Source organism: Phyllobates terribilis, unplaced genomic scaffold (assembly GCF_046119375.1).
Source record: "Phyllobates terribilis strain yellow unplaced genomic scaffold, ASM4611937v1 Scaffold_5__5_contigs__length_657084704, whole genome shotgun sequence".
NCBI lineage: Eukaryota > Metazoa > Chordata > Amphibia > Anura > Dendrobatidae > Phyllobates > Phyllobates terribilis.
In genome coordinates, this window is record NW_027362765.1 from 93140256 (window position 1) to 93212344 (window position 72089).

The following is a 72089-nucleotide window of genomic DNA, read 5'->3' on the forward strand; positions in this document are numbered from 1 at the left end:
TTCTCCGACACCCCGACTTCCCTTAACCCCCTCCCCGCACCCCAGTCCAGGAAAACTCGGGCCATTGGTATGGGATGGCGAACACCCCCAAACCCGGTGACAGTCAGGGTCTTCCCAGGAATGAGTTCCTCTGGTAACAAACTCAGGGCAGATGAGGGTACATTCTGCACCTGTGTCCTTAAGGCCAACAGTAACGGTGTTGCCCACAGTAACCAGTTGTAAGTTCTCCCGCTCCCGGGCCTGGCCAACCGCCCCACCCACAAAAAGCATGGCTGCAGTAGGCCCTGAGGCCTCAGGTGTGGAGTCCATCTCTGTCTCTCCGGGCAGACAAGACTGATGTGACCCGTTTGGTCACAAGTATAGAACTTACGGGAGTCAAATGCAGGCCAGGTGCTGGGAGATGGGGCAGAACCCACTGAGGCCCGGCTGGCTGGAACACTAGGGATGGTTGTAGGCTTACCCCCTTTCCAGTTGGCAGCGGCTGGCTTCCGCATCTCTGGGGTGCTGTTGGCCTCATAGGCATCTGTGATCTGGGCAGCCTTGGTGGCCTCCCTTGGTTCCCGGTCCAGCACAAACTGTCGCACTTCCACTGTGCAAAGGGGAAGAAACTGGTCATTCAGCATCAGATCCTTCAGGTCCTCAAAGGTGGTGACTGACAGTCCTCGGATCCACTGCTCAAAATTGGTTCTGAGCCTATCCACCACATCACTGTAGCTATCATGTTGTCCACGTTGGAGAGCTCTGAACTTTTTCCGGTAAACCTCTGGAGTCAGCAGGTACTTTTTTATCAGGGCCTGCTTGACGGCCTCATAGTCTCCATCTTGTTCTCGAGGGAAAGAAGCAAACAACTCCAGAGCTTTTACTCTGAGCCCTGTAGTTAAGTACCTCGCCCACTAGTCCGCGGGCAGCTGGTACTGTCTGCAGGCTTTTTCAAATCCTTGCAGAAATATGTCCAAGTCCCCATCCTTCTCCATCACAGGAAAATGCTCAGTACGGGGTTTAAAGCTGTTGGCACTGTTGGACTCATGGGTCTGTGTGGAGGATGGCTCCTTATGAATCCGTGCTAGCTCCAGCTGGTACTGTCGCTCCCGCTCAGCAGCCTCTCGGTCAGCTTGTCGCTCAGCAGCCTCTCGGTCAGCTTGGGCCTGTCGCTCAGCTCTCTCAACCTCTCAGAATTTCATGATCAGCTGCAGTCGTCCGTCACTATCGTCTGCGGCTAGCTGCTCCAAGGCCATCTGCAGGTGGGGGTCCACACTACCCTGGGTGTGGTCTGGGTGGCAATCACAGGTGGGATCCCTGCAGCAGCGCCATTTGGGCCTTGGCTGGCAGCCCCATCATCAAGGCCAGTGTCGAACTGGGGTGTCTGGGGCCCACAGGAGGAATTGATCTTAGGGGCCCACCCTATAGCTATATGCAAATACCTGTTAGCCGTTATCCCTGTTATAGTGGAGCGTCGACTGTAAGACACAGGCGGCTCCTGCACATATACTGTGCACATGCTATAACTGGGATGTATAATTACAGTAGTTTGCATTAAAGGGGTTCATTGGTTAAAACAAGTTATCACCGATCCATGGGATCCACAGGATCAGTGATCACTTATTAATCGTTTGGGTCCGAACATTGGAAAACGCACCTATCAGAAGAATGGGGAAGTTTTATCCCGGACAGGACACTTATCCCCATTTTAAAATGCAGCGGCAGGTGGGACGTCTGACCGCAGCCTCACTCATTCTCTTTGGGGCTTCCAGAAAAAAGACAAGAACAGCCACTGAGGAAATGAATGGATCAGTGGTCAAGTCGCACATGAGTTCCAGTCTAATAGGGATAAAAACTCCACAGTCTACCAATCGGTGCGGGGTCCCAGTAGTCAGACCTCCACTAATCAATAATTTATCACTTAACCTGTGGAGAGGTGATTAATTGTTTCCCCTGGAGAACCCCTGTAAGTGCATCTTGTTCCAAGTATTTAATCACTAATGGAAATAAAGAATCTTCTAATTAATATCAGAGAGAACAAATGACCGCCATACACAACACAATCCACTATACCAACACCAATAGTACCACATACAAGGGAGAAATACAGCCACACCATGACTGGACTACATATTACCACCACATAGTGACCGAATATTATCACATACAAGGGAGAAATACCACCACACCGTGATCAGACCAGATATTAACAGCATATAGCGTCCAAATAATTCCCCATCATTGCTCTCCCCCACCTTCTCCATCATTGCTCTCCCCCAGCTTCTCCAACATTGTCATATCTTCCCCACCTTCGCCATCATTGTCATATCTCCCCCACCTCCTCCATCATTGTCATATCACCTCCATCTTTGCCATATCTCCCCCACCTCCTCCACCATCATTGCCATATCTCCCCCACCTCCTACATCATCATTTCCATATCTCCCCCACCTCCATCATTGCCATATCTACCCCCACCACCTCCTCCATCATCATTGCCATATCTCCCCCCACCACCTCCTCCATCATTGCCATATCTCCCTCCACCACCTCCTCCATCATCATTGCCATATCTCCCCCCACCTGCTCCGTCATCATTGCCATATCTCCCCCACCTGCTCCATCATCATTGCCATATCTCCCCTTACTTCCTCCATCACCATGCCATGCATATCTCCCCCCACATCCTCCCTCACCATGCCATGCATATCTCCCCCACCTCCTCCATCACCATGCCATGCATATCTCCCCCCACCTCCTCCATCACCATGCCATGCATATCTCCCCCCACCTCCCCCATTGCCATGCTATATCTTCCGCCACCTCCATCATCATTGCCATGCCATATCTCCCCCACCTCCTTCATCACCATGCCATATCTCCCCTCACCTCCTCCATCACCATTGCCATGTCATATTTCCCCCCACCTCCTCCATCACCATTGCTCTCCCTCGTCTCCCCCCACCTCCTCCATCACCATTGCTCTCCCTCATTTCCCCCACCTCTTCCATAACCATTGCTCTCACTCATCTCCCCCATCTCCTCCATCACCTTTGCTCTCCCTCTTCTCCCACCACCTCCTCCATCACCATGCCATATCTCCCCCACCTCCTCCATCACCATTGCCATGTCATATCTCCCCCACCTCCTCCATCACCATTGCTCTCCCTCATCTCCCCCCACCTCTTCCATCACCATTGCTCTCCCTCTTCTTCACCCACCTCCTTCATCACCATTGCTCTCCCTTATCTCCCCCACCTCCTCCATCACCATTGCTCTCCCTCATCTCCTCCCACTCCTCCATCACCATTGCTCTCCGTCTTCTCTTCCCACCTCCTCCATCACCATTGCTCTCCCTCATCTCCCCCCATCTCCTCCATCACCATTGCTCTCCCTCTTCTCCCCCCACCTCCTCCATCACCATTGCTCTCCCTCATCTCCCCCCACTTCCTCCATCACCATTGCTCTTCCTCTTCTTCCCCCACCTCCTTCATCACCATTGCTCTCCCTCATCTCCCCCCACCATCACCATTGCTCTCCATCTTCTCCCCCTACTTCCTCCATCACCATTGCTCTCCCTCATCTCCCCCACCTCCTCCATCACCATTGCTCTCACTCATCTCCCCCCACCTCTTCCATAACCATTGATCTCCCTCATCTCCCCCACCTCCTCCATCACCATGCCATATCTCTCTCACCTCCTCCATCACCATTGCTCTCCCTCATCTCCCCCCACCTCCTGCATCACCATTGCTCTCCCTCATCTCCCCCCACGTCTTCCATCACCATTGCTCTCCCTCTTCTCCACCCACCTCCTCCATCACCATTGCTCTCCCTCATCTCCTCCCACTCCTCCATCACCATTGCTCTCCCTCTTCTCTTCCCACCTCCTCCATCACCATTGCTCTCCCTCATCTCCTCCATCACCATTGCTCTCCCTCTTCTCCCCCACCTCCTCCATCACCATTGCTCTCCCTCATCTCCCCCCACCTCCTCCATCACCATTGCTCTCCCTCTTCTTCCCCCACCTCCTTCATCACCATTGCTCTCCCTCATCTCCCCCCACCATCACCATTGCTCTCTATCTTCTCCCCCTACTTCCTCCATCACCATTGCTCTCCCTCATCTTCCCAAAACAGTTACCTTACCTCTCTTCTTTTTCCCCCGCAGCATCATCCTCTGCTTCCTGCCTGGCATCTTTCTCCCTGACACAGGCTTGCACTGCATGATGACGTCATCAAGCAAGCACGAGCCTGTGTGAGGGAGGAAGCACTGGGCAGTAAGCAGAGGACGGATCCCTCAGCTTCGCTGCCATTTCCCTCCTGTCGGCAGCGGAGCTCAAGGGATTGCTCCCTGCCCGCCACACACTATGAGGGCAATCTGGCCATGGGCCCCCCATAGCCTGGGGGGTCTGAGAAGAAGGCCAGATTGCCCTCATCAACCGCACTGTTAGGGCCCTCCTGACCCTCCAGGCCCTTGCAGTGCAGAGCACCGGTGGCCATGTTAACCAGGGGCTCCCTGTTCGTCCTGCTCGGGGGCCCGCTGAGGACCCGGGACCACCGGAGAATTTTCCGGTGTCCCGGTGCCCCAGTCCGACTCTGATCAGGGCACTGCAGTAGGACTGGCTCTGCAGCACCTTGCAACAGTTCAGCAATCATTTGGGCCCAGTTTTTGCCTGCGGGGTCAATCTGTCTCAGATCACAGAGGGCAGTGAGAGTGGCCTTCGACTGCTGGGTATACCAGGGCTCTTCACGTGTAGCCATCATTGCGAAATAAAACATAGGACAGAAAAAACAAGAGAAGGGAAGGGGATGTAACTGCTACACGTACAGTATTGTCCCAGATAAAAAAATATTAAAACACTGAGTCTGATTTCTTAAAACTCTGCACAGAATTCTCGCAAGAACCGTGCAAGTTTTCAGTGACAGGAATGATTGCTCAATCCAGCCACTGATGTTCTGTAATATCCCACTGCTTGCCACCAATTTGTCAGGTTTCCCACAGTGACAACACAGGAGAGATCAGGCAGTATCTCGCCGTTGACGTCACTCAGTCACAGATTTGGTCAGGGATTCGCAAGCACACGGTCCCCACTACTCTCTACGTAGGTATCGGCAAGTGACCAGTGAGCGTATGGCGTCACACCTCTGGATTCCAGCGCATGGAATACGTGTTTACGCCCTCCGTACGGTCACTGTCAGCTTCACGATAGCCCAATTATTAATATTATTCTCTGCCATCACCGGCTGAGATTGAAATATAATACAGGCCTGGCCGGACGCCTGCGTTCTGGTAGCATATGGCTTCGGGGAAGGGAACGATTACAGGAAAAAAGAAACAGAACTATTAAATTTTATATTTAATCCAAAAGAGAGGCAGTGTTTAGGAAAAATATATACAAGGATTTTACAAAGGAGACAATACAATACTACAATACATATGCAGTTACACAAAATAATAAGAATTAAAGAAGAAACTTACTCTATAAAGATCGTTGCGACAATTCAATATAGCTGGAGGGGAGCTCTCCTTATAACCGTTCAGTGGAAAGTGACCCCTTGCTTATGATACATATGCTCCCTGCAACGAGTACTGCTCCAACCTCAGCAAACTATTTATGCTGAAGGGAGAGACCTGTCCACACCTCCTGTGCTGACATCACGGGGCTGGTCTCCAGCCTACACATTTTTATTATAAACACTAACTTCCGCGATAACTTATCCCTGGTTGCTCGCACAAGCTTGCAAGCGACGCCATTTTTTCCTTTATGAATTTGCCTTTTTGTAGAGGCCACGCATGGCATAGCTGTGCTCTGCTGTTTTGTTACTTTTGCGCCACAGCCCCCCTGGAGGGGATTACGGCTATGGAAAAATAAGCATATTGCTCCTTGGCTGACCCTGCCACTAAAAGTATAAGTCCCGTTATTATCAGAATTATGGAACTTTGACGAGAGACTCCGCAGCAAGATTGTCAACAGAAGTAGAAACAGGAAATGGAATATTGGGATGCTGACCATACACCACAAAGAAGAAGATTTGGCTGAGGATTCACTCACACGGTTATTGTAGGAAAATTCAGCCAAAGGTAGAAGCTCCACCCAGTTTCTATGGTGAGCGTTGAAGAAGTGCCGACGGAAGCTAGTAAGAATCTGATTGATACGCTCAACCTGACCATTGGATTGAGGATGATAAGCTGAAGAGAAATCCAATGCGACATTCAGCAGCTTGCATGTGGCTCTCCAGAAGCGTGAAGTAAACTGAACTCCTCTATCCGAGATAATATGAAGAGGTAGGCCGTGGAGACGGAATATGTGAAGGATGAAGTCTTTAGCTAGCACTGGAGCAGAAGGAAGACTCGGCAAAGGGATGAAGTGGGCCATCTTGGAGAAGCAGTCAGTGACCACCCAAATGACAGTACAACCGGCCAGGAAGATCCGTGAAATCCAATGCAATATGTTGCAACGGAGCGGAAGGCACCGGTAGAGGAAGAAGTCGACCAGTCGGAAGTTGCCTAGGCATCTTGTTATGGGCACAGGAAGAGCAAGCAGAAACAAAATCCGCAACGTCCTTGGGCAGGGTCGGCCACAAATAATGTCGGGAAATTAGCAGAAGCGTCTTCCTCTAACCTGCATGACCTGCCAATTTTGATGAATGACCCCAGAGAAAGACCCTCTTACTATCTAGAGCTGCCACAAAGGTCTTACCAGGAGGAAGATGAGACAGGTCAAACGGAGTGACAGTCATTATTCTGAAGTGGTCACTGATGATCAGTAGACAGGAATGATCGGGAGAGCGTGTCTTCCTTAATATTCTTGTCTGCTGGACAGAAATGGAGAGTGAAGTTGAAGTGAGCAAAGAACAGAGACCATCTGGCCTGACGAGTATTAAGTCATTGAGCAGACTGCAAGTAGGCGAGATTCTTGTGGTCCGTGTAGATGACCACTAGATGCAAGGCCCCCTCTAGCAAAAACCGCCAATCCTCCAGGGCCAGTTTGATGGCAAGCAGCTCTCGATCTCCAATGGAATAATTGCGCTCCGAAGGAGTGAAGAGCTTGGAAAAGAAGCCGCAGGTCGCCATTTGCCCAGATAAGGACTTCTGGGAGAGAACTGCTCTGGCCCCAGAGGAAGAGGTGTCAACCTCCAGGAAGGACTGCTTGTTATAGTCAGGACGATGAAGCACCGGGGCAGAAGAGAAGGCTTGTTTCAAGGATACGAAGGCACTTTTCAACTCGGCAGTCTATTCCTTGGGATTAACCCCTTTGCGGATTAGAGCAGAGATGGAAGCAGTCCGGGAGGAAAAATGAGGAATGAATAGGCGGTAATAATTAGCAAACCCAAAAAACCGCTGAATAACCTTCAACTCCTCAGGTCGAGGCCACTTTAGAACGGCAGACACTTTTTCGGGGTCCATCTTAAGCCCGGTCTCTGAGATTATATATCCCAGGAAGGGAAGAGAAGTTTGTTCCAAGACGCATTTCTCGAATTTGGCATACAGACGATTCTTCCAGAGCCTCTGCAATACCTGTCGAACGTCTCTTCGATGTGAGGGCTGATCAGAAGAGAACACCAGGATATCATCCAGGTACACTACCACACATGAATATAGAAGATCTCGGAAGATGTCATTCACCAGTTCTTGGAAGACTGCTGGTGCGTTGCAGAGTCCGAAGGGCATCACTCGTAGTGGCAATCCCGAGTGTTGAATGCCGTCTTCCACTCGTCACCCTGGCGAATCTGGATCAGATTGTATGCGCCACGGAGATCGAGCTTAGTAAAGACCTTGGCGTCCTTGAGATGATCAAACAACTTGGAGATGAGAGGCAGAGGATACTTGTTTTTAATAGTAATCTGATTTAGACCCCTATAGTCGATACACGGGCTAAGAGAGCCACCCTTCTTCTTGACAAAGAACAATCCTGCTCCAGCCGGAGAGGTGGATTTCTGGATAAATTCCCTAGAAAGATTCTCTTCGATGTATTTGGACATGGCACGGGTCTCGGCCAACGCCGGGGGTAAATTCGACCTCGGGGTGGTGAATCACTAGGGATGAGGTCGATAGGACAGTCATACGGCCTATGAGGTGGTAGTGTCTCAGCCTCCTTCTTGTCAAAGACGTCAGCGTATGACCAGTGGGGTGCCGGCAAGCCGGGCAAATTAGCAGGAGTGGACAGAGGTCGAGCAGGACGGACAGGAACCAAGCAGGTCTTGTGACACTCCTAGCCCCAGCGGAGCACCTCTCCCGAACTCCAATTCAAAACCGGCTCGTGTGTCTGAAGCCAGGGCAGTCCAAGCAGTAAAGAGTGAGAGAGGCCGGACAGCACGAAGAAGGAGATTCTCTCCGAGTGCAGCATTCCTATCTGATGAACTACAGGCTCGGTGACTAACAAGATGGACTCAGAAAGGGGCCTTCCATCCATGGAGGAAACTGCTAATGGATCCGAAAGACGTTGAATAGGGATCTGATACTGCTCCACAATGGCTTGTTGGAGGAGATTCCCAGCAGCACTGGAATCCAGATAGGCGGTCTCGAAAAAATTTATCTTAACACGGGTTATCGATACAGACAGAGTCAAGGATGGAGAGGAAGAATTTTTGCCCAGGAGGATCTCTCCAAGCAATCCTAGGCACTGGAGTTTCCCGGTCTCTCTGGACAAGAGCGGATTAGATGCTCCGAGCTGCCGCAGTAAAAACATCTTCCCTCGGCGCGGCGGATGTCCTGGAAAGGCTTGACCATCTTTACCTGGTCTACCTTCATAGTTTCTGGCTTGTTGGATGAGATTCCCAGCAGCACTGGAATCCAGATAGGCGGTCTCGAAAAAATTTATCTTAACACGGGTTATCGATACAGACAGAGTCAAGGATGGAGAGGAAGAATTTTTGCCCAGGAGGATCTCTCCAAGCAATCCTAGGCACTGGAGTTTCCCGGTCTCTCTGGACAAGAGCGGATTAGATGCTCCGAGCTGCCGCAGTAAAAACATCTTCCCTCGGCGCAGCGGATGTCCTGGAAAGGCTTGACCATCTTTACCTGGTCTACCTTCATAGTTTCTGGGTGGATGCCGAGGCAGAGGCTTGTTGAGAGAATGGCCTTTGGAAGGTTGGTGCAAGGCGCAGAGATTTTCTCTTACGGATAATGCTCCTGGAACCTGATGTCGATCCGTATAGCCAAAGACACCAGGTCATCCAGAGAGGTGGGTATCTGATGACCGGCTAGTCCGTCCTTGATCTGCCCAGAAAGGCCCTCCCAAAAGGTAGACACCAGAGCCTCATTGTTCCAGGCCAGTTCAGACGCGAGGGTGCAGAAATGCACAGCGTACTGGCCCACTGTGAGGTTACCTTGGAGTAGACGAAGAAAAGAGGAGGCAGTCGAGAATGTGTAGCTGGGCTCATCAAAAACCCTCCGGAAGGCCGCAAGAAAAGCCTGGAGGTTAGACACCAGAGGATCCCCTCTCTCCCACAGGGGGTTGAGCCACGCCATGATGAATGCTACTTTAGCCCAGTCAGAAGTGAACTGATGAGCCAGGAGCTCAAAGTGCAGCGTGCTCTGGTTGATGAAGCAGGATCACCGCCAAAGCGTGGTGGAGCAGATAGTCGGGGTCCAAAATTGGGTGCCACACCGCCACTGGGTTGAGGTGCCGCCGGAGCGGATGCCGCTTGGTTAGAGGTGGACCCAGCTGGGATGGACAGTGCATCCAAGCGGGAGTTAACAGATCGCAGGTAGGACAGGATTGTATCATGTTGTAATGCAGCCTATGAATACTGACAACCATTTTCTCTGAGCCAAAATGTACACACAGCAGTTGTCACTACAAATTCCAAACCTATTATACTAATGAGAGCTATAGAGTATAATTTGTTTTTTTTCTATAGGCAAGAGAAAGAATGAGCTTGAAAAGCAACAACCATATTTCTGGATTGGAAATGCACTTCAAGCAGTTGTCACTTTCACTCTCCTAAATCAGGATAAAGACACTGAAATATGTGCTCTACTATAGGATTAATATTGGTGACATTTTTTATATAGAAAAAGACATTTTGCAAAGCTTTTATTATTCTTGACCTACTCTTTTAACTATTATGTTTTTCATTATAAACTATTTTGTCCCTTTTGCAGCAGCTGCCTGATACTAGTTGCTACTGACGCGCCCCCTGGGCCATATTCTTTAGGGGGAATATCCGGAGCCGGATCAGATGGGAGTTGTAGTCTTCCGAGTGGCTGTGACCCGGTCCGTGCCCAGGGTGTCAAACTCAGTTGTATGTGGCAGTCCTACAGATGTTATTAAGTTCTTTATTGTCGACTACGCCACCCGTTGTATTGCGGTCACTATGGCCGCCGCTGCAGCAGGGTCCGCTGAGGCTGATGGTGTAGGTGCAGCTTTTGATGGTATAACCCCCAACGGGTGGGGTATAGCCTCAGGGGGATCAGGTGCAGAGGATGGGAGTTGTGGTGATGCAGTGTAGACGGCAATCAGAGGCAGAGTCGGGTTATGCAGTTTAGGATGTTTACTCACTGCTGATGTTCTGGTCACTCCAGCTTCGAGTGACCTCCCGAGCCGTGCTGCGTCCACCAGGTTCTGGATCCAGCCAACCCCCAAATAAGTCCGGAGCGTGACCCTGAGCTCTCCTTCTGTCCTTTCTCTGGCCGTCCCCACTATTGATCCACCCAGGTCCAGCTCCCTCGGGCCTTCTGTTGGGAGACCCTTGGCCTCGGGTTCCCTGACCCTCCACGTGGTATGCCTTCGTGGTGGATGTGGTGGGTGACCGTGGCAAACGCTGCCCACGGTCTCCGGTCTCTGGCTGGGGTGTGTTTTTGCCCCCACCAGCTTGGGTTCCGGTACCCTGTGCCGACTCTTCACCCGGGGATTTAATTTGGGTTCTTGGAGTCCTTTTCTTCTGTTTCCCCCCTCTGGGTCTCTCTCTCTCCTCTCTCACTCTGGGTCTCTCTTCTCCTCCGCTCGCTGACTTTCTCTCTGCAACTGACCCTGTTCTTAGTTGGTGCCCACCTTATATACACCCTCTATGTGTGAGCTCAGGTGACCAGCACCCAATGAGCTCCTATCTTTACCCAGGCTGCTCCCCCTATCTGCCCCTACACTACTTGGGATGTACCACCCCCCTCCCACTCCAGCCAGGAACAGACTCGGTCGTACCTGCACATTTCTAAGTGGGAGTACCGTTGGTCTGTTCCTCGGAAATGGGATGTGTGTAGTGCATGCAGCCTACCGAGCTCAGTTTCACACTCCTTCCTTACCCGGGAGTGGAATATCACACCTCTGGGTTGAGGTGCAATACCCCTGTAGCAGCCGAATCCTCAGGGTGCTACATTCCCCCCTGGTAAATCACAGCACGTCCTCGGGCTGTAAGACATAACACCAAAAACATACAAATTTTTGCATAACCATATAAAACATATAAAACAACATATATTAGCATAAAACTTTTCATATAAAACATTCTCGTCGCCTCTGGCTCCTCCTCCGGTCACTGTGCAACGTGTGACCGGGTAAAGTGCGACAGTTCCTTCTGGAAAACTGGTTTTCCTATAAAACCGGTAGGGGCGCTTTAGGACGCGCAACTATATACAAAAGGGAAGGTGGCCGCTCTCAGTCCTCGGCCAGGTATTGGGGAGGAATGACCGTTCTCAGTCCTCGGTCAGTGGGATTAAGGGAAAAACGGGTGAACAGTTCACACTTGCTGGTCCCAACGGGGACTATATTAGCAACAGCAACAGTTTCAGTTTCAGTTTCAGTTCACGGTTTCAGTTTCAGTTTCACGGTTTCAGTTTACGGTGCCCCGACGGGCAACTATATACAGCTTCTGCTTCGCTGTCCTTAGCGACGGCGTCCTCCTGCTCTTGCTTTATGGTTACCTTTGGACAGGTCCTCTCCCAGATGTGGCACTCTTGGTCTTATGGGCGCAGTGGTGTTGGCGCCCGGGTTGCCCGGGCCTTGCGGCCAGGCCTGGGGTATCTGGAAGGTAAAGGGCACCGTAAGGACGGCGGCGCCCTGGGCTACTTGGCCCTGCGACCAGGCCGGGGGCTCCGCGGAGGTAGGGGGCGCTGTTGGTGATGCGACGCCCGGGAATTCTAGGCCCTGCGACCAGGCTGGTGTTACTTCCTGTTTTGCCATGCTCGGGGTCGGTGCGCATGGCGTCACAGGGGTCGCGGCGGCGGCTTCCGGTTGGGGCCTAGTCTGCGTCGGTGACATGGCGTTTTCGGGCACAGCAGGGGGACTTTCGGGCTCTGCGACGGGGAGCTGGGGCAGGTAAGCGGTGTCCCGGTTTGGGGTATAGACGTCCCCTTTACCTGCCTCCATGCGTTCGGCTCCCTTCTCGGCGCCGTCTCCGGCCTTGGGTCCTCCCGCGCCATCCTCAGAGGCGGTCTGTCTCCTCATCTTGGCTGGCATGCTCCGGGTCTTGGTTTGCTGGGCCATCTCTCGGCTCCACTCCGCCAATGTCTCTCGCTGTACCCGGGCCATCCTCCGTGCGAGGCCCTCCAGGGCAGTCTGTGCACACTCCCGGTCTCGGGGGAGCTGTGCAAGGACCTCCACTAGGCCTAGTGGGGTCGTGGTTTCCAGCAGGCTCCTGACCAACGGGTCGGTGCTGCTCTGCTCTTCTTCCAGCAGGCTCCTGGCCAGCGGGCCGGTGCTGCTCTGCTCTCTCGCCATCTCCGGGTGAGCTTCTCTGCTACTCTTCTCCAGGCTTCTTGCCTCCGGGTGCGCTCGCTCCAGACTGCTCCAGGCGGCACCCATCTTTGTTCTTTTCTTTCGTCTCCTCCCACTTCGAGGGCGGTCCCGGGGCAACTTGGTGACTGTCAGCTCCAGGGGGAGTTCTTTCACGCTGACAGACACCTCTAGCATCACAGTCTCTGTTGGTGGGGGCGGTTTCCACTTTTGGCGCCATTTTCGGTCCTGGCCCACGATGGGAGGTGGCCTCTCGCCACCCTCTGGCACGCCCATAATGGCGTCCGCTCTTCCAAGGCGGGAAACCTTTGGAAATGGCGGGAATCGCTTCCCAGTGGCGGGAAACTCTGCAGATGGCGGGAAAACGCTGTTAATGGCGGACAACCGGCTGGAATCGACTGGTGATGGGGTCCGATGGCGGGGACCCTCCGGAACCGGCAGGAGACTTCTTTTTGAGGTAAACTCATTCTTTTCTTCAGGCACGCAGTACCCGGTTGTTGCGGGCACGTAATCCTGCCGACTACGCCAAAGTTGACGCGCCCCCTGGGCCATATTCTTTAGGGGGAATATCCGGAGCCGGATCAGATGGGAGTTGTAGTCTTCCGAGTGGCTGTGACCCGGTCCGTGCCCAGGGTGTCAAACTCAGTTGTATGTGGCAGTCCTACAGATGATATTAAGTTCTTTATTGTCGACTACGCCACCCGTTGTATTGCGGTCACTATGGCCGCCGCTGCAGCAGGGTCCGCTGAGGCTGATGGTGTAGGTGCAGCTTTTGATGGTATAACCCCCAACGGGTGGGGTATAGCCTCAGGGGGATCAGGTGCAGAGGATGGGAGTTGTGGTGATGCAGTGTAGACGGCAATCAGAGGCAGAGTCGGGTTATGCAGTTTAGGATGTTTACTCACTGCTGATGTTCTGGTCACTCCAGCTTCGAGTGACCTCCCGAGCCGTGCTGCGTCCACCAGGTTCTGGATCCAGCCAACCCCCAAATAAGTCCGGAGCGTGACCCTGAGCTCTCCTTCTGTCCTTTCTCTGGCCGTCCCCACTATTGATCCACCCAGGTCCAGCTCCCTCGGGCCTTCTGTTGGGAGACCCTTGGCCTCGGGTTCCCTGACCCTCCACGTGGTATGCCTTCGTGGTGGATGTGGTGGGTGACCGTGGCAAACGCTGCCCACGGTCTCCGGTCTCTGGCTGGGGTGTGTTTTTGCCCCCACCAGCTTGGGTTCCGGTACCCTGTGCCGACTCTTCACCCGGGGATTTAATTTGGGTTCTTGGAGTCCTTTTCTTCTGTTTCCCCCCTCTGGGTCTCTCTCTCTCCTCTCTCACTCTGGGTCTCTCTTCTCCTCCGCTCGCTGACTTTCTCTCTGCAACTGACCCTGTTCTTAGTTGGTGCCCACCTTATATACACCCTCTATGTGTGAGCTCAGGTGACCAGCACCCAATGAGCTCCTATCTTTACCCAGGCTGCTCCCCCTATCTGCCCCTACACTACTTGGGATGTACCACCCCCCTCCCACTCCAGCCAGGAACAGACTCGGTCGTACCTGCACATTTCTAAGTGGGAGTACCGTTGGTCTGTTCCTCGGAAATGGGATGTGTGTAGTGCATGCAGCCTACCGAGCTCAGTTTCACACTCCTTCCTTACCCGGGAGTGGAATATCACACCTCTGGGTTGAGGTGCAATACCCCTGTAGCAGCCGAATCCTCAGGGTGCTACACTACAATTCACTTTGCTTTCTACTAATATTTCTTGAGTCAATTACTGTATCAGTTTCACCCACTTAAAATGTAATTAGGACATTTGTTATCACATTCTAAGTACTAACGCTGAATTTCATTTGCCGTTTCTTGTACTATCGTTCCAATTTCTCTAAATCCCTCTGTAGAAAAGTAATATCCTCTGGGTAATTAAACTACATAGTTTAGCCTCATCTGTAGATATGGAAATGTGAGTTCAAAAAGTATCTACCAGGACATTAATAAATATATAAAAAGGACTTGGAAGCAATAGGAATTAAAAGGGTAAGTGGCAGCCAGGAACAGCTAATCAAAAGTCCTTGATTAATTGTTCATCAGCATGTCTGACCACCTCTTTAAAAGCAGAAATGTTACCACTTTGCTGATCTGGAACATTCAAACATATGTTAATGCAATGCCAAGGAGGAAAGACATCAGAAATGATGGTAGAATAGCAATTGTTGCTGCCAATCAATCTTGGAAGGGTTGTACGGCCATTTCCAAACTATTGAGTCCATCATTTTAAAGTGAAGAAGATTATTCACAAGGGAAAAACTTTCAAGAAAGCTGACAAATTTCCCAGGAATGAACATCCCAGCAAATTCACCCCAAGGTCAAAACGTACAATCCTCAGATATATTGCAGAAAAAAATCCAAGAGCTACTGCTCAGACTCTAAAGGCTTCATTTAGCATATTAAAGGGTTGTCCACTTTCAGGAAAGTCGTCTGCAAATTGTGTAAAATACAATGTCAGCAGATAAATCACTCAGCACCATCTCTTTCCGCTGCTTCGGTCCTAGTGTTTTGATTACAGTGGTGATGTCACATGAAGAGCGCTCGTCATCGCTCTAGCCAATAACTGAGCTCAGTGGTCATACAGTGAGGGTAACAGCACCCAATGCGGAGCTCAATGTACTAGTTGCTAAACTCAGTGACCGTCTAGAGCGGTGATACAAGCAATTGACGAGATGTCACCACTATAGTCCATATACCAGTATTGAAGTGAGTGCAGGACCCAGGGAGTGTCAGTAACTGCTGATTTTCTTATTTTTTGTATTTTACACAGTTTTAGACCCACTTTTCTGAAAGTGGACAACCCCTTAAAATGTTGAAGTTAATGACAATACAATTAGAAAATGACTGAACGAGCATGGTTTGTGTAGAAGGATTGCCAGGAGAAAGCATGTTCTTGATAAAAAGAACATGGCAGCAAGGCTAAAGTTTGTAAAGTTGCATCTTAACAGACCACAAGTCTTCTAGAGCATTGTTCTTTGGACAGATGAGATCAAAGTGGAGAAGTGGACATAATGCCTTGAGCCGTAAATAGCAAATCAGCACAAACACCAGATATCAACGGTCAAACACGGTGGTTGAGGAGGGATGCTTTGGATTTGTTTTGCAGTCACTGGACCTGGGCACCTTGTAGTCATTGAGTTGCAATGGCCGAGTCACTATCCAGACCGCAACCCAAAAGAAATGCTGTGGCTGTGATTCTAAAAAAGGAAAAAAAGCGCTCCAAATTTGTGTGAAGCAAAAAATGAACTATTTATTTAACCATATCAATGTTTCAGTTCAACATACATTGAATCTTTCTCTAGATAGATAGATAGATAAATAGATAGATACTTGTGGCGACACAGCATTTAATCTTAATTATCCAGATATAAATTCAGTAGGACAGGAGACATACGCTATTATCTTTATGTTGACTTTTTAATTTATGTGGTTTTCTTTGGTTGGTCAAGAAGCATAAACTATTGTTTGTATAAGCCTGGATGTTGACACTTGAGTTGATATTTACTGCAACTTATTGTTTGTTAATTCTGCAAGACAGGGACACAGGGTCATTGCACAATGGATGTTTGCTAAATATGTTGATTAACCATTGTGTGGGCCCTGTGGCTTGTTGACTCGCAAAACAGAAGAGGACAATATATGCAGATTGATTAAATGCTCAAACAATGAGAGTTAAACTCAACTTACCTCCCGCTGACCTGTGGATAATGTCTTGAAGGACAGTTGTGAACTATATAAGGGGGACATGCCTCTGTATCAGGTGTCTTTTTACAAAATCACAGCCAGGAACACACTACTTGACAGCTCTACAGAACACCATGGCTTCATCAAGAGGGACACAAATTTGTATTCTACAGGATGCCAGCTTAAAGGACCACAACCCTGGCTGGAAGAATACAGATGTGCTCCATTGAATATCACAGAACCCATGGATATGTTTGGGGTAGTCAGGTTGGGACCCTCCAGTCACCTGGCCCCATGGATATGCTCGGAGAAGCCACATTGGGACCCTCCGGTCACCTGGCCCCATGGAAACGTTTTGGGAAGTCAGACTGGGACTCTTTGATAGCCTGGTCCCAAAGATATGTTTGGGGTAGCCAGGTTGGGACTCTCCTGGCACCTGGCCCCCATGGATATGCTTGGAGAAGCCAGGTTGGGACCCTCTGGTCACTTGTTTTCATGCATATGGTCGGGGTAGCCAGGTTGAGACTCTCCGGTCACCTGGTCCCATGGATATGTTTGGGGTAGCCAGGTAGGGACCCTTCGGTCACCTGGCCCCCATGGATATGCTCAGAGAAGCCAGGTTGGGATCTTTTGATCACCTGGCCACGTGCCTCAATGGACTATCAGCTTCCTAAGCTTGTTGTTACCTCTCTCTGTGTGTGCCCGCCAAAAGCGAGATGCCACTGGTGGGGGTAGTCGGCCCTGGAATCCCCAGAGTCGCAGGTGCTCTAATCCCGGCGAGTCAGCGGAAGGGTTAGACTCTGTAATTTTGCACCATCTTGTGTAATTGCTGGGACTGTTCTATATGTTTATTGCCTGTTTGGTGGTTCAATAAAGTATTGTCACACTGTTTTCCCTCACCCTGTGTTGTCTGAGTAGTATTCTGCCCACGGGAGACCCCGTGTCTTCACAGTACTGTACATAGATAGATAGGTGATAGATGATAGATACGTAGACAGATAGATACGATAGATAGATACGATAGATAGATACGTAGATAGATACGTAGATAGATACGTAGATAGATACGTAGATAGATACGTAGATAGATAGATACGTAGATAGATAAATAGATAGATTATCTATGTATCTATCTGTCATTCTATTTATTTATCTATCAATCATCTATCTATTTATCTATCAATCTGTGTATCTATCTATTAGATAGATAGATAGATAGATAGATAGATAGATAGATAGATAGATAGATAGAAGAGTAAAAAAATAGTGCAGCACCAGCCATAGAAAAAATAAAGATAGTGGGTGCAAGGCCCCTCAGGCAAATCCAAACCTTTGCAATATCCAGAGACAGCACTCCAAGGTCAAAAATATGCATGGTTTATTGACCCATTATGATGGCGACGTTTCATTCCAAGTGTTGATAAAGTTCCACACTTGGAACGAAACGTAGCCATCACAATGGGTTAATAAACCATAGATAGATAGATATGGACCCTACAAGCATTGGCGCCTCTGTAGTCACCCCAAACACATTTGTCAGACCACAACCAACTGCTCTTATACATCTAAGCCACAAACAAATCACCCCCACAAACTCTGCAGCAGAACGGGCTCTTTAGCTTGACCTGAAAAGATGCAACAAGACAAGAGGCCGAGTTAACAAAATCCCACCAACTGGTTTGACAAGGAATGTAAAACTATAAAGAAGGCCCTAAGAATGGCTTCAAATAAAAAACACAGAGACCCAAACAACCCCACTCTGAGAGAAGCCTACCACACCATACAACGAAATTGCAAACCCATCCTCAAAAAAAACAAAAAAAACACATTTCCACCAAACTCCTTCGACTCCAAGATGCCCTTGAAGACAACAGCTTTCGGGAACTATGGAACCACCTAGGATCCAACCGAAAAAGCAACAACCTCCACATCCAGAGCGGCAACATCTGGCTCCAGTACTTTAAGGACTTTACAAAGACATCCCAAGTGAAGATCTGAACCCAGCATAAAAAGAGCTTGTGAACAAACTGAAGGATATGGGGGAAAAATTCAAAGACTTCCAAAACCCTCTGGACACACCAATTACATTGCCAGAAATAACAGAAAGGATCACACTGATAAAAGGTTGAAAAGCCAGCGGCCCAGATAGGATCCTCCCAGAAATGCTGAAATACAGCCCGCCAGACATCCAGGCTGCGATAGCAAAACTATTCAATATTGTACTGCAGGTTGGCTACTTCCCCAAAAACTGGAACCAAGTACTCATAACCCCAATTCACAAAAACGTGGACAAGTACGACCCAGCAAAATATAGGGTGTAGTGCCGGCGTCCCTGCCCTCTGCTAGGCAGGGACGCTGTTCCCCTCACCGCTCTGCTCCGTGCCCGGCGTCCCTCTCCCGCTCTGCTGGCAGCGCGCGCTCCTTCCCGGCCACTGTGCTTAGGGCGCGCGCGCGCCCTCCCTCCCTCTTAAAGGGGCCGCGCGCGCCGTCCTAAGGAGTCCCCGGCCAATGGCCGGAGGACTTTACCGTATATAAGGCACCTCCTCCAAAATGGAGGTGCCCGAGCAATGTTGTTTGCACCTGTGTCTCACCTGTGCTTCAGCCCTCAGGTCCCATTGCCAGTTACCTGCCAGTTACCTGCCAGATTCCTGCCTGATTACTTGCTACCTGCCTGCTAGTCTGAGGTCCGACGGTCTGCCTTACTAATCCTGTCAGTCTGTCTAAGGACCAGCCTGCCCGCTCACCTGGGAGCGCACATCAGATACCTGCCAGCTTGTCTGAGGTCCGACGGTCTGCCTTACTAATCCTGTCAGTCTGTCTAAGGACCAGCCTGCCCGCTCACCTGGGAGCGCACATCAGCTACCTGCCTGCCTGCCTGAGGTCCGACGGTCTGCCTTCCAACTCCTGTCAGTCTGTCTATGGACCAGCTTGCCCGCTCACCTGGGAGCGCACATCTGCTATCTGCCTGCTAGCCTACCTGGAGGCTCCGCCGTCACGTGCTGTGACCACCTGCCTGTCCAGTGACTCCTGCCCGCTCACCTGGGAGCGCTCTTCTGCTACCTGTCTGTTTGCCTACCCGGAGGCTCTGCCGTCACGTGCTGTGACCACCCGCCTGTCCAGAGACTTCTGCCCGCTCACCTGGGAGCGCTCATCTGTCGCCTGTCCGCTGGTCTTCCTGGAGGCTCCGCCGTCACCTGCTGTGACCACCCGTTCATCCAGAGACTCTCGCCTGCTCACCTGGGAGCTCACGTCTATCTTCAGCCGCCACAGGTCGTACCTACCCTATACCTAGAGACTGCCCCGGTCACTTGCCGTGACCTCCAGCCCGTTCACTCAGAGACTGTCCCGTTCACTCAGAGACTGTCCCGTTCACCTGCTGAGACTTCCAGCCCGTCTTCCCTGGTCGCCACCCGCTCCCTTACAAGGACCGCCTCCTTGTATAGTAGCTCTGAGGTTCCGCCTCCCAGACCCGTTACAGTTTGCTCGGGCCATGGAACCCGGTGGCACCCAAGCTCCCTCGCTCTCGGACCTGTGTCATGAACTGTCCCGTCAAAGGTCCCAACAGGAGTCCATCCTGGGTCACCTGCGGAATGTCAATACTCGCCTGGACACTCTGACTGCTCCACCAGCAACCTCCGCCAGTGCCATGTCTCGCAATCCGGCAGCTCCGCTGCCCACTAATACCATGGTATCCTACCCTGGACCCCGGCTTTCTGCACCTCCTCGCTTCGGAGGCGACTCCGCCCAGGCTCGGGGCTTCATAAATCAGTGCACCCTGCACTTTGAACTTTTGTCCCACCAGTTTAACTCCGACCGAGCCAAAATTGCATTCATCATGTCCCATCTCACCGGGGAGGCCCTGGCCTGGCTAAATCCTCTATGGGAGAGAGGAGACCCCCTGGTGTCCAACTTGCCTGCTTTTCTCACGGCTTTCCGGAAAGTCTTCGACGAACCCGGACGGAAGACCTCATCCGCATCATCGTTGCTACGCCTCCGTCAGGAAAGTCTCACCGTGGGCCAATATGCCATACGGTTCCGTACCCTTGCCTCGGAGCTGGCCTGGGAAAACGACGCTCTGGTTTCCGTCTTCTGGGAGGGTCTGTCCGGCCGTATTAAAGATGAACTTACCGGTCGGGACATTCCTACCACTCTCGATGACTTAATAACTCTTGCCACCCGGATTGACCTACGGTTCCAGGAGCGTGCCAGAGAGGTCACCCATGAGAGGAGGTGTAACATACCTGGCGGCGTCCTTGCATGGTGGTCCATCTCCCACTGTGCAAGAGGGCGCACTTGATCTCCTGTCCAGAATGTCTCTCTGGCTTCCCTCCATGCTGTCTGTTTGTGTCTGTCTCTGCTGCTTAAGGGCGGCGCCCGATCACTTCCTGTCTTTTGTACCTGCTGTGGGTCACACCCCTTGTGCGTCCTCAGCCTATTGCTGTCTGTCACTTGGTATATAGCTCAGCAGCTCCCTTCTATCCCGGCCTGAGCATATGTGTTTCTTTCAGTGTGTGCTTGCACTCTGAAGTTGCCAGGTCCCGTTCCTGTTTCCCTGTCCGCCTTTCCTGGAGGCTGTATTTCCAGGCCTGTCTGAACTGTGTCCTGTATTTCTCCTGCCTTGCGGTGTCAGCTCCCGTGTCTGAACTGTGTCCTGTATGTCTCCTGCTTTACGGTATTAGTTCCCGTGTCTGAACTAAGTCCTGTATTTCTCCTGCCTTGCGGTGTCAGCTCCCGTGTCTGAACTGTGTCCTGTATGTCTCCTGCTTTGCGGTATTAGTTCCCGTGTCTGAACTGAGTCTTTTCTGTGTTCTCTTGTCTGTCCTGTCTGAACACGCTCCTAGCCTGTTCCTCCCGCCTTCTAGGGGCCGATTACCTAGACCCGCTCCTGTATCTTGTCTGTCCTGTCTGAACACGCTCCTTGCCTGTTCGTCCCGCCTCTCTGGGGGCAGTATTCCCAGACCCGCTCCTGTATCCCGCTGCAGTGTCGGTCTCCTCCGTACACTCAGTTCCAGTCTGAACTCTCTCCTATCCTTTACCTGTTTTGTCTATGTCCATTCCCTTCCTTTTCCTGCAGAGTCTGAACTCGTACCTAACTCCTGCCAGTTGTCTCTGTACTTCCGTTTGTGAGTTTGTGGTCCACTCGCTACTTCACTGCAAGTATCCTGTGGGTGTCTGGCTCTGTCTTTCCCTTCCTGTCTGTTCCGTGTGAACAGAGTCCTGTCCTGCCCTGCTTCTGCCCGCTGCTCCGGCAGTCCTGTCCTGCCCTGCTTCTGCCCGCTGCTCCGGCAGTCCTGTCCTGCCCTGCCTGTACCCCTATCCTGCCTGTATTATTTCCTGAGTCCCAGTGTGTACTGGGCCCTATCCTGCCTGTATTGTTCCTGAGTCCCGGTGTGTACTGGGTTCTATCCCGCCTGTGTTCCTACCTGCTAGTGCCTCCTGTCTGCACTCTAGCTGTGCTTGCCTTTACCCCCCTGCCTGCATACCCGCCTGCCTGCATACCAGTCGTGCCTGCCTATACCCTCCAGTCTGTGTGCCAGCCTACCAGCCTGTTCCTGTATTCCCTGTGTGGGTCAACAGCCGTGTCCGGGGTCTGTCCTGGAGTAGCACCTGGTCCCTCTGCTCGGTTCCTCCTTGGTGCACTGGCGTCGTATGCCGTCGTGCGACCCTGGTCGGATCGGGTGAATACTTAGTCACGCCCCTCCAGGCATACACTCTCCGGCACGGTCCAGTGGAATCACTACCAATCACACGCACACGCCGCTTAGCCCGGGCGTGTGCATAACAGGAGGTTACCACGTCTAGCTCCTACTTTTCAGAAACCCGTCACTCCTTCTGTCTCTAACCAGGTACACCCTCCTGAGCCTATGCAGGTCGACCAGACCAAGATGGTCAAGACCCGTCAGGACTTACGTCGTGCCGAGGGGACCTGCTTCTACTGTGGCAGTAAGGAGCACCGGATCCGTGCCTGCCCGGAGAGATCGGGAAACGCCTGTGTCTAGGTTCGCTCAGAGAGGTCCACCTAGACAAGAATAAATCCTCTCCATCCCTGCTGTTGTCAGTTTCAATCGTCTACGGGGAGAACCGTTATTTCGAACTAGCCCAACTGGACTCTGGAGCAGCCGGGAATCTTATTTCACAGTCCCTGGTAGAGAAATACCGCATCCCCACCAAACCTCTGGCTGTACCCTTGTCTGTTGCTGCCGTGGATGGGGGGCTCTTACCACGCCCCATCCAACTCATCACCGAATCCATTACTCTGCAGGTGGGAATGCTGCATTCTGAAAGTATCTCCTTCCATGTTCTGCCTGGACTTTCTCACGCCCTCTTGCTAGGCCTACCTTGGCTCCAGAAACATGCACCCGTTCTTGACTGGCAGACCGGAGAAGTCCTTCGCTGGGGACAGGGCTGCCATAAGACCTGTCTGGTTCCCGTTCATCCCGTCCGTCCTTCTCCTACCCCAGCTAATCTACCTGGACTTCCGATTCCTTATTGGTCTTATGCTGATGTCTTTAATAAAAAGGAGGCAGAGACACTACCCCCTCATAGACCATACGACTGTCCTATCGACCTGTTACCTGGTACTTCTCCTCCCCGTGGGCATATTTATCCATTATCCGCTGCTGAGACCCGGTCGATGTCCGAATATATTGAGGAAAATCTGGCCAGGGGATTCATTCGGAAATCCACCTCCCCGGCGGGAGCAGGCTTCTTTTTCGTCAAAAAGAAGGACGGCTCTCTCCGTCCCTGTATAGACTATAGAGGCCTTAACCAGATCACGGTGAAGAATAAGTACCCCCTTCCGCTCATTCCGGAGTTATTTGATCGTCTGAGGGGGGCTAGAATCTTCACCAAACTGGACCTCCGTGGGGCGTACAACCTGGTTCGTATCCGTCAGGGGGATGAATGGAAGACGGCATTCAACACCCGGGACGGCCACTATGAATATCTGGTAATGCCCTTTGGTCTCTGTAACGCTCCTGCCGTCTTTCAAGAGTTGGTCAATGACATCTTCCGGGACCTTCTCTACTCCTGCGTAGTGGTGTACCTGGACGACATCTTGGTCTTCTCTCCGGATCTCCAGACTCACCGGAGGGACGTTCGTCAGGTCCTGCTCAGGCTCAGGCAGAACCATCTCTACGCTAAATATGAGAATTGCCTCTTTGAGCAGACCTCGCTTCCGTTTCTGGGCTACATTATCTCTCAGACCGGCCTACAAATGGATCCTGAGAAACTGTCTGCCATCGAGAAATGGCCCCGACCAGAGGGGTTGAAGGCTATTCAACGGTTCCTGGGCTTCGCCAACTATTACCGTCTCTTCATCCCGCACTTCTCTTCCCGGACTGCCCCAATTTCCGCACTCACCCGTAAGGGTACTAATCCCAAAGAGTGGCCGCCCGAAGCAGAGGAGGCCTTTCTTTCCCTAAAACAGGCCTTCTCTTCCGCCCCGGTGCTGCATCGCCCGGACGGCAACAAGCAGTTCTTCCTGGAAGTTGACGCCTCCTCCTCTGGAGCCGGAGCGGTACTTACTCAAAAATCATCTTCCGGGAGAATGGTAACTTGTGGCTTCTTCTCCAAACTCTTCTCCTCTTCTGAGCGCAACTATTCCATAGGAGACCGAGAGTTATTGGCCATCAAACTGGCGTTGGAGGAGTGGCGTTACCTACTCGAGGGGGCTCTTCATCCGGTAATAATTTACACTGACCACAAGAACTTGGCTTACCTCCAGCATGCCCAGAGACTTAACCCGCGCCAAGCCCGGTGGTCCTTGTTTTTTGCTCGTTTTGATTTTGTTCTTCATTTTCGCCCGGCTGACAAAAACGTCAAAGCAGACGCCTTGTCCCGATCCTTTCTGGTGTCCGATCTCGAGGAAGAACCTAAACATATCATCGATCCCGCCAGAGTAATGCAGGTGGCTCCCGTGAGTCTAAATCGTCTCCCTCCCGGTAAGACGTTTGTTTCAGTACCTGATCGGGAGAAGATCCTACACTGGGGCCATTCGTCTAAACTAGCTGGCCACGCCGGTCAGAAAAAGACCCTCCAGCTTATTGCCCGGCACTATTGGTGGCCTACCCTGCACAAGGACATAATAGACTTTGTTTCTGCCTGTGTGTCCTGCGCCCGCAACAAAGTCCCGAGACATCTGCCAGCCGGACGCCTCCTTCCGCTTCCTGTACCTGCTGCCCCCTGGCAGCATATAGCAATGGACTTTATAACTGATCTCCCCGTCTCTGCCGGTTGTACGGTCATTTGGGTGGTCGCTGACCGCTTTTCCAAGATGGCTCACTTTATTCCCCTGCCAGGCCTTCCGTCTGCACCCGAGCTGGCTAAAGACTTTATCCGCCACATCTTCCGTCTTCATGGCCTGCCCCTCCACATCGTGTCGGATCGTGGGGTACAGTTCACCTCACGTTTCTGGAGAGCCACTTGTAAACTACTAGACGTCACCCTGGACTTCTCTTCCGCTTACCACCCACAGTCCAATGGTCAAGTGGAGCGGATCAATCAGAACCTGACCAGTTACCTCCGGCACTTCGTTAATGCCCACCATTCTGACTGGGTGGATCTCCTACCATGGGCCGAGTTCTCTTATAATAATCACGAGAGCGAATCCTCCTCCAAATCCCCGTTTTTTGTAGTCTTTGGTCAGCATCCTCGGATTCCTTTTCCTGTCTCCACCTCTGTGGACAACCCGGCTGCGGAATCTCTCGTTAGCAAATTTTCCTCCATATGGGAGAGTACCCGGTCCGCACTCCTTCTGTCATCCGAGCGTATGAAAAGACACGCTGACAAAAAACGCCTGGATCCTCCACAATTTCGTCCAGGAGATAAAGTCTGGCTCTCATCTAAATATGTTCGACTCAAGATACCTTCTTACAAGTTAGGGCCTCGGTTCATCGGCCCTCTGGAGGTCATCAGTCAGATCAACCCGGTGGCCTATAAATTGAAACTCCCGGCCAACTTACGGATCCCCAACTCCTTCCATGTATCTCTCCTCAAACCCGTGGTGCTTAACTCTTTTTCCAAGTCTACAGGTACGCCTCCTGCTCCGGTTTCTGCTGAGGACGAGTTTGAGGTAGAGAACATTCTTGCCACCAAAAGGGTAAGAGGAAAGACCTTTTTTTCTGGTAGATTGGAAGGGGTTTGGTCCTGAGGAGAGAACGTGGGAGCCCCGGGAGAACATCCATGCCCCTCTCATCCTAGCTAAATTTCTCTCTGGCCTAAAAAAGGGGGGGCCTAAAGGGGGGGGTACTGTAGTGCCGGCGTCCCTGCCCTCTGCTAGGCAGGGACGCTGTTCCCCTCACCGCTCTGCTCCGTGCCCGGCGTCCCTCTCCCGCTCTGCTGGCAGCGCGCGCTCCTTCCCGGCCACTGTGCTTAGGGCGCGCGCGCGCGCCCTCCCTCCCTCTTAAAGGGGCCGCGCGCGCCGTCCTAAGGAGTCCCCGGCCAATGGCCGGAGGACTTTACCGTATATAAGGCACCTCCTCCAAAATGGAGGTGCCCGAGCAATGTTGTTTGCACCTGTGTCTCACCTGTGCTTCAGCCCTCAGGTCCCATTGCCAGTTACCTGCCAGTTACCTGCCAGATTCCTGCCTGATTACTTGCTACCTGCCTGCTAGTCTGAGGTCCGACGGTCTGCCTTACTAATCCTGTCAGTCTGTCTAAGGACCAGCCTGCCCGCTCACCTGGGAGCGCACATCAGATACCTGCCAGCTTGTCTGAGGTCCGACGGTCTGCCTTACTAATCCTGTCAGTCTGTCTAAGGACCAGCCTGCCCGCTCACCTGGGAGCGCACATCAGCTACCTGCCTGCCTGCCTGAGGTCCGACGGTCTGCCTTCCAACTCCTGTCAGTCTGTCTATGGACCAGCTTGCCCGCTCACCTGGGAGCGCACATCTGCTATCTGCCTGCTAGCCTACCTGGAGGCTCCGCCGTCACGTGCTGTGACCACCTGCCTGTCCAGTGACTCCTGCCCGCTCACCTGGGAGCGCTCTTCTGCTACCTGTCTGTTTGCCTACCCGGAGGCTCTGCCGTCACGTGCTGTGACCACCCGCCTGTCCAGAGACTTCTGCCCGCTCACCTGGGAGCGCTCATCTGTCGCCTGTCCGCTGGTCTTCCTGGAGGCTCCGCCGTCACCTGCTGTGACCACCCGTTCATCCAGAGACTCTCGCCTGCTCACCTGGGAGCTCACGTCTATCTTCAGCCGCCACAGGTCGTACCTACCCTATACCTAGAGACTGCCCCGGTCACTTGCCATGACCTCCAGCCCGTTCACTCAGAGACTGTCCCGTTCACTCAGAGACTGTCCCGTTCACCTGCTGAGACTTCCAGCCCGTCTTCCCTGGTCGCCACCCGCTCCCTTACAAGGACCGCCTCCTTGTATAGTAGCTCTGAGGTTCCGCCTCCCAGACCCGTTACATAGGGGAATATGTGTCAGCAGCAACTTGGGGAAACTCTTCAACTGGGTCCCGAACAAGAGGATCCTAACCTTTCTCACCAAACACAACGTCCTCAGCAAAAAACAAGCAGGCTTCATTCTAAACCACCGCACCATGGACCACATCTACACCCTGTACAGCCTCATCAAGAACCACGTCCACAATTCAAAGCATGGGAGGATCTATGCCTGCTTTGTGGCCATCAAGAAGGCCTTCGACTCAGTGTGGCATCCAGGGCTATTCCTAAAACTGCTGGGGAGCGGAATAGGAGGCAAAACATGTGATGTCACCTGAAGCACCTACACTGAGATCAGCTGCAACCTGAGAGTAAATGGTAGAAGAATGGCCTATCTCCAACAGAGCTGAAGAGTGAGACAGGGCTGCAGCCTTAGTCCAACGCTCTTCAACAGTTACATCAAAGAGCTGGTGGTGGCTCTGGAGTCCTTCTCAGCACCAGGACTCACCCTCCATGACAAAGAGGTGAAATGTCTGCTGTATGCTGATGATCTCGTGCTGTTATCACCAACTGATAAAGGCCTCCAAGATAATCTGAAAATCCTAGAGACCTTCAGCACCACATGGGCACTGCCAATCAACCAGAAGGAAACTAATATCATAGTGTTCCAGAAAATAAAGCAGAAACCAGCTGGCCATCCCTCCTTCATAATAGACAACTGTCCACTTACGGAAACCAACAAGTACACCTACTTGGGCCTAGAACTCAGCCAATAAGGGAGCTTTAAGCAAGCCATAGAGTTGCTGAAAGACAAGGCAGGCAAAGCCTTCTGTGCCATCAGAAGACGTCTGTGCCATCTCAAGGAACCTGTAACCGTGTTCCTAAAAATCTTTGGTACCAACCTTGCCCCAATCCTTCTGTACGGCAGCAAAGTCTGGGGTCCAGTCTCATACCTAAACTTGTCAAAGTGGGACACTCGGCCAACAGAAATATTCCACCTAGAGTTCTGCAAACACCTCTTTCAAGTCTATCGCGGCACATCAAACAGCGCCTGCCAAGCAGAGCTGGGCAGATTCCCTACTATACCTTGCGATCCAGAAGAAAGTGCATTCAAGGCTCATCTACAAAGTAGTGGTCCCAGCTCCTACCATCACAAAGCCTTGCTAACCAGGAAGCCCCAGGAGAAGGAAGCCCCCCAATACAAATCATCCAAAACCAGCCTGACCAAGCCACCAACCTGCATGGCCTAACAAAAGGCGAAATCTGGAAGACGGTACACAAAGGCAAAGAGGAATATATCAGTGTCTGGAGGAACAACATAAGCAAATCACAGAAACTGATGGTATACCAAAACCTACAGAGGGAATACAAACTGGCCCCATATCTAGAAAAACTAGAAAACCCCAAAGAGCGACAGATCCTGAGCCGATACAGACTGAGCGCCCACAGCCTACTCATCAAATCCGTTCGGCACCAACAGCCCCAAGAGAGGAGACTCTGCCAGCGGTGTCCCCAGGAGGCCGTGGAGAATGAGGTCCACTTCTTGCTGAGGTGCCCCAAATACTCTGCAGTGAGGGACATTCACTTCAGGAGACTGTCTGATCTCCTTCCAGACTTCACCTCCATGGAGGAGAAAGAGAAACTGTCTATACTACTGGGGGAAGAGGAAAGTGCAGCGGCCATAGCAGCGCAATATGTCAGTGACTGACACAGACTAAGAGGAGCCTGATGTGTCATGGACCCCGATACCCCACCCTGGATGTGTCCATATCCCCACCCCCACCCCCATTATTTTACCACTTGCTTTGGCAATGCTAACATGTACTTAGTCCTGCCAATAAAGCCCATTTGAATTTGAATTTACATACATAGATAAATAGATAGATATGGGATAGATAGATAGATAGATAGATAGATAGATAGATAGATATGGGATAGATAGATAGATAGACAGATAGATAGATAAGAGGATGGATAGATGATACCTGTAGATAGATAGATAGGTAGATAGATAGAGAGATATGAGGTAATCAGGTAAATGGGAAAACTGTAGAAAGTTCTGCAAAAAGTCTGACCAAACTTAAAATTCTATCCATGCTTTCTTTGTAGCGGAGTACAATCTTCTGTTCTCTGTTATCTGCCAGTTCTGCCTGGGAAGAGGCTGACTGTAGTGTTTGCCATTTAGGTTTTGCCATCTCCCTGCAGATTATATCTGATTGTTGGGGGTTACAAGAGAAAGACACCCTGTGATCCCTTTATTTGGGGGGATTTACCCCCATTCTAGCATTCTTTCATGCTTAGCTTTGCTTCCTCTGTGTCACTTCATATAGAATAATGGCTTTTGGATCTTCCCATTAGATCTGCACAGTTTTTAACACACATCTGGAGAAATGAAACGTCCACTTATTGCCGACATTTCCTTATTAGATCAAAGAATAGGGATGTCAGGATCAAAGAGTAGGGAATCTGCGTCCTTCATTCAGCTCCTTCTGCTCGGTGCACTGATCCATCAGACTTCAGTAAGAATGCCCTGCGGGGTGAGGACTGTGACAACCAGCGACCCTGCCCTTCCCCTATCTATATAATTACTTGCCTATGTTTCCATAACCTCATTCACACCTGTCCTCATTTAGCTGTTTACAGGTAAAATTATCTTCTAAACGTAAAATGCTCTGTGCTGCTGTGAGTATTATGATGAGCAATTAGCTACAACTTTTTCATTTAGGTTGCGGTCTCATTGGAATTTATTTTACTAAGGAAAAAGTTGGAATAACTGGTAACAATTTCACTTGTGGCAAAATAGAAACTCAGCTCTGTTACATTTGGGTCTATGTAGAAGCTTTTGCTTGGATTCAATTAGTCCCCCTTATAAAGAGATGTGCATCTGCCCTCTCGCCACTCTCCTGTACCTAGTATTTAGTTTTAAAGACGCTTATGCTTTACTTCTACTCCATTATTGAAATATCTGCTCTCTATCAGTGAATTATAAAAACAACAACATTAAATTCCTAACCTACTACTTTAAAATTAGAGGTTGTTATAGTGATAAATCTAGGGGTTAAATAATCTAAGAGCAGCATGATGTAGGGACTGAATATAATCAGTATTTTATCAGCAGGAAATTATCACTATAGGACTAGCTGTCTCGTGCTTCCTGGTCCAGCCACTCCCCCAACACTGACTAGCTGCTCTCTGTCACTATACAGTGTACAGAGAAAGCGGCCAATCAGTGGTGTGGGCGGGGTTATACACAGCTCAGCATTCCGAGCTCAACATACCGAGCTCAATAGCAAAAAAAGGGGAGGGCACCACTATTAATATGTATGAGGATCAACCAGCCACATACAGTTGGAAGCAAATAACCGATAGGAAAAAAAAAACGATAGGAAAAAATCCTATCGGTAACATTCCAAACTCAACATTCTGAGCTCTGATAGATCTACAGCAGAGAAATCTGTGATTCTATGACAACTGCTGCACCCAATAAACTAAGTGATACATCTCTGGAATCAGGCTCTCTACCCCTACATCATGCTGCTGTTAGATTACATAGCAAAAACCTGCTGACAGGTTCCCTTTAACTATGCTGATACATTGTAACAAATGCTCAGTTCTGTGGGTAGCACCAGGACAGGACGTTTCCCGCTTCTTAATACAAGCATGTACCTGTTCACTGCCAAAAAATAAATAAAGAACTGACTTATCACATGTTAGTATCCAGGTGAGAATTTTACAGAAATTTCCCCAAATTCCCTGACAATGCAATCCTATAGGCTGTTACATTCGGGTACTTTCTGGAAATTAAAGGGGTATTTATTCCAAATAATAAAGTTATCATCTATTCAAAGGATATGTGATAACTTACAGATTGGTTGGGTTCTGAGCACTGGGACAACCAAATTACCTCGAGAGCGAGCTTCTGAAATGCCCTGTCAAAATGGAGCAGTGGGGCGCACTCCATGTCTATGGGACTGCTGAGTACAATGCACTTTTTTTCCAGCAGTCCAACTGACTTTCAGGGCCCCGCTTCATGAATGTTGGGGGTCCCAGTGATCAGACCCAGACCAATCCATAAGTCAATGTGAGAGGGCAAAAAGCGCATCACATTTTATGGGGGCGCACAATTTCACCCACTTCCGCATTCCCACTGTCAAATGAGCCAGGACAACACTGCACCCTATGCCCTTTTATTTTTAACAATGGCATCCAGGCACAGTGAGTGCCCACCCTTTAGCCGATGGGATGACAGCGCTCTCAGTATAATGAAATGAGCTTTGACATTTTGGTCGCTGCCTATGCAGAGAGCAGCAGTTGATCACAAACTCCTCTTGGCTGCTGCGTTCTGCATAGGCAGAGACATTATTATCTAACGTACTCTACACATTTGCTGCACTGTGATCTCCAACAACTCAATTGTAATTTTGTGAGGGGAGAGACAGGGACCTCCTGGGAGAACTGTTGCCAATTGAGGAAAGGTATCCCAACTCTTTTTAACCTTAATTATGACTAGGGCTAGAACTAGGATTAGGGTTAGAACTAGGGTTAGGGAAAGGACTAAGGTAATAAATTTTAATAATAAAAAATAGCAAAAATATATAAATATAACAATGTATCATTTTAAAATTTATGTCAGATTTCAACAAAAATTTGAAAAATACTAGTATCAGTATTTTCTTATAATATAATACTTGTGCTTGGGGGATAAGAGGTTCAATAGCAGACTAGCGAAAGAGACTCATGGAGCGCTAATGGTCCATGAATTAGGGGCTTGCAAAATACTTGCCTTATTCCGGGAGTTGGCAACTCACGCTATGCCATTGCTGTAAGTCATCACCTATCTGAAGGAAAACTAGCTTAAAGGAAAATAAATGCAAATTGGTACCGAAGAAATAATAAGCTTCCATACATTGCAACAACATGTATAGATATAGCAGAGCTGAATTTGTCATTTCACTGTTTAGAGTTGATGTATCCTTTTATGATCATGATAATGCTGTGATATTACAACATATTTTACAAAATGGGCAGCACGGTGGCTCAGTGGTTAGCACTGTAGCTTTGCAGCCCTGGGGATCCTGATTTCAAATCCCACCAGGGACAACATCTGCAAGGAATTTGTATGTTCTCCCCGTGTTTGCGTGGGTTTCCTCTGGGTTCTCCGGTTTCCTCCGAATACACACTGATTGGGAATCTAGATTGTGAGCCCCAATGGGGACTGTGATGATGATGTCTGTAAAGCGCTGTGGAATTAATGGCACTATATAAGTAAGATAATAAATAATAATTGTACAAAATGACAAACATCTATATTTTGGATACAACCTTACACTTAATCGATACAATTATGGTGAGGTCTATTTGTCCATGCACGTGAATTGGGTTGTTTCTGCAGTATGTGCACGGATTTCTGCAAGCCCCATGTAGAGGAATGAGAAGATGGCATACATTTCTGCTACTAATATACAATGATTGACTGCTGTCAGTGGTGACGCAGAACTGGGGGGGTTCGGTGTTCGCGGAGAGCGAGAGACAGACTGCTGTCTCCATCTTCCTAGCTTGCCATAGACTTGAGTGCTATTGTATGGCTTGAGCACCATCTGTGTGTGAACAGGAGGAATTCTGCGAGTCCTCCTCTCTCTTAACTCCTGGATACAACCTCAGATGTAGAGGGAGCTTCAGACTGAGCGCACACGCACTGGGAGAGCTGTAACCAGGGAAGTCACTATACAATCACAGACTAGGGCTCCTCTCCCACCAGATCCCATAAATGCATTGGAGGATTCCATGCAAGATCCCGAAACCTTCCGCAAGGATCTACCGCAGGTGGAAAACTTCAGGATGATGGACTAAAAGAAAGCAGATCCCCTTGTGCTTCTTGAACCCTTAGATGACCCTATAGAGGTAAGTGACCTATTGACTGCTCACTTGCAGCAGAAGAACCCTATATATTTGTAATGTCCATGTTGCAATAAGATCTATAACACACACACACACACACATATATGTATAAACACACAGTATATATAAGTGCTGCAGCACTGTGTGTGCACTAAGATGTATGCAAACATTGAATATATGAATTACTTGAATAGACCATAATTGTGAAATTGAGATTTTTATATATATATATATATAATATATATTTTTAAGGACATTTATCCAGATTTCTAGCTGCAAGTGTAGCTCCTAGACTGGGCATAGATACAGTCTGGTGCCCTAGCCCTGTGTCTGAATGCCCTGGCTACGGCAGAGTGACTAGTTGGCATCTCCCTTCATCCATGGCACCCAACACCCAGTCAGTGCTACTACTTTCCTGGCTCTATGGGTCTGTGAGTTTTTTTCCCCCAATCTGTTTGCTTAAAGTAAATTGTAACTTCTACTAATCTTATCAGTGGCTTTAATAACAAGGAGCTGTTTTGCTACTCATATAAATGAGACTGTAGTTGGCACACCGCAGGGCACAGAATGGATTGGTCATTTCAGCATTTACCTTTAGGATGCAATGAGTAACATATCAGTGAGGCACAACATTTACTAACAAATTCCCTACTCTGATTGCCCCCCAACAATCCCCCCAAGGATGGCAGTGTATAATCTATAATGTTATTCGGTGGCAGAGATTTGTATTTTGGATACTTTGTTGCAGAGAGCTTACAATATGATTGCAACAAGTGTTTGCAGACTGTCATCATAAGGGAAAGCCACTTGTCCTCTACCGGTCTCATCAGCTGGCATCTCACCACAAGTCCCAGCATGGCTTGGAGAAAGAGTGTAACAGTCATTTCTAGTATCCCAAAAATTATTAATTATTATTATTATTAATTAATTACTCCAAATTAATAATATTAGAATGAATAATATGAAATAATTATTTGAAAAATTATGAATAAAATATTGGAGAGAAAGATAAGAGTAGGTGAAAAGCTGGTATGACATCACAGATGCCTTGTCAGGTAACAAGCTAGATAGTTGTGAATTTCCTTTAGTTAAGCCCTCAATTTTGGGGACAGAAAGGTAAAATATAGGAATTTGCTGGGCACTCAAACCAGTAGAAACTTCCTTTCCTTACATACCTCACAAAATGTTAATTCTGTAGGAATAAGAATTAAAAAAAACAGATATTTTTTTCAACCTTCGGGTCATGTTCCTCAACGCGAGTCCTCAAGAGCCATCAACAGATCATGTTTTTAGGAACCCCTTAGTATTTCACAAGTGATGGAATTATCACCTAGGCAATAGAAAGGAAATCCAGAAAACATGATCTGTTGGTGGCTCTTGAGAACTGGAGTTGAGGAACACTGCCTTAGGGAGTCACTACTTTGCCAGGACAAAATAATACACTGGTGGCAACGAGTGTGAAGAACCTGGCAAACAACTCCCCATATCTCAGCTTCTTGGGCATGTAACATAAAGAAACAGAATAGCTTTTCAGCAGAGTTAAGAAGGCCATATACATTAGGTTGAGGAATAGCTGACGACCAAATGAGCATTCAGCCAATATATATTGAAGATATAAGAAAGTAAAGGGTCAACACCAGGGAAAAAAATGCCACACTGGGTAAAGTGTGAAGGGTTAAGGACTACCCACCTCAGATCTACATATCAGCTAAGACTACTAAATACAGGTGTAGGAACAGTGGAAGAGATCTGTCCTGTGATCTGTCCCATTAAAGTATACTGGTAAAGATGACCAGACTGGTGTCCTGCTCTTCATCTATTGAGATGATCCAGACCTAAGAAGAGAGGAGCACACAGAAAATTACTGCATTTTCTCATATGATATGGACCCAAGAGTTAAAAAAGTTTGGGTAAATAACCCACCTTGTCCAAGCCAGGTCTTTAGCCATGATATAATAGCTCACTTATTGTTATTACTACGTTCTCGTCCAGTCAGTTCCAAGCCTTGATAGCCATGTCTTCTCCAAAATGTCCTATCTATCCCACTACTTAGGTCTTCAGTCTTCCTGAAGACGTATTCATGATAATTCTTGCAAACATTCCCCTCTTTCCTCCTTACTTGAGTTAGGTCCTTCCATAATATGACCCCAATAAAATCAAAATCAGTCCTTGTCCTTCGAGGAGAAGGTTCAGTTTAACTCGGTCAAGTTTCCAACCATCTGTATTCCTTTCCTTCCATAGTCTTACTCTAGCTTACAACTTCGCAACACTAGTAGTTAATCCATCTCAGATGAAGAGTATGCCAGAAGTTTGTGACCTCCCACAAATCTTATTGATTGTGTAGGTGCATTAGTCAGACATTTTATATAACATGTTGATTATTTTATATATGAATTTGTAATTTGGTCACTGTATTGTGGTATTTTTTGAGCACAATATGACGGTATTTACTTAGCAAGTTCGTTACCAACATCAGTTTTAATATGAATTGTACAGGGTCATTAGTTAGACATTTTATATCACTGTTATTAGATTACTTTATACTGTATATGGATGTGTTATTTGGTCACTGTATTGTGGCATTATTTGACCGCTATATGGCAGTATTTACTTAGCAAGTTTGACCAACATCAATCTTAATATGAATTGTATGGGGCCATTATTTATAACAGTTTTATTAGATTACCTTATATATGGATGTGTTATTTGGTCACTGTATGGTGGTGTTATTTGAGCACAGTATGACGGTATTAGCTTAGCAAGTTTGTGACCAACACCAATCTTATTAATTGTATAGGGCCATTATTAGACATTTATATCACTTTTATTAGATTAACTGATATATGGATGTGTTTTATGGTCACTGTATGGTGGTATTATTTGACCGCTATATGGCGGTATTTACTTAGAAAGTTTGTGATTACCATCAATCTTAATTATAATGGTATAGTGGTATTATTTAGACATTTTACATCACTGTTATCAGATTAATTTATATATGAGACTATTATTTGCTTACTGTATGGTGGTATCATTTGAGCACTACATGTCGCTATTTACTTAGCAAGCTTGTATATACCAATCTTGACATTAATTACATAGTCATATTATTTAGACACTTTACATCACTGTTATTACATTAGTTTATATATGTGGCTATTATTTGGTCACTGTATGGTAGTTATATATGGTGCTATTATTTTGTCAGTGTACAGTGTACAGTATTATTTGAGCACTATATGGTGGTATTTACTGATCAAGCTCATCTGATCAATGATTTTAATATTAATTGTATAGTGATATTATCTAGACAAGTTATATCGCTTAGTTTAGTTTATACATGGGCTATTATTTGGTATTTGTATTATTTAGGAAGATATGACGGTATTTAAGCTTGTGAACATCAATCTTTATATCAACTGTATAGAGGCTTTATTTTGACATTTTAAATCACTGCAATTACATTAGTTTATATATATATATATATATATATATATATATATATATATATGGATTTTATTGGGTTACTGCATGATGGTATTCTTTGAGCACTATGTGGCAGTATTTAGTTACACACTGTGTGGTGCTATCGCTGTGCAGTATATTATTTTTGTAGAGTATAATGATGGCGGTACTGAACAGCATTATTTAAGAAGTGTTGTTTGGCCAACATGTGGCACTTGTAGTTGCAAACCTTACTGCATGGTACAGATCATTGGGCACTATACGGTAGGTTTTTTGTACATTGTCTAAACATATGTCATATGTAGGGAAGTGGTAATAGAAAGCAATGTACATGGTATCATTCAGTGTAGGGCTGTCACTGAGAGATGCCAAGGAACCACATGGGGCAACATGCAGCATAAGGCGGGCTATGCTATAGTTAATGCTTCTGTATTAACGGTTGTACATAAATAATGGCGCAAACTATCTACACAAAGATAGACCATGGGTTTCCACTTTAACATTTTCTGCTTGATAAATATGTAAGACAAGTGTCAGTACAGTGCAGACTAGTGGCCGGAGATCCATCCATACCACAATCAGGATTTATTGAAGTGTTTGAAATGTTTCCTATTAGAGCAAGAGAGTGAGACAAAATCAATAGTGTTTTCAGCTGGCTGAAAATAAATGCTTTCTGCGTCTGACAGACCTCTGTAACGAGAGTGACGAATCAGGGCTGGGTCATTATAACGTGGCAAAATGGACTAATATCGGTATCCAGGTAATGTACAGATGAGCATGAGAATTGTGAAACGAATGCATTGCTCCCCTGCTTACGCTGTACAATGTCATTATTACTGTAATGCAGGTTACATGGAGCTCAGGGACTGGAGGAATTAAAGCAGCATGTTATATGGTGTTATGTAAGGACTGTCAGAGAGACATTAGAGAATATGCGCTACTAAAAAGATTGTAAAAAATATAGATATCATATATAGTGGCTGCAGTTTATAGTATGTGGGCTAGTCTAGTGACCTCAGTAAGGCATGGTGGATGGAAACCAATGTCAATGATGTGTAGCAACCAGTGTCAGACTGAAGAACATTGGGCCACCAAAGGATTTGATTCTGAGGGCCCACCTTTCTCCCCCACTCAAGAGCCCCATAGCAGCTGCAAGGTTTGCACTATGAACTTTCCTGAAGAACAAGCCAGGGCCCACTGGAGGATTTTCTGGTTCTCTGGTGGGCCAGTCCAACCCTGGTAGCAACTCAAGTAGGAGGAAGTCTTAACTGTGGGTCTATACTACTATATTTAACTTTTGATGATAGCTTATCGTAAGGCACATTGGTCACATAATTGTGCCTGGTTGGAAACCTCCTTAAAGGGGTTGTAAGTTTTGGATAATCCCTTTTTGTTGGATGGGTGCAAGCGAGTCAGTTGTATGTGTGTTGCACTTGACTTCAAAGATGGTTCCCCATGTGATGATGGGGCAGAGTTGATACGACAGGGTTAAACTGAAACTGGATTATACTCAACTTAAGACAGGTCATCATAATGGCTTCAGTTTCCTCAATGAAAGCACAAACTTGTTGGTTGCACACTAGATGTTGGCAATGAGCTTGGAGGTTACACAGCAATGATGCAACGCTTGGTGGTTAGTTACATAGTTTATAAGGCCGAAAAAAGACAAGCGTCCATCCAATTCAGCCTATTTCTTGTGCACTGCAGCTATTCCGCAGCGTTGATCCAGGGGAAGGCAAAAAAAAAAACATGCGGTATAGGCCAATTTACATCATTGAGGAAAAATTCACTTCCCGACACCAATCTGGCAGTCAGATTAAATCCCTGGATTAATTAACTAAGCATAAGATGTAATTTTATTGTTCTCAAGAAAGGCGTCCAGGCCTCTCTTGAACTCATTAAGTGAGTTGGACATCACCACTTCCTCTCCCAGAGAGTTCCAGAGTCTCACGGCTCTGACCGTAAAGAATCCCCTTCTATGCTGGTGCAGGAACCTCCTTTCCTCCAGACACATAGTGTGCCCCCTCGTCTTTGTCACCATCCTTGGTATAAACAGGTCATGGGAGAGATCTCTGTACTGCCCCCTGATGTATTTATACATGTTTATGAGGTCTCCCCTAAGCCTTCTCTTTTCCAATGTAAATAGGCCTAATTTTGACAACCTCTCTGGGTATTCTAGTCCCTCCATTCCCTTTATTACCTTAGTCGCCCTCCTTTGTACCCTCTCTAGCTCCAATATGTCTTTCCTGAGCACCGGAGCCCAGAACTGTGCACAATATTCTAAGTGCGGCCTTACCAGCGTTTTATACAGAGGAAGAACAATGTTCTCATCATATGCCCCTATTCCTCTTCTGATGCATGCCATGACTCTATTTGCCTTCGCAGCTGCTGCCTGACACTGGGCACTCCAATTTAATTTGCTATTAACCAAGACTTCCAGGTCCTTCTCCATGTCAGATTTCCCCAACGGTTTCCCATTTAATATGTATGGGTGACTGCTGTTTTTCTTTCCCATGTGCATGACCTTACATTTATCGGCATTGAACCCCATTTGCCATTTTTTGGCCCAACTCCCCAATTTATCTAAATCCTCCTGTAGCTGTGCCCTATCCTCATCTGTATTAACTACTTTACAAAGTTTAGTATCATCTGCAAATATTGCTATTTTACTATGCAACCCTTCCACTAGATCATTAATAAATATATTAAATAATATAGGGCCCAAGACAGATCCTTGAGGCACCCCGCTAGTAACCCTGACACACCCTGAGCTTACTCCATTGATAACCACCCTCTGCTTTCTATCACTCAGCCAGCTATTTACCCACTTGCACACATTATCCCCCAGACCAAGCATTCTCATTTTATAACCAACCTTTTGTGTGGCACGGTATCAAACGCTTTGGAGAAGTCAAGGTATACAACATCCACTGACTCTCCCCGGTCCAGCTGTGAGCTCACCTCCTCGTAGAAGGCGATCAGGTTTGTTTGGCAGGAGCGATCCCTCATGAATCCATGTTGATGTGGAGTTAGACAGTTATTATCATTAAGATATTCTACAATAGCATCTCTAAGAAATCCTTCAAACAATTTACCCACAACAGACGTTAAGCTGACTGGTCTATAGTTCCCAGGGTCACTTTTAAACCCCTTTTTGAATATTGGTACCACATTTGCTTGGCGCCAGTCAAGTGGGACAGTCCCTGTCCATAAAGAGTGCTTGAATATAAGATACAGCGGCCTGTCTATCACATTACTTAATTCTTTTAGTACCCGGGGGTGTATGCCATCTGGGCCTGGTGACTTGTCTATTTTGATATTATTTAGGCGTTTCTGAACTTCCTCCTGGGTTAGGTGGGTGATATTTAGCGGAGGGTTTACTTTATCACTCTGCATTTCCTCCGATAAATTGTTTTCTTTTGTGAAAACAGTGGAGAAGAAGCTATTGAGTAGGTTTGCTTTACCCTCATCGCCCTCTATGATTTTACCCAGGTTATTTTTCAATGAGCCAACGCCATCAGTTTTAATCCTTTTACTGTTTATATAGTTAAAGAACAGTTTGGGATTCGTTTTACTTTCCTTGGCAATTAGTCTCTCTGTCTCCTCTTTTGCTATTCTTATTTGTTTCTTACAGATTTTGTTTTTTTCCCTATAAGATATTAGCGCTTCCTCGCTGCCTTCTTGTTTAAGTTTACCGAAAGCCCTTTTTTTGTTTTTCATTGCCCTCTTGACTTCCTTATTTAGCCACATTGGCTTCCTCCTATTCCTAGCCCTTTTATTCCCATAAGGTATGTACCTTCTACAGTGACTATGTAGGACTGTTTTGAAAATTTCCCATTTTCTACTCGTGCTCCTATTACTGAAGATACTATCCCAGTCTGTAAGGTGAAGGGCATCTCTTAGCTGATCAAACTTTGCCCTCCTGAAGTTCAGTGTTTTTGTGACTCCCTTGCTGGGCACCCTACTGAAGCACATGTGGAATTGTATAATGTTGTGGTCACTATTTCCCAGGTGCCCCCCGACCTGCACCTCAGTTATTCTGTCTGGCCTGTTAGTTAATATTAAGTCTAAAAGGGCCGTCCATCTAGTTGGTTCCTGCACAAGTTGTGACAAATAATTGTCTTTGATAATTGACAGAAACATGTTTCCTTTCTGAGATCTACAGCTTTCGGTTTCCCAGTCTATATCGGGGTAGTTGAAGTCCCCCATAATAATCACCTCGTTATTTTTTGCTACTTCGTCTATTTGTTTCATTAATAGACTTTCCGTGGTTTCTGCTATATTTGGTGGTTTATAACAGACTCCTATAACAATTTTATTATTGTTTTTTGCCCCATGTATCTCCACCCATAAGGATTCGACCTCCTCATTTCCTTCCTATACATCCTCCCGTATTGTAGGCTTTAGACACGTCTTTACATATAGACAGACTCCATCCCCTTTCCGGCTTCTTCAATCCCTTCTAAACAGACTGTAACCCTGTAAGTTAACTGCCCAGTCATAGCTTTCATCTAACCATGTCTCGGTTATTCCCACTATGTCATAGTTACCTGTAGATATTTCTGCTTACAGTTCATCCATCTTGTTTGTCAGGCTCCTGGCATTTGCTAGCACGCAGTTTACACGATTTTGTTTTGTTTCAATCTTCTCCCTGTGGATTGTATTTGAAATTTTCTTACCTCCCTTCCAAGTATCTTGTCTTGGACCTTCTTTGTCGCACTTCATATCTTTCATTAGTAGTATGTTCTCTGGTTGCATGTTCGTGTCCGGCGTTTTTCTTCCCATCCCCTCTTCTTCTAGTTTAACGCCCTCCTGATGAGTGTTGCGAGTCTCCTGGCGAATGTGTGTTTCCCGGGTTTGTTGAGGTGTAGTCCGTCTCTGGCAAGGAGTCCGTCATAGAGGTAATTTACACCGTGGTCCAGGAATCCAAATCCTTGTTGTCTGCACCATCGTCTCAGCCAGTTGTTCACATCAAGGATCCTGTTCCATCTCCTGACGCCATGCCCGTCTACTGGAAGGATAGAAGAAAAAACTACCTGCGCATCCAGTTCTTTTACTTTCTTCCCCAATGCTTCAAAGTCCTTGCAGATTGTCGGTAGGTCCTTCTTTGCCGTGTCATTGGTGCCAACATGTATCAGAAGAAATGGGTGGACATCCTTGGAACTGATGAGCTTCGGTATCCTATCGGTAACACCCTTGATCTTCGCCCCTGGGAGGCAGCATACTTCTCTTACGGTTATGTCCGGTCTGCAGATAGCTGCTTCTGTTCCTCTCAGTAGTGAGTCTCCCACCACCACCACTCTTCTTCCCTTCTTGGCTGTCCTTTTTCTTGTCGCTTCTGGGTGTTTCTGGGTACTCTTTTCTTTTTTGCTTGCTGGTAGTTCCTCATCCTTAGGTGTGCCATCTTCGTCCTCCACAAGTCCTTGGAATCTGTTTCTCAGTTGTGTGGTTGGTGGTGTCTCCATGGTCTTCTTGCTTCTTTTGGTCACTTGCCTCCCCTTGTCTGCCTCTGGAGGTTCTCTGACGCTTCCTTCACTTTCCGTGACCAGTAGTGACGCTTCTGTTCTGTCCAGGAAGTCTTCATTTTCCTTGATGAGTTTTAATGTCACAATTCTTTCTTCCAGTCCCCGCACCTTTTCTTCTAAAAGAGCCAGTAGTCTACACTTCTGGCAGGTGAAGTTGGTTTCAGCTTCTGGTCGATCTGTGAACATGTAGCACATGTTGCAGCACACCATGTAGGTTGTCACATCTGCCATGCTGCTGCTTGTCCCTGCTGACTTGATGTCTGTCTTCTTTCTTGTGATACCCTAGGATAAACAAATTAAACAAATTCGCTTTTCCCAGAAGGCACCTGGAATATGCAAATTGTCCTCTTCAAGCTTCAATCCCTGGTTTGGCGATGCTTTCCAAGCAGCTGGTCCCGGCTGTACCCATCGATCTTCTAGCTGAAGGAGACTCTTTGCTTTTCCCAGAAGGCACCTGGAATATGCAAATTGTCCTCTTCAAGCTTCAATCCCTGGTTTGGCGATGCTTTCCAAGCAGCTGGTCCCGGCTGTACCCAACGATCTTCTAGCTGAAGGAGACTCTTCGCTTTTCCCAGAAGGCACCTGGAATATGCAAATTGTCCTCTTCAAGCTTCAATCCCTGGTTTGGCGATGCTTTCCAAGCAGCTGGTCCCAGCTGTACCCAACGATCTTCTAGCTGAAGGAGACTCTTTGCTTTTCCCAGAAGGCACCTGGAATATGCAAATTGTCCTCTTCAAGCTTCAATCCCTGGTTTGGCGATGCTTTCCAAGCAGCTGGTCCCGGCTGTACCCAACGATCTTCTAGCTGAAGGAGACTCTTCGCTTTTCCCAGAAGGCACCTGGAATATGCAAATTGTCCTCTTCAAGCTTCAATCCCTCGTTTGGCGATGCTTTCCAAGCAGCTGGTCCCGGCTGTACCCAACGATCTTCTAGCTGAAGGAGACTCTTCGTTTTTCCCAGAAGGCACCTGGAATATGCAAATTGTCCTCTTCAAGCTTCAATCCCTGGTTTGGCAATGCTTTCCAAGCAGCTGGTCCCGGCTGTACCCAACGATCTTCTAGCTGAAGGAGACTCTTCGCTTTTCCCAGAAGGCACCTGGAATATGCAAATTGTCCTCTTCAAGCTTCAATCCCTGGTTTGGCGATGCTTTCCAAGCAGCTGGTCCCAGCTGTACCCAACGATCTTCTAGCTGAAGGAGACTCTTCGCTTTTCCCAGAAGGCACCTGGAATATGCAAATTGTCCTCTTCAAGCTTCAATCCCTGGTTTGGCGATGCTTTCCAAGCAGCTGGTCCCGGCTGTACCCAACGATCTTCTAGCTGAAGGAGACTCTTCGCTTTTCCCAGAAGGCACCTGGAATATGCAAATTGTCCTCTTCAAGCTTCAATCCCTGGTTTGGCAATGCTTTCCAAGCAGCTGGTCCCGGCTGTACCCAACGATCTTCTAGCTGAAGGAGACTCTTCGCTTTTCCCAGAAGGCACCTGGAATATGCAAATTGTCCTCTTCAAGCTTCAATCCCTGGCTTGGCGATGCTTTCCAAGCAGCTGGTCCCGGTTGTACCCAATGATCTTCTAGCTGAAGGAGACTCTTCGCTTTTCCCAGAAGGCACCTGGAATATGCAAATTGTCCTCTTCAAGCTTCAATCCCTGGTTTGGCGATGCTTTTCAAGCAGCTGGTCCCGGCTGTACCCAACGATCTTCTAGCTGAAGGAGACTCTTCGCTTTTCCCAGAAGGCACCTGGAATATGCAAATTGTCCTCTTCAAGCTTCAATCCCTGGTTTGGCAATGCTTTCCAAGCAGCTGGTCCCGGCTGTACCCAACGATCTTCTAGCTGAAGGAGACTCTTCGCTTTTCCCAGAAGGCACCTGGAATATGCAAATTGTCCTCTTCAAGCTTCAATCCCTGGCTTGGCGATGCTTTCCAAGCAGCTGGTCCCGGTTGTACCCAACGATCTTCTAGCTGAAGGAGACTCTTCGCTTTTCCCAGAAGGCACCTGGAATATGCAAATTGTCCTCTTCAAGCTTCAATCCCTGGTTTGGCGATGCTTTTCAAGCAGCTGGTCCCGGCTGTACCCAACGATCTTCTAGCTGAAGGAGACTCTTCGCTTTTCTCAGAAGGCACCTGGAATATGCAAATTGTCCTCTTCAAGCTTCAATCCCTGGTTTGGCGATGCTTTCCAAGCAGCTGGTCCCAGCTGTACCCAACGATCTTCTAGCTGAAGGAGACTCTTCGCTTTTCCCAGAAGGCACCTGGAATATGCAAATTGTCCTCTTCAAGCTTCAATCCCTGGCTTGGCGATGCTTTCCAAGCAGCTGGTCCCGGTTGTACCCAATGATCTTCTAGCTGAAGGAGACTCTTCGCTTTTCCCAGAAGGCACCTGGAATATGCAAATTGTCCTCTTCAAGCTTCAATCCCTGGTTTGGCGATGCTTTTCAAGCAGCTGGTCCCGGCTGTACCCAACGATCTTCTAGCTGAAGGAGACTCTTCGCTTTTCTCAGAAGGCACCTGGAATATGCAAATTGTCCTCTTCAAGCTTCAATCCCTGGTTTGGCGATGCTTTCCAAGCAGCTGGTCCCAGCTGTACCCAACGATCTTCTAGCTGAAGGAGACTCTTCGCTTTTCCCAGAAGGCACCTGGAATATGCAAATTGTCCTCTTCAAGCTTCAATCCCTGGTTTGGCGATGCTTTCCAAGCAGCTGGCCCCGGCTGTACCCAACGATCTTCTAGCTGAAGGAGACTCTTCGCTTTTCCCAGAAGGCACCTGGAATATGCAAATTGTCCTCTTCAAGCTTCCGTTTTCGTAAGATGTGTCATTTGGTTCCATTCATTTAGTTGCCCTGCACCAAGACACTCGCTAAGGCGTTTGTTAAAGAGATTGTCAAGCTTCATGGCGTTCCCACGGATATTGTTTCTGATAGAGGACCTCAGTTTTTGCTCGTTTTTGGCGTGCTTTTTGTGACAGGTTGGGAGTCCATTTGTCATTTTCGTCTGGTTATCATCCTGAGTCTAATGGACAGACTGAAAGCAAGAACCAGGATGTTGAACAGTTTTTGCGTTGTTTTGTGGCGGACAATCAAGACGTGTGGTCTGAGTTTCTGCCTCTCGCAGAATTTGCTCTTCACAATCATACATCCTCCTCTGCTGGGTGTTCTCCTTTTTTTTGTTGTACTTGGAGACATCCGTCTTTTGGTTCGTTCTCCAAATTGTGGTCGGCGGTGCCGGAGGAGGAGAATTTTTCCGGTGATTTGGAGACAGTTTGGACTAATGTACGTTGCAACCTTCATGAGGCTAACAAGAAGTCCAAGAAGTATTTTGACAGGAAACGTAAAGAGGTTTTGTTTACTGTGGGTGACATGGTTTGGTTGTCCTCGAGGAATCTGCGGTTGAGGATTCCCTCTAAAAAACTGGGTCCTAAGTTTGTGGGTCCATTTAAAGTACTTCAGGTTGTTAACCCGTCTGCTGTTAGGTTGGATGTTCCTACTTCCTGGAAGATTAATCCTGTGTTTCATGTTTCCTTGTTGAAAAAGGCTGACGTATCTGATAGGGACGCCACTGTCACAGTTCCTCCTGTGGTGGAAGATGGCGAATATGAAATTTCTCGTATCTTGAATTCTAGATGGCATAGAGGGAGATTACAGTATCTTGTCTCCTGGAAGGGTTTCGGTCCCGAAGACAACTCCTGGGTAAGGACGGATGATGTCTCTGCTCCTAGGCTTGTTAAAGCTTTCCACAGGAGGTTTCCGGATAGGCCTGGGCCTGGAGGATCCTTAGGATCCTCATAAAAGAGGGGGTACTGTGAGAACCCTCCTGTTTGTTTTTTCTATCTTGTGTTTTGCGGACACGTGACCACCTGCCTTTATATTCCAGCTCCACCCTTCTGGCTGTGCTGGACTTCAGTGTTTGACTGTTTCTCTAGCCTGGTACTTCGGTGCCTTTCTCTGTTAGTTCACTTGGTCCTCTGGAACCTCTAGTACATTTTTGTCAGTTGGTCTTTTTGTGTTCTGCAACAACTTCTCTGTTTAGGAGGTGTCCCATAGCAGAAAAAATTCTTCAACAGACCTTAAACATGGATCATTGGGCTGGAGAGAAAAGGCCCACCCCTGTGGTTTATTGCGCAAAAGTGACATAATAAAACCAATGCGCTGTGATTCATTCCCAGAGGATCTTGGTCTCAAACGAAAATATAACAAACAAGCATTTTTAAAGGAAAAAAAATCTTGCTGTTTACCATAAAAAACATCAGGCAGTCCTACCTTGGGTTCGACAAAATGCGCTCCAGAACAGCTACTCACGTGTTGCTGAAGCTCGGCCACCTCCAGAGACAATCTCTGCAGGCGTTGAGCCAAATCCTGGACGGAAACCATACTGATCCCCGAATTTCTTTCCTTTTAGTTTTTTTGGCTGGACTTACTGTTATGATCTGCAACAAGTACTAAGGAAAGATAGGGAAAGCTGTCCCTACAGTAAGACTAAGCTGACTCCCTACGATGTAGCGGGCTGCCTGTTCCTAGTGAACAGACCCGCCTTAGTCCTCGGCTAGTCTGAATGAAGACCTATAGAATTAAGGGAGGGGTCCCTAAAAGAACTAAGGACACCTGGGACACCTCCTAAACAGAGAAGTTGTTGCAGAACACACACAAAAAGACAAACTGACAAAAATGTACTAGAGGTCCCAGAGGACCAGACGAACTAACAGAGAAAGGCACTGAAGCACCAGGCTAGAGAAACAGTCAAACACTGAAGTCCAGCACAGCCAGAAGGGTGGAGCTGGAATATAAAGGCAGGTGGTAACGTGACCGCAAAACACAAGATAGAAAAAACAAACAGGAGGGTTCTAACAACCTTAATACTGAGGCACCAAACTTGGCAGTTACACTCACAGTTATGAAATACGTGGAGGTTACACATGGTGGAGGCACCTAGCTTGGGGGTAACACAACAATGATTATACAACCCTTGTTGATTACACCTTAATACTGAGGCATCAAGCTTGGTGGTTATACCATAATGATTTTATAATGCTTCATGGTTGCACTTGGTGGTGGCACCTATTTTGGTGGTAACACGACAATGATGATACAATGCTTGGTGGTAACACCTTAATACTGAGGCACAGAGCTTGGTGGTTATACAACAATGATTATATAATGCTTGATGGTTACAATTGTTGGAGGCACCTAGCTTGGTGGTAACACAACAAAGATTATACAAAACTTGTTGGTTATACTTTAATAATGAGGCACCAAGCTTGGTGGTTATGACGCGCCCCCTGGGCCGTGTGTGTGTGTGGGGATACCCGGAACCGGACCCGTTGTGGATGCTGGGGGTTGTAGTCCTTGCGTGGCGGGGACCCGGTCCGTGCCCAGGGCGGTCAAACCAAATGGCAGTCTATATGCTGAATGTCCTACTATGCCACCCGTGGATTGCGGTCAGAGTGAACCGCCGCTGCAGGGCAGACCGCTGAGGCTGGTGTTGTGGATGCAGCAGAGGATAGTACAACTCCCCACGGGAGGAGTATAGCCTCAGGGCAGTAAATAGGGATGTTGGTGGTGATGGTGCGTGGGAGCAGCAGTAACCACACGGAGTCTGTCATGCAAGTCAGGGTCTTTACTGTTGATGGTATTAAGGGACCCGTCCGGAATACTGGTTAACAATGGAGGCCTGGTCAGTCTGAGAGCAACCGGGAAATCCCGCTGGTCAGGGGGAGTTTGTAGGCCTACCGTGCTGACTTCACTCTTTCTTGGCTATCCCGCTGTAGTGTGGTGGTAGCCCATGTCCCTGAGTGTACCGTGTTGTTCTCACTCGTATGACTGGCGACTCGGGCCTTCCGTACCTCTCACCCCTCCGGGGCAGTAGTGGTCCCTCTCGTGTGGCTGAGCCTCCGGGCTTCCTTGGGCCAGAGGACTTGAAGTCCCCTGTGTGGTGGTTTTCTGCTGCTGGGCTTATAACCCTCACAGCCTCGGACTCCAGTGTCCAGCTTTTCAAGTCTCTAACCAGGATGAGCTCTGCTAGCTCCCCTCCTGGCCTCGTGTTCCTCCTCTGCCTACAGGGACTCCTCAGCCTGCTGCTGACCTGTCCCTATCTGCGACTTGTCTGGAACTTCTCTCTGGCTGGACTCTCTAACCCTGCCCCAGATCCAGTTTATAAAGGGCAGGTTTCTCCCCTCCCTGGACTGAGGCAGGAGGTGCTGCATGCTAATTGTCCTCAACCAGGGAACCTCCCACCTGCTCTCAGACGTGACATTGCTGCCACTGTGGCAACCAGACCTGGGGTGCCACAGTTACATAGCAACAATTTTACAATGCTAGGTGTTACACCTCAATATTGAGGCACTGATCTAGGTGGTTATACAACAATGATTATATAATTCTTTGTGGTTACACTTATTGGAGGCACCTAGCTTAGTGGTAACACAACACCGATTATACAATGCTTGGTGGTTATACCTTGATACTGAAGCACAGAGCTTGGTGGTTCCACACAACAATTATACAAAGCTTGGAGGTTACACTTCAATAGTGATGCACCGAGCTTGTGGTTACACAACAGGGTGACTGAATTTGACAGGTACACATAGATATTGGCACAGCGCTTGGTGATTACACTATACTGTGGCATTGAATTTAGCAGTTACACTTTAATACTGAGGAACAAAGTTTGACAGTTACACAATAACATGAACTTAATGGTAACACAACAATGATGAAGCACCAAGCTTGGTGGTTACACAATACTGTGGCATTATCCTTGGCGATATGATAAACACCAAAAACAATCTTCCTGGGAAAGCAGGAGTTTAGGGTAATTAACATCATACATCTTACAGTTTAGAACAATCCAGAGAGTCCACGTCTTATTATTCAAAAGAGAGTCAGTCTGCAATTTCACTCACAGATGCAGGTGACAGCAGAGCTTGATGATGCAAACCATAGCAGGTTGGTAGTCATGAAGGAGTGGTCTGTAACTATTTGCTTCTTCCAGGGCCACTTCTTTGTAGAAGTGCTTCCCACAGCAGGCCCACCTATTCTGGCGCTCTAGACTCGGTCTTATTGCAGTATTATGGCTCTCTGCTTCTCTACCAAGCCTGACTTAATCCTTAGGATCTCTCAGTTGTAACTCTGATTGGGTGCTACTCTGGTTTGGTGTGTGCAATGTCACACATGCTGTAATTACTTCATACTGACAACAATGCACAGTTGCTGCCTTTTTAAAAATATCCAGCTGTTCCTAGACCAAAGCCTGTGGGGGTACATGTGCCTGTGCATCCTTAGATGTGACCTGTGACCTCAACCAGGTATTTGTACCCAGTGCTCACAATACTAGCTAAAAGCACACTGCTTGCGTAATGCATCCTAAAATGTTATATTCCCTGCAATAAAAATGTTACACAGCATATAAATAATACACAGCTGGTTTGCCGAGCTAACTAAATACATAAGTGTTGGAGTTAGGTATTTCAGCTAAGGTTTCTTACAGGTCCAGTTCCAAGAAGGTGTCATTGTCTCTCAACTTGCTAACCCAACATGGGAGCTAACCCAATGTCTGAGCTCCTCAGAAGGTATAGCAGTGCTGGGACCACCAGCGATCAGCTTTAAGCCTTGAGGAAATTTTGCATAAAGCATTTAGTTGCACCAGAGTGCCACCACAAGTGAACTTAAGCATTACTTGGTGCCCATGGAAGTCAATTACCTGGCCAAGTAATGCTTCAACTTGCCAGGTTCTGACCCATTTGTTGGTGATGACCTCACGTTTAAAACAGTCAAAAACCATAATGTCCGTTTTGCATACGATAACTAAATGTCATGCTCCGGGGCTCGAACCCTTGAGCCTCTGTTTTGTGGTCGAATTCTCTGTCCACCAAGCCACAGCAGACACACATTTTCTCCGGTGGTTCTGTTATTCTGGCTACAGTCTGTCTAGCACTACCCAGCTGTTTTCATTTGTCTGCCCTATCACCTTTTGGGTGCGTCTTTATATTCTTTCCCCCTGCTTGCATATCCTGCTGATGATAGTTCCTTGTGGATGTTCAGCAATTCTGCCATAACTAATAGCAAGTCAGTGAAATTCCACCTAGGTTTTATCTTCTTGCTTTTTCTGTTCTTTACTCTGCATCTACCTTTATTTTAAGGAAGTAGATGGCATATTCTCTAACAGTACGTACTTTATACTTTATTTTGTGGTTTACTTTACTCACTCTGAGATCTTTCCTTTTTTTAGCACGCTTTCCCTTTTGTAGGTAATTTACACTCAGCATTGCCCTCCGGTTCTTTAGTTGGAACGTGAAGCGCTCGACGACCTTTCAGGCAGCATAGGTCTGAGCTGTCATCTTCTAGTCTGTGGTTTGGGCTATCTCTGCTCATGCAGGAACCATTAGGGACTGCGGGTCAGGATCTCTAGTCTGTACAGGAACCAGCAGGGTAAGTTGCAGTTTTTAGTTTGTTACCTATTTTCCCGAGTGAGTTACTACTCTATTATAGTGTAATAGTGGGGAAGGGCGTAGCCTTCCCTTGGTACTGAGATAGTTAAAGGAAGTGTTCCTGAGGTCAGACCTCCCTAACTGTGGTAGACCAAGCTAAGGGGGTTAGCTTTAGTGGTCCAGTTAGTAGAGTAGAGGGGAAACTTAGTGCCCTTATCAAGCCTAGAGGGATATAGAGCTTATTCCTGGTATAATTCCTTCTGGGCTGTAGTACCTGAAAACAGCCACAAGATGCCACTGTTCTGGGTGCAGATGTCAGGTTGAGTCTGCCAGCAGAGTTATAGACAGTGATGGGTTAAAGTTCTGTGATGACAGCTCACTGAGGGTGGGCATATTAGGAAAGTCTCTGTTTAGTTTCCAGAATCAGGAAGTGATTCTTGAGTACGAGTTGAGACCGCAAGTTGTTCAGACAGCCTGATTATAGTGGCTGCTAGGGTAGATGGGAGCTCCGTACCCTCAGACAGTGGGATCCCAGTGTGCAAGTCTCCCCACACAAGAGCACGAGTCCTGTCAGCCCGCCGGAGAAACTCATCAAAGCATAGTGAGGACACGGGGCACTTCTAGTCTGCAGGAAGCAGAGGAAGCTAAATAGGACTCCAGGCTAAGACGTGGGGGAGAGATATCGGATCCAGGTCACTGTCAATACAGAGGAGTCTCTTGGGCCAGGGATTATAGCCACAGAGATGCTCCGCTTAAAACCTTACAATAGCACTACACTGAAGGTATCAGACTATTGCATTGCAATGTCTACGTGTATCAGATAAGTACAGAGGTTGCCAAAGCTCAAACAAGTCACTGAAGTCTTGTAAAGGGCAACACAACTCGTAATACACAAGTGCTTAGTGTCTTCTACATTTGCATTCATAGCTAATATTAAACTGGTTGTCTCATGATGGCAACCATTGTGCATAGTCTATTAGTTCTTGATGGGGTACTGTTTTTCATTGTTGAAACCACCAGCTGTAGTGAGTCTTACAGGCTAGGCAATGCTTTTTGCTATGCAAATTAGATTTCCTCTAGAATAAAGAAAACTGCCTATCAAGGCTCTGTGATGGGTCAAAAAATGACTTAAATAATAGCTACTTATAGGCAACATTAGAGAGGCCATTTTCTTCCTTCTGGAGGAGAGCTAATTTGCATATATTTTTCATAGAGAGCCCGACTTGGCATAAAAGACTCCATATGACAGCTGATGGTTTCCACAAGATGAAACAGAACCCCTCAGAGTTATCGGCCTCTCATCCAGGTCTCATTCTGCCATCCAGTACCCTTCTCTGAACTAATAAATGGAAGAACCCCAAAAATTATCTCTTTTATTTGGAAGAGGCTTTAGTTTGGAAGAAATCCCTAGTGATGACTCAAGGCTCCTTAACAGTGTGGGAATTCTTGGTTCTCCTTAAAGAGACCAGTTGAGTATGGAGTCTTATTGGCATGAAATAAATAACGTATGGAAATTAGCTTGCTTTCTCCAACCCTTTAAAATTTTGGCTGATCATTCGGTCAACAGCCATGTCAGATGATTCTCCCATACACAAGAGCGCTAGTTCGGCTGAGTGCTCATGTGTTCTCTACGAGAAAGCCGCCAACTGACACTTCAGCCAGCAGCTTATCTCAAGGAGAACAATGCGATTGACAGTTCAAAACTGGGCATGTCCGATCGACATCTCTCATGACGATCAGTTGGCTGGCTCCCTATACACATTAGACAGTCGGCCGAACCTGTCAATATCAGCGGGTTCTGCCGACATTAATCTAATGCACTCGCTTTAATGAGCCGTGCAACTTTACCAGAGATAAATGCCAAGTCAGAAACTCATCTAAAGACAGCCTGTATGGAGGGTCAAATACTCTGATACAATCTGTCTTTAGATGAGCTTCTGGCTTAAGCTTTTATCCTTGGTCAAGTTGCAATACTTGTTAAATGGTCGAACTTTGATTTGTAGGCTAGCCATCTCTCCTAGTTGGTACTTTTATTCTGTGAGAGAGCTCTTTTAGAGATTGGACATTGATTGATATGTACTGACTTAGAGCATCTTAAAGGAGAAGCCATGATTGACAGCCACTTATTGAAATCATCTCCTGCTCAGTCATTTCTAGGAACAATATGTAATGCTAAAATGTATGTGTCAGGGATCACCACAGGGACGACAGCGGGGAGATCACGCAATATCTCACAGTGCCGTCACAATGTCAGTATTTCGTCCGGAATCACAAGCACATGATCCAGACTACTCACTCCATGGGCATCGGCGAGCACGCAGAAAGCGTATGGCGTCACACCTCCAAATTCCAGCTCCAGGAATATGTGTGTACGCCTAGTACGGTTGCTGCCGGCTGCATGATAGCCCGTTTATTAATATTATTCTCTGCCACCACCGTCCAGATTTGAAATATAATGCAGGCCTGGGCGGACGCCTGCGTTTTGGTAGCGTATATGGCTTCGGGGGAAGGGAACGATTACAGGACAAAAGGAACAGAACTATTACATTTTATATTTAATCCAAAAGGGAGGCAGTGTTTAGGAAAAATATATACAAGGATGTTACAAAGGAGACATTAAAATGCATAAACAGTGACATAAAATAAACAGGATAAAAAGGAGAAACTTACACTATACGATCGCTGAGACGATTCAATATAGGTGGAGGGGAGACACTCCGTTTAAACTGTTATTGAACAGGGTCCTCCGCTATGATAAACATATACTCCAGGGCAAAGAACACAGTTTCAGCCTCAACAAACTATTTTATGCTGAAGGGAGAGACCCCCCTGTGATGACCTCACAGGGGCTAGGGTCCACCCTTCAGATTTGTATTAAAAACCTGATTTTTGAGACAACTCATCGCGCGTTGATCCCAGAAGCCCAAAAGTGATATCATATTTTCTATTATGATTTTACCTTCATGTAGAGACCACACATCGCGTAGTTGCAGTCTGCTATCCTGGAGTTTTTGTGCTACAGCTCCCCAGAGGGGCCTACGACTATGAAAAACTGAGCATCTTGTTTCTTAGCTGTCCCTGCCACCAAAAATATGGGTCCCGTTATTGTCAGAATTACAGAACATCAGTTATTCCATATTTCATATCGGAGTCAACGTGGCTGGAGATCTCTTATTTTAAGCTCGGGAAAGCAAACCAAGTTACAGACAAATTATTGCAATCCTGCAACTAATTACCCCTATGTCTTTCACGGACAAGATGCTCGCATTCTAAGTAGCTTGGTGGCACCACTTGGCTGCCATTTGTTTGTGTAAGCTCTTACTCATGGCTGTGTTAATTGGGGCTTTGTGCTGGGCAAAAGGGGAATGAGGGAGGGGGGAGAAGAGAGGTTTGGGAGGAATGGTCAATATTCATGACAGATTTTCAATATTCCTCAATATTTCCCTGACAGTATGGCTGGCTATAGTTTCCCCAAGTGATTGCCAAAGGTTAGAGAAACAATACCAATGGTGATCTTTTCATGATACAACTAGTTTGAAGGATTTTGTTGGTTTCTACAAAGCAGTTCATTGAAGAAAATCATATTTATTCTAGAGATGTGCACAACCCACAATCCAGGTCAGTGCTCTCTGGCCACGATCAGGAGCTGCGTGAATTTCCTGAGCTTCTAGGTTTCTCAATGCAGTGTTTTATTCACCGGCCTCGTGTGACGTCATCTGTGCGTGTGGCACACAGGTGATTTCTTGCCAGCCCAAGCTAATCATAAGCCGGGCCTGGGATCCCAAAGGGTAAGGAAATTCGAGGAGCTCCTCTTTACGGCCAGAGGGCACTGACTTGGACCATGGACAGAGGTTGCCTAAAGTGATCCACTTATCTTTAATTTATTCCCTTAGAACTAAGCTATAACATCACATGTCTGATAGCAGAAGGAGCAGAAATTAGGATGTTTTATGGATACAAATAGAGTAAAACTCAACATTTAAACAGTATAGATATGTAATGTAAGCTAACATCATGGTATACATGTATGTCAATCTGTTGCTACTTGCAGTTGCTAGCTTTTAATGATTTTTTTTTATTTTATGTGTTTTGTTTTAGTGCTCACTAGCCTACGAAGAACGGAAGAGTCTGCTACGAGTATGGAATAGTCAGACGTCATTTGCTGTCAAACGACAAAACGACGAAATGGAGCAGGATTACTCAGATTTACCCAACATCACGGAGTTGTACTTTTCTCCTGTTTCGCAGGGGTACATTATGGAGACCACAAGCAATGCATCCACAAACGAAACATCACAATACTATGACATGACAAGCAATGCCATCCTTACCTTCATTTACTTTGTTGTGTGTATCATAGGACTTTGTGGAAATACACTGGTCATTTATGTCATACTCCGATATGCCAAGATGAAGACAATCACTAATATCTACATCCTAAACTTAGCTATAGCTGATGAACTATTTATGCTCGGCTTGCCCTTTTTGGCCATGCAGGTGGCTTTGGTCCATTGGCCCTTTGGAAAAGTTATTTGCAGAATTGTCATGACAGTGGATGGCATTAACCAGTTCACCAGCATCTTCTGCCTTACAGTCATGAGCATTGACCGGTACCTTGCAGTGGTTCACCCAATCAAGTCAGCAAAATGGAGGAGACCAAGGACTGCTAAGATGGTTAATGCTGCAGTATGGACAATCTCGCTTTTAGTCATCATGCCCATCATGAATTATGCTGGGGTACAATTTTTCCATGAAAGAGGCAGCTGCACCATTATTTGGCCAGATGATTCTGGCACCTGGTATACAGGTTTTATAATTTATGCCTTCATTCTAGGATTTCTGGTTCCTCTCAGTATTATCTGCCTTTGCTATCTGTTCATCATTATCAAAGTGAAGTCCTCTGGAATAAGAGTCGGCTCCTCCAAAAGAAAACGATCAGAAAAGAAAGTTACGAGGATGGTATCTATAGTGGTAGCTGTTTTTATCTTTTGCTGGCTTCCATTCTACATCTTCAACGTCTCCTCAGTCTCTCTTTTAATAGTGCCAACGCCGGGCCTAAAAGCTATGTGGGACTTTGTCGTGGTTCTCAGTTATGCCAATAGTTGTGCCAATCCCATACTTTATGCCTTTCTATCTGACAACTTTAAAAAGAGTTTTCAGAACGTCCTTTGCTTATCCAGGGTCAGTGGCATGGATGAGGCAGACAGAAGTGATAGCAAACAAGACAAGTCCAGGTTAAATGAAACAACGGAAACGCAACGCACATTGCTTAACGGTGATCTTCAAACCAGCATCTAGGGATATGTGAAAGTTATAAATAAAGCTGTATATATGAGCAAATTCACCTAAAAACATCTATAGGTTATGAAAGTGTAGGAACCAGCTCATGGATGAAAGTTCTTCGAAGGCTCCTTAGTTTACAGGCTGACAAATTTTTTAGAACTTGAAGAATTTGTAGATGTTTGCACTCAGTACAGTTCCAGAGTCATGGCCTTTCTCCAAACTCTTCACTGCCAGATCTTGTGTGTAGGGTTCAAAATATGTCAAGTTACTAAACAACTTAAAATACATAATGAATATACTGTGGGATACGAAGGAACAATTCCTTCTGTGTGGCAATATAGACTTTAGTTGGTGAACCCAAACTCGAAAATCTTTCACATGAAATTTTAGGCTAAAGATCTAGCTCAACAGCAGCACATATCTCAAGGAGGTGAAGACATTGAAGACCTACATCTACATCAATAGCGGTTGATTATGGTTGCAATTTCATTATCAAATACTCAATTGCCAATATTTTAAAAGACTACATGTCACCATACCATCATATGGGATTCATTAACCTTTTTGAAAAATTGAAGACCTTGTACAACAGTGGATATTAGTTCAAGGAAGTGAATACCTACATAAATGTCAATATTGCTGGGTTATGGCTGCATTTTCATTTTCAGTACAAATTGCCCAATTGGCAACATTTTACAAGACTACAGGTCAACAGACCGCCATATGGGATTCACTAGCTTGTTTTGAAAAATTGAAGGATCCACCTTGCCCAACAATGAAATGTATCTTGAGGAGGTAAAAACCTACATCAACGTCAATGTTTCTGGGTTATGGTCACACTTACAATAACAATGGCCCCATTGCCAATGGGATTCACTAAACTTTTTTGAAAAATTGAAGATCTTGCTCAACAGCTGAAAGTATCTTAAGGAAGTGAAGACAATATTGTTAAGTTACGGCTGCATTTTCAGTATCAACTGCCCCATTACCAACGTTTTTACAAAACTACAGTTATCCAGACCAACATAAAGAATTTGCTAATTACTTTGAAAAATTGGAATATCCAGCTAAAGATTTTGCCCAACAAAGAAAAATATCTTATCAAAGTCAATGTTGCTGTGTTATTTTCAATAACAACTGCCCCATTGTCAACGGTTTACAAGACTACAGGTCATCATACCATCACATAGTATTCACTAAACTTTTTGAAAAATTGTATTAACCACTTTCATGAACCATATTGCTTAAAACCAGTATAACATTCATCATTGACCCTCTATTGTGTTTTATATCAGAAAAGTGTTATGTTAGGTTATCTCAGATATGTTTGCCTAGCTCTTAGTATATTGTATATATCTATATAATACATATCCATACACACAAACACAATTTATTTAATGGCTATTTTTTCATTTATAGGAATAACCTGAAGATTGATGGTTTTATTTTATTTTTATTTTTTTTATTCTCTTAGCTTGGCATAAAATATTTAATTTCTTGTAGTAAGTGCACTTTATATTCACAAAGTAACACACTGTACTTTACATTTGGGCACAATGACCTTGCCCTTGGTGGAGAAAAGTTGATGTTTTGGACTAAATCTGAAGTGAAAAAAAAAAAGGAAAAGTTTACTCAAACGAGAGACAATAATGTAAAAAAAAAATGGAATCTCTTACGTTTTTCACACTGTCTATCAAGACGAGAATGCAGGGTGGTACAAATAACCCATCATAGTACAGTACCTGGACATATCTTCATACAACACATGGTCTACCCTGACCCTACTAGAAAATCTTGGGTACCAAATAGGCTGCTATTTGCAACATGCTTGGAGCTGCTGATTCTTCTACCCACGTAAGGATTGGCACGTAACCTGGGCATATCAGTACTGCTGGTCCTTTATTAAAAAGACGAAACCCAAGACTGGTATTAACCTTTGCAGGGTAAAGTGATATTGTGCCTACATATATAAATAGTACTATTAGAGTACCTAGTATTTCTACACTTTGCCAATTTCGTTACTTATACTGGCACCTTCAGAGGAACCAAATGAACCCACTTTAATTTTATTTATTGACTTCAGCTAACTTACACACAGGTCTCTGCGGCAAGGATAGAGACCAAGTTCACATTTAAAAATTCTTTCTTTAAACTTTACACTATTCAATAAAAATAGTCTAATCTTACTTTTTTGGTATCTTATACAAATGTGTCCATACTTAACTTTCCAAATTTCATTAAGGGATCTGTGACATGGTAGAAAAACTCTTCAAGTAGCATCACACCCAGATCACACATAGATAAGTATTGTATAAACATCTACCAAAAAGTGTCACAAAATCATGCTATTTTTCAAAGCCAGAAATCTCGTGCCACTGATCTCAATACATATCAAGCCAAGAGGAAAGGAAAAGATGGACACATCTCTACATCCAACCTATAGGGTGTTGTTGCCCATAAACAAGGTGGACCCATAGAGCACCCATGTCTCCTATGTGGTCAGTAGGAAGACTGGATCACTACACTTCCGAATAGGTTCTGTAAACCTGTGCTGGACTCCTAGGCTACAATTAATCAAAGTGTTTTCTCCAGAAATCTGTCGTAAAACTCTTTGATGAGAAGCAAGATTTCTGCGCAACCTCGAGTTGCGCAAAAATTTTGTGACTTTTGAAGTTTTCACAACAGTTTTGCCCAGCTCTGCCAAAGTGAACAGAGCTGGGGCAAGACAGAGGTGGAACTGGGGCATTACCCCATAGCTCATCTAATTAATGATGATCTGTAGTGTTCCTTACACCTCAAATTTTACTCCAGTCATTGACTGGAGTAAGATTTGTGCTGAGGCGCATGACACTTTTCATATGTGCCTGATTCATTACGAGGTGTCTTAATGAATCTGGAGTCTCAGACTCCAGTACGCCCCCTCATCAAGACAGGCATGAACAATGCTGGTCTTGATGAATCAGGGCCTTAGTGTCTTCAGGCACCACAGTGTTAGCAATGGAGATAGGGAAAACAACTCCTCGTGTCCATGAAAGGATCCTGATATTTGCTGTTGGGTTCCCCTCTCCTCTATGTAATTTTTGGGGTAAACCACAGCATACCATTAATATACTTTAACAGAAATGTGTCATATAACTTTCCAGATGTTCTCTATTTGTCATATTTAAATTTTGTTATATATTTTCAGAAAGTGCTTAAATTATAAAAATGCTTGTGGCAACATTAAAAAACAGACGTTGTATTCTTCCTCATGGCTGTTTCACTTTGGAAATGACGATCCTTAAAACAGTAACCGTCGTTTTAATTTTTTTTCCTATAAATCAATAATACACATGAAATAAGAGACTTTGTAATATATCTTAATAGAGAAATCTGCTTCTTTCTCCTTCTGGACTCATCTATTTGATCTATTACTGGAGATTCCAGAGGTGCTAAGGTAAGAAGAGGCTGCTCAAACTGCTGTCAACCGTGTCTATCTGATGTAATAATGGAGATACTAGGAGTGCTGATGTAAGACGAGGATGCTCACACTGCGGTCCACCCTGTCTATCTGATGTAACACTGGAGATACTAGGGGTGCTGATGTAACAAGAGGCTGCTCACACTGCTGTCCATCCTGTCTATTTGATCGAATACTGGAGATACCAGAGGTGCTGAGCTAAGAAGAGGCCACTCAAACTTTGGTGTGCCCTGTTTTTCTGAATAACACTATATATATATCTCCAATTCACAGCAGTGGAGCTTGCTACTCCACATGCTCACAGGCATCTTTTCTAAATTTCCAGCCATTTTAATTTTATGGTGGTTACCTCCCTAGACAAAACGATTGTAATTTGATAATTAAATGTATCTAGGAATTTATTTATTATGACATCTCCTTCAGTTATTTTGTTTTCTATTACCGGAGAACTCCTTTAACTCCTTCATGACGTATGCCGTATATGTACGGTGCATGTCGGAAGAGGGTGTATGGAGCGAACTCATGCAGTAAACCCACCAAATATCCGGCAGGTGATGACTGTGTATTACAGCCAGAACCTGACCCTAACAATCACGCATGGAGCAGTGCTCCACCCGCGATTGTTAACTTGTTAAATGTCGTCAATCTCTGAAAGCGGCATTTAACACGTGCAGATGTGCACATAAATCATTAATAGAGATGTGTTCGACTCGAACTGTTCGCCAATCTCAAATACGAGCTGTTTTGGGCGGTGTTCGAGCCGTTCGGCGAACCCGAACGATTTGAAAAAAATTCGGCTGTTCGAGGTTATGTTCGATAACTGTTCGTGCACCAAAATCATAACTGGATTTTTTCTCAGTAATGCTGAAAATTAATGTTAATACGCAGTTTGAGTGTACAGCGGGGCGGGGGGAGGGGCAGGGGATGGATCTCTGCAGAAATAATGAAGATCTCCATTTTTTTTTCTCTTTCCCGCATTTACAGTGGGGAGGTGCAATCTGTCAGCCTATCAGCAGCGCACACACGGAGCGAACTGATTTTTTTCACACAAGCAAGGGCATGTGTCATTGGCAGTGTATGTGACATGTCCTTGCCCTATAAGACCCAGCCATTTTCCCCGTCGACCACCATTTTCTCACTGCTGCAGCTGCGTGTTAGATGGCACCGCTGTTGCTGTGTGCGCTATACTTTGTTAATTTCAAACCAATTTTCGCACAAATCTACAGATAGCTTGGGAGTAGGGAATAGTTGTGATTGCAGTCCTTTTAAGGACTAGGTTACATCATTTCCTATGACTTTTATCAGGCAGGTCTGTGCTCTTAAATAGATAGGTTGGGAGTAAAGACTAATTGTAATTGCAGTCCTTTTCAGGGCTAGGTTACATCAGTTCCTATCACTTTTATCAGGCAGGTCTGTGCTCTTAAATAGATAGGTTGGGAGTAAAGACTAATTGTAATTGCAGTCCTTTTCAGGGCTAGGTTACATCAGTTCCTATCACTTTTTGCCAGGCAGGTCTGTGCCAGTGCTGTGCAAGTTTTTTTCACAGCATTTGGCTAAATCTAGCAAAGCAAATCCTTTTTGTCCTCTTGCAGTGTGTGTTAGTCAGTGGAGAAGCCTATCTGTGTTGCAAACTACACCACCTGTGTATAGAATACAAATTTTTTTACTGCACCTAGTGAAGTAAAACCTTTTGGGCATAGCATCATTCTATTAGTCCATCTATACTAACCTCCAGCAGGTTGCAAATTCAAAATAATTTTTATCTGCATCTAGCTCTGAAAAAATATTGTGGCTTGTAGCAGGGTGTGGGACTTGTTCTATTAGTCCATCTATACTAACCTCCACCAGGTTGCAAATTCAATCTAATTTTTTTCTGCATCTAGCTCTGAAAAAATATTTCGGCTTGTAGCAGTGTGTGGGACTTGTTCTATTAGTCCATCTATACTAACCTCCATCAGGTTGCAAATTCAATATAATTTTTTTCTGCATCTAGCCCTGAAAAAATATTTCGGCTTGTAGCAGTGTGTGGGACTTGTTCTATTAGTCCATCTATACTAACCTCCATCAGGTTGCAAATTCAAAATAATTTTTATCTGCATCTAGCTCTGAAAAAATATTTGGGCTTCGGCTTGTAGCAGTGTGTGGGACTTGTTCTATTAGTCCATCTATACTAACCTCCATCAGGTTGCAAATTCAATATAATTTTTTTCTGCATCTAGCTCTGAAAAAATATTTCGGCTTGTAGCAGTGTGTGGGACTTGTTCTTTTAGTCCATCTATACTAACCTCCATCAGGTTGCAAATTCAATATAATTTTTTTCTGCATCTAGCTCTGAAAAAATATTTTGGCTTGTAGCAGTGTGTGGGACTTGTTCTATTAGTCCATCTATACTAACCTCCACCAGGTTGAAAATTCAATATAATTTTTATCTGCATCTAACCCAGCCAATACATTTGGGCTAATACCACAGTTTGGCCACTCAGCTCTGCTCGGTTCCCATCCATTGTTTTTTCTGCAAACAACTCCAGAGTTGTGAATTAGTTAACCACCAAAATGAGTGGAAAAAGGCCTGCTGCTGGTGGAAAGGGGAATAGGCGTGTTGGGAAGGGAAAAAAAGGTTGTGTCCGTGGGGTAGGTGTTAAAGCAACAGTAACATCTGCAGAAGAAAGACCATCTTCCAGCCAAACTAAGATGTCTACTTCTTTTAGCGGACAATGTGATAAGATCCCTTTCTTACGGCCACGCCAATCGTTACAAATTCCAGATGAGGCACAAAAACAGCAGGTGCTTCAACGGATATCAAGTGCTCCTTTAAGTGGGCTCTCCTCCACCTCAACTTCAACATCTCAAATACTCCAGTCCTCAGAGGTGTCACCCCAATCGCACTTGCTTCCTCACAGCTCCCAAGTCTCCAGCTGCCCGTCTGAGTATGGGGTAGAACAGATGGTTGAGTCTGCAGAGCTGTTTACTCATACTATAGCCTGGGAATCAGAGGTCGGCTCCAGAGCTTCTGTGAATCCAGACGAGGAAATGATCTGCACTGATGCCCAGAATCTTTATGAGTCGGATCCAGGACCAGACGCAGAAGGTTCTGACCATAATGTAGACCCTCATTCCCAAACTAACTCGTGTTGGTGGAGACAATGAGGAAGATGATGATGAGACTCAAATACCTGATTGGAGCGACAACTTTAGTTTTTTGTCAGGGCAGGAAGAGGTTGGCTCTGAGGACGACGGGTTCTGATAACACACAGGGTGATGATGACGAGGTTGGAGATCCCACTTACTGTCAACCCACAGTCAGCCAAGAGATGAGGTCAGCAGAGGAGGTGGAGGAGGATGCTAGTGACGACGAGGTCAGGTTGCGCCTTCCTGGACAGAGACGTAGTACTGGAAGCACGTCAACAACTGCATCTTCAAACACAACTCTGCCTCTGACCATAAGTCGTGGTGGCTCTTCAGGTCGCATGGGTGCTAAACCTTGAATAGCCTGGGCATTTTTTCAGATCGATAAAGATGATCCAACTCGTGTTATCTGTAACATTTGTCAGCAAAAGCTAAGTAGAGGCCAAAAAATACATAGTTTGAGTACTTCATGCGTGAACCGGCACATGGATATGAAGCATAAGTTGCAGTGGGAAGCTCACTGTGCTACAATGCGGCCTAGCCGGCCGGGCCAACCACCGTCTGCCACATCTTGTGCATCCGCGGCCTCTTCATCCTCTGTGACTGGGGGGACAGCAGTCACACCTGTTTTGGAACGTAGACCTGCCACCTCTTTACCCGCAACAGCCAGCGTGATTGGCAGGTCATCATTTTCTTTGGAGGTGGAAACACCAGCTGGTGTTCAGCGCTGTCCGACATCGATAGCACCACCTTTGGATCAAGGCAACCTAACATGTCCGCCTGCATCTTCCTCACAGACCGGCAGCTTGCCGGGGACACCCTTCTCAACCCCGTCTAAGCACAACAGCCAGCCCTCGGTCCCTCGGATGTGGACAAGTAAAAGACCATTTCCTCCTAGCCATGAGAAAGCTAAGAGGTTGAATTTCACCATCTACAAGCTCTTGGCTACAGAAATGCTTCCTTTCCGCCTGGTGGACACAGAGGATTTTCGAGACCTTATGTCCGTCGCAGTGCCCCAGTACCAGATGCCCAGTCGGCACTACTTCTCAAAGAAAGGTGTGTCTGCGCTCCACCAGCATGTCGCACACAACATCACCGCTTCTTTGAGAAACTCTGTGTGTGACAGGGTGCATTTCACCACAGACACTTGGATGAGTAGGCATGGACAGGGGCGTTACATGTCGCTGACTGGGCACTGGGTAACTATGGTGACAGCAGGACAAGGGGCTGCTGTCCAAGTCTTGGCGTCCCCACGAGTTGCGCGTCAATCCTCTTTATCTCAAAGTTCCTCCACTGCTTCTGCCTCCTCAACCTCCTCTCGGTCCTCCACCTGCACCCAAAGCCTGTCTGGTCATGCCACAAGCTTTCTAACTGCGCAGAAGGGATCCTGCACACCTCCTTACTATGCTGGCAGCAGGGCTCAACGTCATCAGGCGGTTTTACTTTGAAATGTGTGGGAAATATGAGTCACACAGCTGAGGAGTTGTGGTCAGCTCTGGAGAACCAGTTTCATGAATGGTTGTCTCCACTGGACCTGAAACCAGGGAAGGCCGTGTGCGACAATGCTGCAAACTTCGGTGCGGCCCTTCGCCAGGGGCAATGTCACACACGTGCCTTGTATGGCTCACGTGTTGAACCTGGTTGTCCAGCAATTTTTAGCCCACTATCCCGGACTAGATGGCCTTCTGCAGAGGGCACTGTCGCTGTGTGCTCACTTCCGCCGTTCGAATCCCGCAGCTCAGCGACTTACATCTCTACAGAAGTCGTTGGGCCTGCCACTTCACCGGCTAAAATGCGATGTGCCTACCCGGTGGAATTCAACTCTGCACATGTTGCAGTGACTGTGGCAGCACCGACAAGCCCTGGCGCAATACGTTGTGACGTATAGCCTGGGCCAACGAGATCCAGAGGTGGGGCAAATCACACTGGAGGAGTGGTCTCAGATCAGGGACCTATGTAACCATCTGCACAGTTTTGAAATGGCGACGAAGATGTTTAGTGCTGACGATGCCATTATCAGCATGACTATTCCGGTGATTTACATGCTGGAGCACATGTTAAACAGAATTCGGAGTCAGGTGGTGGCACAAGAGGAGGTGGAGGAAGTAGAGGAGGAGGAGTTGTATGCGGAAGGGCTAACATCTGCAAGGTCCAGACGGTCGGCAGCACCAAGGCGGCAGGCATGTGAGGGTGGGGGAGATGGTTTTACCAGGGCGCATGGTAGCAGCCAAACTAGTGAGGAAGGTGCAGGAGCCCAGGAAGAAGTGGAGGACGAACTGATGGAAGACTCATCAGATGAGGGAGACCTTGATCACATTTCTGTTGTGCGAGGTTGGGGGGAGAGGGCAGAGGAAGGAAGCATGATTGTTACCTCGCCACCAACACAACAGGGACTTGGTGCTCCTGGATGCGCAAGACACATGAGTGCCTTCTTGCTGCACTACCTGCAACATGACCCTCGAATTGTGAGAATTAGAAATAATCCTGACTACTGGGTTGCCACACTGTTAGATCCCCGGTACAAAAGTAAATTTGCAGAAATTATTCCTGCCATAGAAAGAGATGCACGCATGCAGGAGTATCAGCAGAGACTGTTGCAGAATCTTACATGTGCTTTTCCCCAAAACACTAGTGGTGCACGTAGTGAATCTCACAGTTCCAACTTGCCAACCGTGGCACCGTCGAGTGTTCAGCACTCAAAACGTAACAGAAACACAGTATCTGCTGGTAACATCAATTTTGCGGAATCATTTCACCACTTTTTTAGCCCATCCTTTGCAAGGCCACAGGAGACAAGAAGTCTGACACATAGTCAACACCTAGAGACGATGGTACAGGAGTATCTCCAAGTAAACATTGAAGCCATGACTGTGTCGCTGGACCCTTGCTCTTTTTGGGCTTCCAATCTGGATAAATGGCCGGAGCTCGCCACTTACGCCTTGGATATCTTGTCATGCCCCGCAGCAAGCGTTCTGTCTGAACGTGTGTTCAGCGCTGCTGGTGGTGTGCTGACAGATAAGCGCACGCGGCTCTCCACTGATAATGTAGACAGACTCACGTTCATAAAGATGAACAAATCATGGATCCGAAATGACTTTTCTACCCCTTTGTCATCCTGGGGAGAGTAAAAGCTTGATGATTTGTTAAAATCACCTCACCAACCGTTTTAAGCTTTCAAATTACTAATCATGTTTATCTGTATCTTGGCTGGAAAATAATTTGGGCCTTGTAGCAGTGTGCAGTACTGATTCTATTAGGCCATCTATACTAAACTCCACCAGATTTAAAATTACTAATCATGTTTATCTGTATCTTGGCTGGAAAATAATTTGGTCCTTGTAGCAGTGTGCAGTACTGATTCTATTAGGCCATCTATACTAAGCTCCACCAGCTTTCAAATTAATAATAATTTTTAGCTGCATCTAGCCCGGAAAATAATTTTGGGGCTCCTAGATGCGCAAGACACATGAGTGCTGTAATGCACACGCCCGGAATGACTGGCGTGTGCGTGTTTAGTGGTTCCACTGTGCCATGAACCGGAGAGTGCCTGGAGTGGCGTAACTAAGTATCTGCCCGATCCGACCAAGGTCGCACGATGGCATACGACGCCAGTGCACCAGGGAGGAACCGAGCAGAGGGACCAGGGTCTACTCCAGGTCAGACTCCGGACACAGCTGTTGACCCACACCGGGGAATACAGGAACAGGCAGACTAGAGCGCAGGCTGGGTAGGGTCCAGTACAGACTGGGAGACAAATTCAGAGCCGCAGATGCGGTAAACAAACAAAGTAAAGCGAAACCGCAGGTGCGGTAGACAAGGCTGAGCAGAGCAGAACCGCAGACGCGGTAGACAAGGCTGAGCAGAGCAGAACCGCAGACGCGGTAGACAAGGCTGAGCAGAGCAGAACCGCAGACGCGGTAGACAAGGCTGAGCAAAGCGAAACCGCAGACGCGGTGGACAGGGCTGAGCAAAGCGAAACCGCAGACGCGGTGGACAGGGCTGAGCAAAGCGAAACCGCAGACGCGGTAGACAGGGCTGAGCAAAGCGAAACCGCAGACGTGGTGGACAGGGCTGAGCAAAGCGAAACCGCAGACGCAGTGGACAGGGCTGAGCAAAGCGAAACCGCAGACGCGGTGGACAGGGCTGAGCAAAGCGAAACCGCAGACGCGGTGGACAGGGCTGAGCAAAGTGAAACCGCAGACGCGGTGGACAGGACTGAGCAAAGCGAAACCGCAGACGCGGTGGACAGGGCAGAGCGGGCAAGAACCGCCGGAGCGGTAAGCAAGGCAGAGCAGAGGGGACAGGGCTCTGTTCACACGGAACAGACTGGAAGGAAAAGGCAGAACCAGGTACACACAGGATACTTGCAATGAAGTAGCAAGTGGACTCTAAACTCACAAACGGGAGTACAGAGACAAAGAGTAGGAGATAGGTACGGGATCAGATTCTGCAGGAAAAGGGAAGGTACGGACATAGAGAAAAACAGGAAACAGGCTAGGAGAGTATTCAGACAAGAACAGACACAGCAGCAAGATACAGGAGCGGGTCTAGGTATGCGGCCCCTAGAAGGCGGAACGAACAGGCTAGGAGCGTGTACACACAGGCCTGGAAATACAGCCTCCAGGATAGGCAGAAGACAACAGGCTAGAAGATAATACAGACAGGACACAGTTCAGACACGGTAACTGATACCGAAGGCAGGAAACATAAACGGGACCTGGCATATCAGTGACCAGAAGCCAACTGACAGAACACAATGCTCAGGCAGGGTTTCTTGGGAGGAGCTGGGTTAAATACCAGGTGACAGACAGCAATATGCTGAGGACGCACAAGGGGTGTGTCTGCAGCAGGTACAAGAAACAGGAAGTGATCGGGCGCCGCCCTTAAGCAGCAGAAACAGAGGCAAGCAGACAGCATGGAGGGAAGCCAGGCTAGCAGACTGGACTGGAGATCAAGTGCGCGCTCTTGCACAGTGGGAGATGGACCACTATGCAAAGACGCCGCCAGGTATGTTACAAGTGCCTTCTTGCTGCACTACCTGCAACATGACCCTCAGATTGTCAGAATTCGAAGTAATCCTGACTACTGGGTTGCCACACTGTTAGATCCCCAACACTCTTCGATCAACCTTTTCATTTTAATAAAGAACAAAAAAATGGTCATTTTTGAAATTATAAGCATTAGCAGGTTATTACAAACTGAAATCAAACAGTTTTCAACTCAAAACTTTATTCTAGGTGATGTTACATTTGCACATAGGACCCCTTGTTCGAAAGGAGCTTCTGAACTCTCTCGTCCATTGAAATTGTCAGGTTTTGGATGGTTTCTGCTTCAATTGTTTTGCATGAGGACAGAATACCCTCCCAGAGCTGTTGCTTAGATGTGAACTGCCTCCCGCCATCATAGACACTCCTTTTGATGATGCTCCAGAGGTTCTCAATGGGGTTGAGGTCAGGGGAGCATGAGGGTCACACCATAAGTTTGTCCCCTTTTATGCCCATATCAGCCAGAGATGCAGATGTGTTATGTGCAGCATGAGACGGTGCATTATCATGCATGAAAATGATCTTGCTGCGGAATACACGGTTCTTCTTCTTGAACCATGGCAGGAAGTGCTGTTTGAGAAACTCCACATACATGATGGAGTTCATCTTTACCTCTTCAGGGATCCTAAAGGGGCCGACAATCTCTCTCCTCATGATTCCAGCCCAAAACATTACTCCACCTCCTCCTTGTTTGCCGTGTTTGCATGGGGTGTCCATCAACCAGCCATCCTCCACTCCATCCATCTGGACCATCGAGCGTTGCACGGCACTCATCGGTGAACAAAACAGTTTTGAAGTCAGTCTTCATGTATTGTTTGGCCCACTGGAGCAGTTTCTGCTTGTGTGCAGTGGATAGAGGAGGTCGACAGGATGGCTTACGCACAGCTGCAAACCTCTGAAGGACTCTGCATCTTGTTGTTCGGGGGACGTTGGAGGCACCAGCAGCTTCAAAAACTTGTCTGCTGCTATAACAAGGCTTTTTTGCCGCTGCTCTTTTAACCTGACGTAATTACCTGTAGAAAAGAGTCCTCAATTTTCCCTTATCAGCACGCACACGTGTGTACTGTGAATCAGCTACATACTTCTTGATTGTGCGATGATCAGGATGAAGTGTCTTGGCAATGTTGATTGTAGTCATGCCTTGACCTAAACACTCCACAATTTGTTGCTTCTCAGCAGCCGACACATCCTTTTTCTTTCCCATTTTGGCAGAAAATGTAGGCTGCTTAATAATGTGGGACAGCCTTCTTAAGTAGTCTTGCCTTTCATTGGACACACCTGCCAAACTAATTAGCACAGGTGTCTGCAATTGCTTACAGTGATATATAGAGCCCTGACACACATCACCATCAATGAGTTTAACTGACAAACAAAAAAATTCTTACCTTATCACTCCTAAACACTTTTTGCATAATAATTTGGAACACAGTGTACATATGCTTTTCCACAAAACACCAGTGGTTTACGTAGTGAATCTTACAGTTCTAACTTGCCAACCGTGGTCTGTATGGAGTTGTTCAATAAAGGGCCCAAAATTAAGATAACATAGACGGGAGAGGTCTCTATGAATACGAATTCCTAAGTATTTGATACCCTGTGAGGGCCAGGCAAAGGGAAAGTTGGACTGGATGGAATCCTGTATGGATTTGGGGAGGGAGACATGGAGGGCCTCAGACTTCGCTGCATTGATTTTAAAATTTGACCATGTAACAAAGTGATCTATTTCAGCCATAACAGCAGGGATGGATATATGTGATTGAGTGATATATACTAGGACATCATCAGCAAATGCAGAGCACTTGTACTCGGTGCCTCCCACCTCAATCCACCTAATATTGGGGTTATGGCGAATTGATGAGAGCAGGTGCTCCGTCACTAGGATGTATAAGAGAGGGGACAGAGGACATCCCTGCCTTGTCCCATTGGTGATTATGAAAGGTGATGAAAATGTTCCATTTATCATCACCCTAGGTGACGTATTGCGATACAGGGCCGTGATTTTGGCTATAAAAGGGTCCCCTAGACCCCTACTCCAAGCTTTTTAAGAGAATAATATATGGCGTGCCAGGAGACTCTATGGAATGCTTTCTCAGCATCCAACCAGAGTATCTAATTACAAATTTTTAACTGATCTAGCCCAGGAAATACTTTGTGCCTAGTAGCAGTGTCTGCTAGTCAGCGGATTATCCCAGCTGTTAAGCAAGCTACACCACCTGTAGTTTGGACACTTAATTTTTTCAAAGGAAATGGTTCGGGCCCCCGGGACACTCAGTGAAGAGCATCGGGGAGGCACCCCAAGGCATAGGGGCTGAGACTGGCTGTAGGACGCTTTGCGGTGGACCGCTGAGCTCGATCCTTATAAAAGCTTTTTAACTGCAGCAGCTTTAGTGGACGCTACTGGAGCTGGAATTACGCGGCTGCTGGCATGAGACTTGCCCTCCAATAGATCCTTGAAACTGCTATTAGGACAAATAGACAAAGTAGCAAAACATAATGAGGTGATTGTAATGGGGGACTTCAACTACCCGGATATTGACTGGGAAACAGAAACCTGTAGATCGCAGAAAGGAAAAAGGTTCTTGACAAATATCAAGGATAATTATCTCTCCCAACTAGTGCAGGAACCAACGAGAGGGAAGGCAGTGTTGGACTTAATATTGACTAATAGGCCTGATAGAATAACTGAGGTACAGATAGGGGGGCACCTAGGTAATAGCGATCATAATATTATCAATTTCAAAATGCCCTTCAGTAGGGTTATCAATAAGGGAACAACTAAAACATTAAACTTTAGGAGGGCGAAGTTTGATCAGCTGAAAGAAAACCTTCAACTTATAGACTGGGACAAAGTTCTTAATCAAGGAAATACGAATAGTAAATGGGAAACCCTCAAAAGAATTCTGAATACTCAGTGCGAGAGGTATATACCGTATGGGAATAAAAGGGCCAGAAATAAGAGGAAACCAATATGGTTGAATAAGAACGTAAAAGGGGCGTTAAATAGCAAAAAAGAGGCATTCAAGAGATTAAAACAGGAAAACAGCAAGGAGGCACTAATGTGTTACAAGGAAAAAACGAGAACCTGCAAAAAACAAATAAAAATAGCAAAGGAGGAAACAGAGAGACGTATTGCTAGGGAAAGTAGATCAAATCCCAAACTGTTCTTTACGTATATAAATAATAAAAGGATTAAATCGAATAATATTGGACCGATAAAAAGTGATGAAGGCAAAATCATAGAGAAAGATGAGGATAAAGCTAATCTATTAAATCATTTTTTTTCGTCAACTTTCACAAAGGAAAAAGAACTAACAGGCGAAATGAGAAGTGACAAGCTGAATCCTCCACTAAGTATGACAAATCTAACCCAAGCTGGGGTACAGAAACGCCTCAGTAACATTAAAATAAACAAATCACCAGGACCTGATGGCATACACCCACGGGTACTAAGGGAACTAAGTAATGTGATAGACAGACCGTTATATCTTATATTTAAGGACTCTGTTGAGACTGGGTCTGTACCACTTGATTGGCGACAGGCGAATGTAGTGCCAATATTCAAAAAGGGAGCAAAAAGTGACGCCGGAAACTATCGGCCGGTGAGTCTGACGTCCGTTGTGGGCAAAATTTTTGAAGGCTTTATTAATGAGGCAATCATGGAGCATCTTGACGCTAATAATCTATTAACCCCGAACCAACATGGATTCATGAGGAATCGCTCCTGCCAAACAAACCTGATTGACTTCTACGAGGAGGTTAGCTCTCGAGTAGATCAGGGGGAACCAGTGGATGTCGTGTATCTCGACTTCTCAAAAGCGTTCGATAGCGTGCCACATAATAGGTTGGTATACAAAATGAGAATGATGGGGCTGGGGGAAAATGTCTGCAAGTGGGTAGCTAACTGGCTAAAGGATAGTAGGCAGAGGGTGGTTATAAATGGAATATACTCAGATTGGGTAAGCGTCACTAGTGGGGTACCACAGGGGTCTGTACTAGGCCCAATGTTATTTAATATCTTTATTAACGACATAGTCAACGGGATAAATAGTAAAATATCAATATTTGCAGATGACACAAAGTTATGTAAAACAATTAATACAAAAGAGGATAGTGAAGACCTTCAGAGGGATTTGGATAAGCTGGGTAGGTGGAGCATTAAATGGCAAATGAGGTTTAACGAGGAGAAATGTAAGGTCATACATATGGGAAGGAAAAATGGAAGTCACCAGTACTCACTGAATGGGAAATCATTGGGGAATTCAGAGATGGAGAAGGACTTGGGCATCTTGATTGATAGCAAACTAAATTGGAGTGCCCAAAGTCAGGCCGCTGCTGTAAGGGCAAACAGGGTAATGGGATGTATCAGAAGAGGTATAGCTGCAAAGGATGAGAACATTGTTCTTCCACTGTACAAAGCACTGGTCAGACCACACTTGGAATACTGTGCTCAGTTATGGGCCCCAATATATAGAAAGGATATAAATGAGCTTGAAAAGGTACAAAGGAGGGCAACAAAATTAATAAAGGGAATGGAGGGACTGCAATACCCAGAGAGGTTGGCAAAACTAGGACTATTCAGCCTGGAAAAGAGAAGGTTGAGGGGGGACATAATAAATGTGTACAAATATGTTAGGGGACAGTATAGAGACCTTGCCCGGGATTTGTTCAAAAGGAGGGATATTACGGTAACAAGAGGGCACTCACTAAGACTGGAAGAGAAAAGGTTTCAGCACCAGCATAGGAAGGGGTTCTTTACGGTAAGAGCAGTGAGAATATGGAATTCACTGAGTGAGGAGACGGTAATGTCGGATTCACTACACCAGTTCAAGTGGGGACTGGATGCTTTTCTAGATACCAGGCAGATTTCTGCATATACTTAAAAATAGAATAAAATAGTAGGTTGATACAGGGATTTATTCTGACTGCTGGTTTCAGAGTCGGGAGGGAATTTTTCCTCAGGTGAAGATTGGCTAAATCATTTGGGGTTTTTGCCCTCCTCTGGATCAACTTTAGCAACTACAGAACTTACAGGTCGAACTTGATGGACGCAAGTCTTTATTCGGCTTTACAAACTATGTACTATGTACTATGTACTTGTAAAAGGATTTAAAGTG

The 72089-nt window shown here is 46.7% G+C and overlaps 1 protein-coding gene across 1 annotated transcript; it reads left to right on the plus strand.

Annotated features, from left to right (window-relative positions):
* The first annotated feature begins 32296 nt into the window (after positions 1 to 32296).
* On the plus strand, positions 32297 to 58590 carry SSTR2 (somatostatin receptor 2). Its single transcript, XM_073682540.1, has 2 exons — positions 32297 to 32661; positions 54160 to 58590. Exon 2 carries the CDS (start codon positions 54247 to 54249, stop codon positions 55357 to 55359), a length of 1113 nt encoding a protein of 370 aa, XP_073538641.1. The 5' UTR covers positions 32297 to 32661; positions 54160 to 54246; the 3' UTR covers positions 55360 to 58590.
* Positions 58591 to 72089: the final 13499 nt, after the last annotated feature.

Bases quoted from the DNA above. Each gene is read 5' to 3' on its own strand.
- SSTR2 (XM_073682540.1), top strand. From the start codon at position 54,247: ATGGAGCAGGATTACTCAGATTTACCCAACATCACGGAGTTGTACTTT.